This window comes from Callorhinchus milii, unplaced genomic scaffold, assembly GCF_018977255.1.
Source record: "Callorhinchus milii isolate IMCB2004 unplaced genomic scaffold, IMCB_Cmil_1.0 Scaffold2, whole genome shotgun sequence".
Lineage (NCBI taxonomy): Eukaryota > Metazoa > Chordata > Chondrichthyes > Chimaeriformes > Callorhinchidae > Callorhinchus > Callorhinchus milii.
The window spans coordinates 34457625-34529713 of record NW_024704743.1 but is presented as its reverse complement, the minus strand read 5'-3'; the positions used below and the strand labels follow the sequence as shown (position 1 = coordinate 34529713).

The following is a 72089-nucleotide window of genomic DNA, read 5'->3' as shown; positions in this document are numbered from 1 at the left end:
CTTCCTTGTAGGACTGGAGATATACTGCTCAAGAAAGTTTTCCTGTACACAGTCTATGAATCTTTCTCCTGCCTTGTCCTTAGTGCTGCTATTTTGCCAGAATATATTGGGATAATTGAAATCCCCCATTATCACAACTCTGTTTGTCTTACATCAATCTGCAATCTGGTTGCAGATCTGCTCCTCTATCTCCTTCCTGCTGTCTGGTGGTCTATAGTAAACCCCAATCAGTGTAACCAGTCTCTAATCAGATGGATTCTATTGTCGGGCTCTCCAGAGCCACGTTCCTTCAAGATCGACTTCAAGATCCTCACCCTTGTCTTCAAATCCCTCCACTCCTCTCACCCCGTACCTCTCTGACCGGGACTGGCCTCCTCCTCGTCCTCCGCTCCACCCTCGGCGGCCATGCCTTCAGCCACTATGCCCCGAGGCTCTGGAACTTCCTTCCTCACTCCCTTCACCTCATCTCACCTAGATCATTGATGTAGATGGTAAATAGCTGAGGCCCAAGGACTGGTCCTTGTGGCACTCCATTAGTTGCATCCCGCCAATCTGAAAAGGACCCGTTTATCCCTACTCTTTGTTTCCTACCCATTAACCATTCTCCAATCCACTTTAATATGCACCTCCCAATTCCATGGGCCCTTATCTTTTTTACTGACCTTTTATGCGGCACCTTACCGAATGCCTTCTGGAAGTCCAATAGACCACATCTACTGATTCACCCTTATCTAGTTCACTCGAAATATCCTCAAAAAACTCTATGAGATTTGTCAAACATGACTTCCCTTTTGTAAAGCCATGTTGACTTGGCCTAATTATATTGTGCTTCCCTAAATACCGCACTACCACATCCTTAATCAATGATTCTGAAATTTTTCCTATCACTGATGTGAGACTTACTGGCCTATAGTTTCCCATCTTTTCCTTTCCACCTTTTTTAAATAGTGGTGTGACATTTGCAATCTTCCAATCCATGGGGACTCTTCCAAAATCCAAGGAATTTTGGAAGATCAGACATAAGGCCTCCACTATCTCATAAACTACCTCTTTTAAAACCCTGGATGCAAGCCATCCGGACCAGGGAATTTGTTACTTTTTTGTGCTAACAATTTCTCTAGCACCAATTCTCTACTAATGAAAATTTCACCCCAGTTGCTCCCTGTCCTTATCCCGTTGGTGCATCTCTATTCTTGGCAGCCCTGTTGTGTCTTCTAGGGTGAAGACAGATGCAAAGTACCCATTCAGGGACTCTGCCATGTCCTTGTCTGTCCCCCATTACAACTTCTCCCGTCTCTGACTGAAGTGGACCTACATTTACCCTCACTAGCCTATTCCTCTTAATATATTTGTACAGTCAGTCTTAATGTTCCTAGCTAGCTTACCCTCATCCTCCTTTTTCTCGCTCTTAATGAGATTTTTGGTTTTATTTTGCTGTAGTTAGCCATGGATGAATTGCTTTCCCTGTGGTACTCTTATTCCGCAAGGGAATATGCGACCGCTGAGAATTTTGCACTACATCCTTAAATATTTGCCACTGTTGGTCAACATTTTTACCTCTTAATCTTATTCTCCAGTCTATTTTACCTAAATCTTTCCTCATACCTACAAAATTAGCCCTATTTATATTCAGAATACTTGGCTCGGATTTATTCTGGTTGATTTATATTACAAGGTGAAGACACTAGTAAACCACTTTTAATTTCCATTAATCATCTGAAGTAGAAATTTATGCGCTCTTGAAAACCACTGTCTACACCTTATCATCTGAGTTAGTCTCATTAATAACATCAAAGAGCCCACTGTACTGTTTTCACTTTAATGCATTCATACTGTCACTTGGCTTAAGATAAAGCTTATTTTCTCTTTAAACAAAACTTCTTATATAAAAGTGTGTTTCTCTTCACTGCATCAGAAAGTTCTGTTGACCTATAAAAGGTCATTTTCAGCAATTCTATATAAAGTGCTTATTTTAACTGCTATAAAACAGCTTTTGGCACTATTTTGTAAACATGTGTTTAGGGCTCTCTCTACTGGACATATAACAGTAGTGCCTTACCTGAGTTATTACTTGATCTGACTAAACAATAAGCAAAGGAAGATTCAAGCCCTCGTTCCTCTATTTGAGTAAAGAAAAACTGTCTTTTGAACATTTGGCAGATCTTGCATTAATGATCTTTTCACACTTCATTTCAAGCCATTCAAACTCTATCAATATTGAACATGATGATAGCTGAACAAGAGTTTTGCAAAGCAAGATTCAGGGAGGAGGCTCTCTGCAAGTTATGTGGGAAGAAATTGCACCCAAGTCTATTTACTCTATTTCCCTAACATTTCATAATTTGGCAGGTTGTTTAATTCAGTTTTAAATTTGAAACGGATTTTCTATAGTTCTTAAGAGAAGATTGTGAGTTCAAGCTCCATGTCAGGACAACAATTGCATATATATGGACCGTGGTACAGATATGACTCGTATACAGCATTTGTGCAGCACCATATGGAAAAAGAAATAAGAATGATTTGAGTGGCCATACTTCATTGATTGTTTTCTTTATCTCTTAATGTAACTGGGGACCAGTCTTGGGACCAGTCTTGGGACCGGTCTTGGGACCGGTCTTGGGACCGGTCTTGGGACCGGTCTTGGGACCGGTCTTGGGACCGTCTTGGGACCGGTCTTGGGACCGGTCTTGGGACCGTCTTGGGACCAGTCTTGGGACCAGTCTTGGGACCAGTCTTGGGACCAGTCTTGGGACCAGTCTTGGGACCAGTCTTGGGACCAGTCTTGGGACCGGTCTTGGGACCGGTCTTGGGACCGGTCTTGGGACCGGTCTTGGGACCGGTCTTGGGACCGGTCTTGGGACCGGTCTTGGGACCGGTCTTGGGACCGGTCTTGGGACCGGTCTTGGGACCGGTCTTGGGACCGGTCTTGGGACCGGTCTTGGGACCGGTCTTGGGACCGGTCTTGGGACCGGTCTTGGGACTGGATGGCGTGCTCCAGACGGTCATCACCTCGGAGCTATCGCTAATTTTTCCACTTCCTGACCAATGGGAACAGCAATGGGAGGGAGGAATCCCCGGCGCCATTCCTCGTTCTGGGCAGGAAGAGAACTTTGGTTAGCCTTGGACGCCGCTTAAGGCGGACAAATGGCTGCCCAAATTAAGCCCCTTCCACTGCAATTATAAATGCTCTTAAGATCTTGCTATTATTCCGAATTGAACAGTACTCCCTGACATTGCTTATCTCTATTATGCAGATGTTCATTCAATCCTCTGCTAAGTTGTATGGAGCGAACCTCTTTTCATTTAATTTTCTAAGTGCTGCAGATAATAATAATAATCCTTGCATTTTGATATAACGCTTTTCACATCTTCTAGATGTCTCAAGAGCGCTTCACGGAATATACTGTGAAGTGAATTGACTGTATATTTATAAGGCAAAGGAGGAGATCAATAAATGAGTGGAGGACCAGAATGAAGGCAAGTTTCTATAAGTTTCAATTTTGAAGAAATGAAAGTACAAATATTTTGCCTTTTCGGAAAAAAACAATTGATGATCTATGCAGGTTCTGTTCCACGAAGGAGCACCATAGATCACCACAAAATAGCCATTCTGGAGTCCTAAGAAACCTTAGGAAAGTTTTCTTGCTCCCCATGTCTCTGTTTACCTAGCAGTACGTAGCAATCCAGTTGTTAGTCGGTTGGCAGATGGCTATTCTGGGGGTAAAAATCCCTTCCAAAAAAAATAATAATTTTGTTACTCAATTCATGACTGTTTGTGGGACACTGCTGTGAGCAATTGGCTGCAGCATTTTGCCCACAAACTATACAGTCAGTTGTCTTTACAGTATATGCGACCACATCACTTCCACCCTCGCTCGCCTCCACTGGCTCCCCATCCCCCAGAGGATTGAATTCAAGATCCTCATCCTTGCCTACAAGGCCATTCACGGCTTTGATCCCTCCTACCTCTCTGACCTACTATCCCCCTATCTACCTGCCCGTACCCTCCGTTCCTCTGGCTCCGGTCTGCTCCACATCCGCCGCCCCAACCGCCCTACCATCGGTGGCCAGGCCTTCAGCCTCTCAGCCCCTAGGTTCTGGAACTCTATCCCCCGGTGCCTTCGCTGCCTCCTCCCTTTCCTCCTTCAAGGCAGGTCTCAAGACCTTTCTCTTTGACCGTGCCTTCAGCTCCCCTCTAAACTCTCTACCCCCTCCTCGCCCCCTCCCTTACCTCCCCTCACCATGACCATTTTCCCCTCCTCGTTCCCTCCCCTCACCCTGACCATTTCCCCCCCTCCTGGCTCCCTCCCTTTCCTCCCCTCACCCTGACCATTTTCCCCCTCCTCGGTCCCTCCCTTTCCTCCCCTCACCCTGACCATTTCCCCCCTGCTCGGGTCCTGACCCAACTGCCAGCGCTTTGGGACGTCCTCCCGACGTGAAAGGCGCTCTATAAATGGAATCTTGTTGTTGTTGTTGTATATTCTGGGAAGCGCTTTGAGATGTCTCGAAGACCTGATAAGGCACTATATGCAAGGATTATTATTATCCCTTTGCATGGTCTAAGAGTTGCTACTACCCAGAATTGCTGCTGGTTGGCGCTGATGATGTAAATGGATAGAAGCTGCAGCTAACTGACTGAAAGGTCTAAATGTGGAAGTTAAATTGTCCCCCAACTTTCTCAAGGTTAGTGAGGAGGAAACCAGCCAAGTTCCTGCTCTTGGTGTTTGTATTGGTTGTGCACGTCTGTGGTAGCCAGGTGACTAGAGGTCATGCTTTTCTTTGACACCCTTTACAGTCAAGTGACTGCTGGCATTCACTGCCAAGGCTCACACATTAACAATGGCCTCTTGATCAGGGTCTGGTGGACAACCAGCACCTGTAGAACTACATCCCAATCTGAGGAGACGTGACCAGGAGAAGAGAGCAATTGGAAGAAAATTGTTGAACACACTAAATTTATAAGTAACAAGCAAGTTGAAATATCTAATGCCAACAGTGTGAGGCAACTGATGCTTTGCCATCCTGCTCCAACATCTCCATTATAACCTTCATCTCACTTCAAGGAAATTAAAGTTTTTTTCTCTATACAACCATTTGGTGGTTTTCAGCACTGACAGAGCACCAGCTTTGTTGATGTCAGATTGCCGTGTCGGGAATCCAGAGTGGAGATCAGCTACTTGGTCAAAGTGGAGGACCTGTTACCAGAACAATGAGAGACAAAATCAACAGTGAGTAATCAACAAACAACATGGTGATAAGCGTTAGCCCCCAAAAAATACAGTGACTGCACTCTATAGTGAAGCACTTTGAGACATCCTCATGACTTCAAACGTGCTATATATATATATATCAAATGTAAGGATTAATTATTGTTGTGTTATTAGTTTTATTGTTATTAAATAATAATTATTGTTATAATGTTATCACAGCAAAGTTACGCTTGTCATTCTCCATCCCAGTATAAAGAAGACACTCACTACAGTGTAACTTTCTTTAAAAAAAATCAAAAATATTCATCTTCCCTTTCTAACTATCTTGCAAGAACCTGAGGCCCCAAAACAACAACAACAAAATTACATTTGTGTAGTGTCTTTCAAGTCGGGAGGACGTACCAAGGTGCTGGACAATCAGTGTTTCGGACCCGAGCTGAGGGTCGGGGTTGGGGAGGGTGGAGAGCCGTGGGGAGAAGGAGGGTGACCGAAAGCACGTCGAAGAGGATGGTCTTGAGATGTGTCTTGAAGGAGGCAAGGGAGGGGGGCAAGGCGGAGGGACTGCGGGACGGAGTTCCAGAGGGTGGGGGCAGAGGAGGCCTGCCTGCCTATGGTGTGACGGTCAAGGCAGGGGACGTTCAGCAGGCCGGAGTCCGCTGAGCGGAAGGGTTTAGAAGGTCATGGAGGTAGGGGGAGCAAGGCCATGGAGGGCTTTGAAGGTGAGGACCAGCATCTTGAACTGTATCCTCTGTGTGATGGGAAGCCAATGGAGTCGGGCGAGGATGGTTGTGATAATTTTGCGGAACCTGGTGCAGGAGAGGATATGGACTGCCGAGTTCTGGATGATCTATAGCCTATGGAGAGAGGAGTTGGGGAGGCCGACAAGCAGGAAGTTTGTGTAGTCAAGCCTGGATGTTATGGATGCGTGTATCGGGGTGTTGGCGACCTGCGGTGTGAGCCAGTGGTGGAGCCTGGCGATGTTGAGGTGTTGGTATGGGGGGGGCGGGGGGGGGGGTCAGAGCGGGACATGACACGGATAGTTGAGGGTCAAAGAAAACAACGAGGTTCCAGATTGGCTTAGTAAGGTGAAGTGTACATCCTTGGATGGTGATGCTGTCAGTACTTGAGGTGTGGAGGCACTGACGGGAGCCAATCAGGAGGACCTTGTTCTTGTTGACATTCAACTGTAGAAAGTTAGCTCTCATCCAGGACTGATGTCAGGACAGTAGTGGATTTGGAGTTGAGGGTGGAGGCAGAGAGATAGAGTTGGGTGTCATCTGCATACATGTGGAAATTTGTATCTGCCGATGATGTCACCAAGAGGGAGAATATAGATATTGAAGAGGAGGAGACCAAGGACAGAGCTGAGGAATTCCGCACAGGACGATGCGGGGGCTAGAGGAGAAACCGTTTGTGGCGATGAAGTGGAGACAGTGTGACAGGTAGCATCTGAACTACTCATGGACAGAACTATGAAGGTTGAGGTGAAAGGAGAGGCAATGGAGGAAGATAGAGTGGTCAAACATCGATGTGGTCGCAGAGCTGTACTTAGGCCTCTGCTGAGAGAGTCCGAGTTTCCAATGGTGAAACGGAAACATTGACAATTCTGGTCTGTGCCACTAGGTGGAGCACTTTATGCAATTTAAAAACACAATTTTGAGAAGCAGGCAATAGAATTAGGAACCACAGTGGAAAACCCTAATCTTCCCACAGAGGACAAATACGAATTAAATAATAATCCTTGTATTTGATATAGCGCCTTATCACATCTTCGAGACATCTCAAAGCACTTCACAGAATATACTGTAAAGTGAATTGACTGTCTGTTTTGTGAGCAAAACGCAGCAGCCAACTGCACACAGCAGTGTCCCACAAACAGCTATGGATTGAAATGACCAAATTATTATTATTAATATTAATCAACTAACAACGGAGTTCCTGTTTACTGCTAGGTAAACAGAGGCTTGTGGAGTAAAGAAATTTGCCCAACATTTGGATTGCCTGAGAATTAAACCCAGGTCTCTTGTTTGCATTTTTAAATTGCATAAATTGGGAGCCATAGTTGAAAACCCTAATCTTCTCACAGAGGATGTCATAGAAATGAGAAGTTTAATCAAAAAGCTGAAATTAAAACATCTAATCTACCCAGCGAGAATGCCATGGAAATGAGAAGTTTAATCAGATAAAACTATACAGAAAATCCCCGTCATAATTTGCTGCTTTGGGTCCATCAGCCCAAACATAGCATTCTAATGGGGTGCAGTCAGAACTATACAACTATACAAATGTTCTTATTTGTAAGTGGGAGCTGTCACGGACACCTTGTTTTTATTAATGCTCTACCTCGTTCTAATAATATCTGTGGACGTCCTCCCGGCGTGAAAGGCGCTATACAAATGTAATCATGCTGTTGTTGTTGTAGACAATCTGTGTATAGAGTTTGTGTTAAAATAAGCTGCTTCGCTTTAAGTGTAATTATGGTCTAAGGACCGAAAATATAATTTAAAGCAGTACCTCCATAAAGACACAAAGTCTCTGACCTGGGTGAGTGTTGCAACAAAATTGGCAGAAAAAAGTAGCAAGAGATAAAATGAAAAGGGGGGGAGTTAAAATCGTATAAAAGAAGGGGGTTCATTAGACTCGGGCTCGCTCTTCACCTTCAGTGTGCCTGACCTGAGAGCCTTGTCGCCAGGATAAGATTGTTTTTTCTTTGTCCACTAACTTTAGATAAAGCTCCTAGTGTCATAGTTATGGTGTCAGGGTTTTTCTGTTTTTTAACTTTGTGACTATTTATTGTATTGTGTTTGTATTTTTTGTATTGTGAATTCTGAAGGTAGGCTGGGGGCAAAGCAGAGGGACTCCAGGATGGAGTTCCAGAGAGTGGGAGCAAAACATTCACAAGCTCACCTGCCAATCGGATGGGCCGAATCGGATCCAAAACGGTGTTTGCTGAGCAGAGGGAGTGGCTGGGGCACTAGTGATCGAGGAGGACACAGAGATAGAGGGGACAAAGCCCATGCAGAGATTTGAAAGCAAAGAAAAGGGTCTTCAACTGAAGCTGCTGGAAAGTGGGGAGACTGTGGAACCATATGAAGAGGGGGTGATAGGTTCACATAGCCATGACTTCATGGTTATGAGCTGCAGACTACTGGGTAGTTTCTGCTTGTGAAAGATGAACCCTCACTGTTAATATCAGACTATATAGAGGTGTCACTGTTAATATCAGACTATATAGAGGTGTCACTGTTAATATCAGACTATATAGAGGTGTCACTGTTAATATCGAACTATATAGAGGTGTCACTGTTGATATCAAATCATACAGAGGTGTCACTAATATCAGACTATATAAAGGTTTCACACTTAATATCAGACTATATACATTATTGCGATGAGTTTTTCTGGCATGAGCTATGCCTTTATTACTGGTCAGACTCAGTGACTGGAAGACATTTATCTCCTCTCAAAATGGAGAACTGCCTAAACTGCCATTGATTATCAGACACCTGGCTAAACAAAAAAAAATTAATTGAATGGAGATGTGGATTTTAATTTAATATTAGTTCCTGGTAAGAACAGAAATGTTTCAGGAGGAGGGGAATTGGTTACAGGAATGGGGCAAAGAAAGAAAATTTGGAATTATATCTAAACATTTGAGGATGGTGCTGTACATGTGGAGTCCTGTAGCTCAGTGGTTAGAGCACTCATCTCGCAAGCAAGAAACCTGGGTTTGATTCCCGGCAGGGCAAAATCTTGGGCAAATTTCCTTACTCCACACACCTGACAATAATCCATCAAGAAAAAAACCCAATAATAAATTGGACACTTCAATCCATGATTGTTTGTGGGACACTGCTGTGCGCAATTAACTGCTATGTTTCAGCCACAAACAGTTAACTTTACAGTATATTCTGGGGAAGCGGTTTGAGACATCTGGAAGACATGAAAAGCGCTATATCAAATGCAAGGATTATTATTATTTTATATTATGCCTGTGACCATTCCATTTATACTGTTGATCATGATTCATGACATGAAATGTCAAGACACAACTACATCTCAACATAGCCCTCATTACCATTGCATTCAGAAACTTTGCTTAATTTGGTTTTTTAATACATTTATTTTGTTTGCACTAAAAAGAATACCTGGAAATTCATATATATTCTTGTGATCATATATTCAGGGAAAACAATATCTTTGCTAAAAAGTGTCAAATAGTGTCTTTCAAATTCATAGGACCAGCTACTTGATCATGGCTTTGATAAGAATAGAAAGTTTACATTTGAAAATAATACTCTCATTGTTAAGCACAATGTCAGAAAAATATCCATTAATAGGGCTTAACATCCCAGTGACATTTTAGCATATTTGGCATGCTCATCAAAGGACAAAAACATTGGGACATGATAAATGAATATTTATATTGTTGTATAACGTCTATTCTGAGATCCTCAGCAGAGTTCAATTGGATCCATTCTATTTCTCATCTTCTCCAATGACCCGGAGGATGTCATTAAGGCTGTTTCTGAAACTGCACCTCAACATATTGTATGAATCCAAACATCAATATCACATTACCTTTTCTGTCAGTGCAATTCCCTCTGACAATAATACCATCAGGATCTCTGACCATCTCTTTCAAAATGCAGAGCTAGCCATCATTTGTTGAACCAAACTTATTCTAAACCATCCTTTAGGCTATGGGAAATCCCATATGTACCTCAAGTCAATTGTATCAGATACCCAGTCTCATTACAGTAGTCTCCAGATGTACCCTGTTGTTATGCTGTCATTATGAAAACACAAATATTGCTGTAATTATTGTTGATGCACTGTACTCCCTGCAGGGGATGATTGATCCTGCAATCTAATTGCCCCTACTTGTGAGGATAAGACTAAACTTCATGGGTGATTGATTGTTATCAGTTTACAGCAATAATTATTTACTTAGTGGTGGATTGAGAAGAGTGGATTGAGAATGAAGCAAAGAGCTGCTATTAGATTCAGAGCAGATCTGAAAATTAACAGTTTGAATAAATGTTTGTTTGGTCAGCCAGGAGTCTGATACATGTGCAATCCATTCATCATGCTTATCTTTGTTTATGCATGGCCATCGACACATGGAAATTTCCCTGTGTCTCAAATGGAATGAGGACTCTCTTTTGGAGGGCCAAAACTATTTTTCCTAATTCTGGATGTTGTTAAGCGCAGGTTATGTTTGGTATGTTCTCCCAATGTGAATGACACTTTATAAATATATATTTTTTTATTTTTAATGAGATTAGTATTGAGTTAATGTTCAACCAGCTAAAACGCATAGCATGTCATTGAATGTAGTTTCTGGCAAATTTCCACCTGCTTGTCCTGCTAGGACCACCCTACCCATTTGTGTTTTGATTTGTAGGGTTAACAGGTGCTGAGTGGAAAGCAGTACCCTGGAATACTGTAAATCCACTTAGCTCAGAAACCGGACTACTGAGACTGCCATAGAGGATTGACTCGATTACAATATTCTGTTGTAGCTCCAAGTCAGCTCCAAGTAGACCTGGCTTATCTTCCAAATTTATTGATACAGTTCTATTATGGTCATTGCTCATTTAAACTTTTCTGAATTGTTTCTCCCATGTGTATTTTTTGGGTGGTCGAGGCTGTTAATTTGCACACAGCAATATCCCTCAATCAGCCATGGAATGAGTGACTTATTTAATCTGGGGATTCTTGGCCAGGATAACAGAAGGAACTCCCTTCTCTTCTTGAATTGTGCTTTGAGATCTTTAACGACCACCTACACAGAAAAAGGGGACTTCGGTTTAGTGTCTCAACCGAAGGACGGTACCTCCAATAACCAGCACACCACTCCAGCACTGCAATGGAATGTCAACATAGACTACATGGGTTCCATGTTCCGATGTGGGGCTTGAACCCGCAACTTTTTGACTCACAACAACAACAACAACAAGATTGCATTTATAGAGCGCCTTTCACGTCGGGAGGATGTCCCAAGGCACTGGACAGTTGGGTCGGGACCCGAGCAGAGGGAAAATGGTCAGGGTGGGGGAAGGGAGGGAGCGAGGAGGGGGTAGAGAGTCGAGAGGGGAGCTGAAGGCACGGTCAAAGAGAAAGGTCTTGAGACCGGCCTTGAAGGAGGAAAGGGAGGAAGCAAGGCGAAGGTACTGGGGGATTGAGTTCCAGAGCCTAGGTGCTGAGAGGCTGAAGGCCCGGCCACCGATGGTAGGGGGGTTAGGGCGGGGGATATGGAGCAGACCGGAGCCAGAGGAATGGAAGGTACGGGCAGGTAAGTTGGAGGATAGTTGGTCGGAGAGGTAGGAGGGAGCAAGGCCGTGAATGGCCTTGTAGGTGAGGATGAGGATCTTGAATTCGATCCTCTGGGGGATGGGGAGCCAGTGGAGGCGAGCGAGGGTGGGAGTGATGTGGTCGCGAAGCCTGGTGCAGGCTGAACACATGCTGTAGAGTTTTGGATGACCTGCAGCTTGTGGAGGGAGGTGCCAGGAAGGCTGGAGAGGAGAGAGTTTCCCATAGTCCAGCCTTGAGGTGATAAAGGCGTGGACCAGTGTTTCAGCAGTGTGAGGGATGAGGTAGTGCCGTAGTCTGGCGATATTCCGGAGGTGGTGGAAGGCGGTACCAGTTGTGGCGCGGATATGAGGACTCAGATGAGAGTACTGCCAGTTGAGCTAGGCTGACACATCATAAGAGCAAAGTATAAAAATATAAGAAAGTACAGAACAACATAAAACCATCCAGCCCACTCCTTCCACAGACTGTATCGAACCAACCTTACTTTACTCGGAATAAACGCCCAAAGATCACCCAAAACCCCAAAATATTCATCAATCTCCACAACTCCAATTTTCGACCATGACCTGTCAAGATCCATCCCCTTCCCTAAACAACAGTGGGGGTCACCATTGTGAAGTAGTGGAAATTCCAAATGTGCACAATCTATCAAAACGACTTGCTTGTACTTATCCCACCAACAACAGCAACAATAAATTACATATAGCGCCTTTCACATCAGAAGGACGTCCCAAGGCACTAACTTGGGACATCCGATACCTCACTGCTGTAGCGGCCCTTCGGCTCCAGCCTCTTATTTCATATTTTCCTTTCCTCACAAGTGCACCACTTACGCCATTTACAGAGCAGCATGGATGCAGATCAGATTGCAAATAAATAAATAATCCTTACATTTGATATTGCATTTGAAGAGCCTTCAGCATCTCTGCCCCCACACTCTGGAACTCTATTCCGCAATCCCTCCAACTCACCCCTCTCTTGCCTCCTTCAAGTCCGATCTGAAGACCTTCCTCTTCGATCATGCCTTCAGCTACCCTCAACCTCAGCCCCTGCCCTCCTCCTCTTCTGACCCCAATTCCTGGCTCGGGTCCAAACCCCCTGATTGTCCAGGGCCCTGGGACATCTTTCCAACATGAAGGGTGCGATACAAGTGTAATTTGTTGTTATTGTTGTTAAGCTCTCTGAGATGCTACCCAGGTTGAAGGGCATTACATAAATAATAATAATCTTTGCATTTGATATAGTGCCTTATCACGTCTTCAAGAAGTCTCAAAGCGCTTCACAGAATATACTGTAAAGTGGATTGACTGTATATTTTGTGGGCAAAATGAGGCAGGCAATCGCACACAAACAGCTGTGGATTGAGTGACCAAATTATTATTGAATTTTTTTCTTAAGGCCTTATTACCCCCCGGCTAAGCTGTCCACCAATCAACTAAAAACGAGGTTCCTACTCACTGCTCGGTAAACAGAGGCGCGTGGAGCAAAGGAAACTTGCCCAACGTTTCGCCCTGCCCGGGAATCAAACAGGCAACGCAGAAAGGTCTCCAAAGCGTCCGACAGGTAAATCTACGTCAGGTACGGCGAGCGTGAGTTTGCGGGCAAACGCAGCAGAGCCTGTTGACGAGCTGCAAAGGCCCCGCAGACCAGTTCAGGTTTGGATGGCAAACCGTCACTCCATCTGGAGGGTTCTTGACTACCAACCACACCATCCAAAAGGGAGGTCCAAATAGCCATTGGATCACTCTGCACCACCGACCCCCCCCCCACCACCACCCCCCACCGCTGTGTGATATCATGAGCTCATGGAGTGGGGGGGGGTGGGGGGGGGGGGGAGGAGTGGCCCGGGCAGGTTACCATGGAGACCCTGCCAGCCTGTCACTCACTCTGAAGTGGCTGCCGGCGCAGGGGAGAGACGGTGCAGCGTTGCTGTAAGTTAGTGACTTGCGGGGAGGGAGGGAGGGAGGTAGGGAGGGAGGACCGGTCCAGGACTCCCAGCTACCGAGGACAGCGCACAGCACTCGGCCGCCAACATGATGCCCACCGTCGCGGTAAGCAACATCGCAGCTCTCGCGGAAAAGAGCTCGGAGCTCGGGCCGGTTGTATTGGCGGCGAAAACAGATAGATAGATGGGCGAATAGGTCGGTACATTGCTGCGCTGCTTAAACAGGAGGGGCAGCGTCGGTGTGCGGTGAGAGCAGTGCCGCTGTTGGTTTGCTCCTTGTCCCCCCGATGCTGCACCGCGTCCGCCGATGGATGACAGACGGCGGCGGCTCTCTTCCAGCATCGCTCTCTGCTGAGAGCCATGTTCACTGGGACTCACGGTTAACCGTCTAAGAAACAAAAGAAAAACGGTGATGCAAAAAAAAAAAAAAGCACTCCCTCCCCCCCATCTCCCCCCCCCCCCCCCCCCTCCAAAAAAAAACCCACAAAAAATATATTACAACTTCTAAAATGCTAATCATATCTGGGTATCTGTCCCTTCTGACTGCAAACAGCTGCCTCCCTGGATGCTGGTCGATGACACCTTCTTTCAACGGGAGACCTTTCCTTTTTTCTTAAGTTTTCGATTCGTGTTTTGGTGCGCAAGCCAATGCGTTGCATCTCGTGAGATACGTAAACGGAATTGCCTTCATCTGCGTGTCCGTTCGAGCGGTAATCAGAGAGGTAACCGGTCTTGCGTTCAAACGGTTGGTCAGACGAAATAATTATGACACAATCTACGCCCGCGAGCGCCCGGAGATGTCGAGAGTAATCATACAAATGACATTTACATCTATATAGAGATAAAGTAGGGTTTGGCTGCCCAAGCAGGCATTGCTGAAACCAGACTTGGTGAGTAGAAAGTGGTGCCATAGAGATATTTCAACATGTTAGAATTCACCAAGTAACCCACTTTCCTGAGAAAGAGCAATGGGAGCCTTTGAGTGCTCCGCTGGCAGTAAGCCAGGTCACTGCTGCTGCTGTCTTAAAGTTCTTCATCATGGGCTTAGCAACGAGACAAACTCTCCAACACGAATGATGGCGGACAGAATATCTTTACCTGGTGATGCCTTTCAGTATTAAAACATGGCAGAAAATGACAACGTGCATCAGAATAATATAATTGATTTGGGGTAAAAGAATTAAATTGATTGGAATCTGGAAAACCAAATAATCCCCCGGATCAAATTGGTCATTCACTTCATGGATGATTGCGGGATACTGCTGTTCTTAGTTTCTTTTACAAAATACACAGTCACTACACATTACAGTAAATCCTGTGAAGTGCCTTGAGCCATCTTCCTGATATGAAATGCAAGGATTACTATTGCTAAACATTGTATGACCACAGTGCAACTTGTAATCTTTCTAAGATCAGAGTTCTAAGATTTTGTTGCGCATAAGTACTGTTTGTTAAATATTACTTTTGTTTTGATGGGGAACATACGTTTAATTACATTAACTTACTGATAGACAACACAAATCTGAATGTAACTATCAGACCTATTAGTAAACAATTTTAACATCTCATCCTTTACTGGATGATTCCAAACCTTAGAAGTACATGATGGGTTAAATATTTGCAAGTCTTCAATTACCTTTTCCATTTTGGTAACTGAAACAGATCCGCAGTGTTTGAAAACATACTAAATAGTGAGTAGGCAGCTTGAAGATGATCTTTCTGAATTTGAAATTAAAAAATTATACAGTATGTAGTTATAATACCTGGTCTGTCTGCAAAATAATTACTGGTTTCACTGATACTTATTTTTTGTCTGATGTCAAAGAGTTTGCTTTTGGTTCTTGATTCAAACCTAGTTTTTAACATTTCAATTTTTTTTCGTAAATAACCTTTTAATTACTTGTCATTTGTGTAATCTAAAAAGTAGCTTTGTAATTTTCTCTCCTCTTGTTCACTTCTGTAACCTCTAGATAAAAACATAAATTAGAACTCTGTTGAGGTGTTGAGAGTATTTTAAAAGGCTTCAGACTTAATAGGTTTTCTGATATAAATGGCATTTGCTACTTCAATAGTTCTGTTCTTGCCAGCTTGCTGGATTCACTTTCCAGCCAGATATATAGATTGATCAACTGCTTTACACCAAAGTACGACCTTTTAGCTCATATTAACTATTCTCTCCTTCAATAGCTGTCAATGTTTCCCAGACTGGCGACTGATGCTCTCCTGTGTAACATTCTGATAATTAAGGGCGGTTCAGTAAAGGGATAACAATAATAATAATACTTGCATTTGATATACTGCCTTATCACATCGTGGAGATGTCTCAAAGCGCTTCACAGAATATATTGTGAAGGGAATTGACTGTATTTTGTGGGTAAAGCATTAGGCACAGGAGGTGATTTTGCCGTGGTCCAGCCCTGCCTAAAATATCACACATTTATATTGCCTTATTCCCAGGACGTCTTGAAGGGTAACTTGGTTGATACTTAAATTAGATACCTGGGGATGTTAGCCGAGAATATTAATACTAAAGAAGAGAAGCCTAAGGGAAGATTTTATTGAAATAATCAAGATCCTAAAACACAGTGATAACATAAACTCTAATAATATATTTAACAAAAAATAGGGTACAAAATTTTAGAACCAAAGGCCTACAGATTTTACTATTTTTGAGAAAGTGTACAGAGGGTTCAGGTTTAATCACTTTAACTAAGAAAGTAGTAACTAAGTGAAATGGTCAGTTTCAGCTATCCCTTTTGCTCGTAGGTCCAAAATTTATTCACAATCCCAATGTCTTTGGAAGATACAGGAATTTGTACACACGCCAATTGGTACAGGGACAAAGAAATTAAAGAGTTAAACGCGTGGCTGAAAGAGTAGTGCAGAGGCAGGGGTTTCGTTTTATGGGCCACTGTCACCAGTAATGTGGGGAAAAGGGAGCTGTTCCATCGAGATGGGCTCCACCTTAACCGGGATGGAACCAATGTCCTGGCAAAACGATTAAATAGGGAGATAGGCAGAGCTTTAAACTATTAAGGGGGAGGGAAGGTTACAGTTACAGTTAAACGTAAACCAACAATGCAAGGAACAGTCAAGGCTGTAAAGCAGAGTAGTGACTTGGGAGATAAAAAACAGAGTGTCAAGTAGGGACAAAAACTCAACAAAGGAAATAGGGCATTAACGAGTAGGGGAAATAGTAAGAAGTCAAAATTAAAGGCGCTATATCTGAATGCACGAAGCATTCGTAACAAAATGGATGAATTAAGTGCACAAATAGAGATAAATGGGTATGATCTCGTCTAGTGGTTATTACTGAGATGTGGTTACAGGGAGACCAAGGGTGGGAGCTATATTCTGGGGTTTTCGGTGTACAGGCAAGATAGGCAATGTGGAAAATGAGGTTGGGGTCGGTGGGGGGGAGGTTAGCCCTGCTAATAAAGGATGAGATAAAAACAATAGAGAGGAAGGATTTTAAAACAGAAAATCAGGATGTAGATTCGGTAATAATAATAATAATAATCCTTGCCTTTGATATAGGGCTTTTCATGTCTTCTAGATGTCTCAAAGTGCTTCACAGAATATGCTGTAAAGAGAATTGACCGTATATTTGTGGGCGAAACGCGGCAGCGAATTGTGCACAGTAGTGTCCCACAAACAGTTGTGGATTGAAAATGACCAATTTATTATTGTTTTTTTATTTTGGAGGGATTATTATTAGGCATGTGGAGTAAGGAAACTTGCCCAAGGTTTCGCCCTGCCTGGAATTGAACTCAGGTGTCTCACTTGCAAGGCGAGTGCTCTAACCACTGAGCTACGTATGGGTGGAGATAAGAAACAAGGGGCAGAAAACACTAGGGGAGTAGTTTATAGACCCCCAAACAGCAGTTACAGTATTGGGCAGGGTATTAAACAGGAAATTAGAGAAGCATGTAGCAAGGGTAATACACTAACAGTAGGTGAGTTCAATCTTCATAGAGCCTGGGAAAACCAAATTGGCAAAAGTAAATTAGCGGATGAGTTTATAGAATGCATTAGAGATAGTTTTCTAGAACAATATGCTAAGGAACCAACCAGGGAACAGGTTAGATTTTGGTTTGTGTAATGAAATAAGGCTAATCAGCAATCTGGAAGTTAAGGCTCCTCTCGGGCAGAGTGACCATAACGTGATGGAATTTAACATTAAGTTAGAGAGTGATATAGTTGAATCCGAAGCAAGGGTCTTAAATTTTAATAAAGCCAACTTTGCAGGTATGAGAGAAGATTTGGCTAAAATAGATTGGGAAATTAGATTAAAAATATAGCAAGGGCAAACGTTCAAAGATATAATACATAATTCCCAGCGATCACATATTGCCTTGAAAAATAAAAATGCCATGGGAAAAGTGGTTCAACCTTGGCTAACTGGTGAAGTTAGGGAAAGTATAAAATTAAAAGAAGAGGCCTATAATGCTGCCAAAAAGAGCAGTAAACCTGAGGATTGGGAGGGTTTTTGAGATCAGAAAAGGAAAACCAAGAAATTGATTAAGAGGGAAAAAATGGTATATGAGGGTAAACTAGCTCGGAACACAAAGACAGATTCTAAGAGTTTTTACAAGTACATAAAGAGGAAGAGACTATCAAAAGTGAATGTGGGTCCATTGCAGGCAGAGAAAGTAGAAATTATATCGGGGAATAAAGAAATGGCAGCTTAATTAAACAAATATTTTGCTTCTGTTCTTCAAGTTAGAGGACTGAAAATAGAGGGGAACCTGGAGGCTAATGTTAGTGAGAAACTTAAAAAATGAACATCAGTAAAGCAGTAGTACTAGAGAAATTGATAGGATTAAAAAACGATAAATCCCCTGGACCTGATGGCCTGCATCCTAGGGTTCTAAAGGGGACGTCGTCGTGGGGTACTTAGAAAATGATAACATGATTAGCAGAGTCAACATACAAAAGGGAAATCAGGTTTAACAAGTCTGAGTTTATTGAGGATGTAACTAGCAGGTTAGATAGGGGGAACCAGTAGATGTGATATATTTGGATTTCCAGAAAGCATTCGACAAGGCGCCACATAAAAGGCCATTGCATAAGATTAGAGCCCATGGAATTAAACATAATATATTAGCATGGATTGGAGAGTGGCTAACAGGAAGAAAACAGAGAATAGGGATAAACTGCTCCTTCTCAGATTGGCAGGATGTGACTAGCGAGTGCCACAGGGATCAGTGCTTGGGCCTCAATTGTTTATAGTCTTTATCAATGATTTAGATGAGGAAATAGAACTTAACATATCTAAATTCGCGGACGATACAAAGATAGGTGGAAGAGTAAGCTGTGAGGATGACACACGAAGAATGCAAAGGGAAATACAGGCTAGGTAAATGGGCAAGAAGGTGGCAGATGGAGTATAACGTGGGGAAGTGTCAAGTTATTCACCGAGGTAGTGAAAATAGAAAAGCAGATTATTTTCTAGAGGGCGAGAGACTGGGTAGTGTTCGTGTTCAGAGGGATTTGGATGTCCTTGTACACCAGTCACAAAAAGTTAGTATGCAGATACAGCAGGCAACTAGGAAGGCTAATGCCATGTTGGTGTTCGTTGCAAAAGGGTTAGAGTACAAGAGTAGGGAAGTCTTGCTGCAGTTGAATAAGGCCTTGGTGAGACCGCGCCTAGAATATTGTGTGTAGTTTTAGTCTTCTGATTTAAAAAAGGACATACTCGCCTTAGAGGGGGTACAGCGTAGATTCACCAGATTGGTTTCTGGGATGAGGGGGTTGACCTATGAAGATAGGTTGAGTAAACTAGGCCTATATTCTCTAGAATATAGAAGAATTAGAGGTGATCTTATAGAAACCTATAAGATTCTTAAGGGTCTTGACAGGGTAAATGCCATGAAACTGTTTCCCCTGGTTGGAGAATCTAAAACTCGGGGTAATATAAATGTAATTTTGTATTTTGTTGTTTTTGTTGTGGTTGTTGATAGTCTCAAGATTAAGGGTCAGCCTTTTCGAACTGAGTTGAGGAAACATTTCTTCACTTAGAAGGTAGTTAATTTGTGGAATTCTCTACCCCAGAAGACTGTGGATGCTCAGTCATTGAACATATTGAAGACTGAGGTAGATAGATAGATAGAGAGATAGAGAGATAGAGAGATAAAGTGATTAAGGGATAATCACCCTGAAATCCAGGACCATCTCCAAACCCACCTGATCCCCCTGGTACAACAACCATCTCCGCTGCCTAAAAACCCAAACCTAGCTGCTCAAGCGCAGATGGCAGAAAACTGCCCAGACAGTCCACCGCCAACTGTGGCTCGAGTATCTCCACAGCTACCGCCGTTCTTTGACACGCGCAAAAACGGCCTTCTCGTCAACGTCTAAAATCTCACCTCCTCCACCTACCCGACCTTCCCCTAAAATCCGAACCCGTACGCAACCTAGGTGTCAGGTTCGACCCCCAATTATCCTTCCTCCCCCACATCCTGTCCCTCACCGGCACCGCCTTCTTCCACCTCTGACGCATCGCCCGTCTCCACCAATACCTCTCTCCGAAAGTCGCTGAAACCCTGGTCCATACCTTTTTCACCTCTCGACGGTCTCCACTCCATTACCATCCATAAAATCCAGATCATTCAAAACTCTGCCGCCTGCATTCTCACCCGCACCAAATTCCGCTCCCTGATCACCCCAATCCTTGCCAGACTGCACTGGCTGCTTATCCCAAAGAGGATCGATTTCAAGATCCTCACCCTTGTATTCAAATCGCTCCACTCCTCTGCACCCCCTACCTCTCTGACCTCCTCTCTCCTCAAAACAGTACCCGTTGCCTTTGTTCCTCGTCCGGCTTCCTTCTCCGCTCCACCCTTGGTGGCCGTGCCTTCAGCCACTATGTCCCGAGGCTCTGGAATTCACTTCCTCACTCCCTTCGCCTCGCCCCCTCTCTTCCTATTTTCAGGTCCCTGCTGAAGACCTTTGTTTTCGACCGCGCCTTTGGTCACCTTCGTTCCCCTCCCCCTGGCTCAGCCCCAGGATCCATTACTGTGAAGCTCTCTGAGACGCCGTCCGGCGTGAAGGGCGCTATATAAATCCAAGTTGTTGTTGTTATTATATGGGGATAGGGCAGGTGAATGGAATTCGGTTAGAAGATCAGCCATGATCTTATTAAATGGCGGGGCAGGCTCGACGGGCCAAACGGCCTACTCCTGCTCCTACGTCTTATGGTCTTACGGAATAGCCTCAGCCCCTTCTTCTGCTGGTCATCACACATCCGAACTGATGTGTATTTCACCACATTTTGCGTAATGCCTTCAATTTTTCTATATGTACAAGATTGCAGTAGATTTAGATATTGCAAGTAGAGGCCATCACTCCAGCAATTTAGGTGGACAAGTATATATTTTTTTGTTAAGAGAGAAAATGGGATGGTACTATTCATTTTACTAATTCATTGGACACAACCTTTGTGATATCCCTAATGATAGCTCATATACTTACCATATCAGTAATAATGCATCACCTGCTACTTTCTTTCTCCCTTGGGAAGCAGCCTAGATGCTGTAGCATTTTCATTTTAATATTCTGGAAAGAGACTAGACCAGCTGTTTTGTTCAGATTTCAATTCTGTTTAAAGTGCAGACTGCAAATGCTGCAAATTCACATGGTGCAGACCAGGCACATACAAACAACCTTTTTATGTTTGTTTATTACCACTAATGGGAGAATGAGTTCTCACCAATATATCTTAAGTACCAGTAAATTAACCACAGCCTATCTGACTGGGAGTTTGCTAACTCTGCATAGAATTGCATCATATTTCTCAGTACAGTAGGAACAACATCTTGAACCATTGTGTTCTGTGGAATATTTGAACTTCTCAGTTTGCACTTATTCCTGTAATCAGCTATGCTTTTCCCATATTTTTTGTACAGTTTATACACATTCGCAGCATTTTTAAGACCAGTATCCTGCTCAAGCTTCATTTTACCGATGAAAATTAGTCAGCTCGTTCTCATTGTGGAGTCCTGTAGCTCAGTGGTTAGAGCACTCGCCGCGCAAACGAGAGACCTTGGTTTGATTCCCATCAGGGCGAAATGTTGGGCAAATTTCCTTACTCCACACGCCTCTGTTTACCTCGCAGTAAGTAGGAACCCAGTTGTTAGTCGATTGGCAGATTACTTTTCCGGGGATAATAATTCCTTCAAAAAAAATAATTATAATGAATTGGTCACTTCAATCCACAGCTGTTTGTGGAACACTGCTGTGCGCAATTGGCTGCAGAGTTTCACCCACAAAATAAACAGTCAATTCACTTTACAGTATATTCTGTGAAGTGATTTGAGATGCCTCGAAAATGTGATAAGTCGCTATATCAAATATATATATCAAATATATATCAAATGCAAGAATTATTATTATAATTTCATTTCTTGCCATTCTTCTCCGCAGCCTCCCCAGTGTACCAGTAGCCTTTAGAGGTAGGATCTATCTTTACATACAGTATTCTAAACGTGCTCTCATCACTAAATTATACAAAGTTGGAATTTTTTTTTGTAATATTTTTGTAATATTATTTTTAAAAAATTTCTCCTGGCCTATCCTCCTCTTCCAGGGGTGTGTTTCCATGAGCACTGATTACTATCCAGTACTCTATCCAAGTGGCTATTGCTCATGTGTGAACCTTGGCATAGGCAGATTACTGAACCAAAGAGAGCCTGACCTCTTCCTACCCGGTTGCCACATGTGCACACAACCTCACAGAGCTGGAGGGACCGGAGCAGGAACCATACCCACTCCTAACCCTGGGAGGGCCAAGGCCAGTTGAGCCTTTTAATGCAGCTCAGTTGAATAGAATAAATGACTTACGTTTCGATGTTTGTTGATGGCAGCTTTATGTTTGATGTGTAAAACAATTTGATTTCAAATGGGTTTTCATAATAAGGGCTCAAAACCAGGGCCTCCAAATAACTAGTACACGACAATGACCAATGGGAACTTAATTCTGACGCAGTCTGTTTCCAGAGCAGGAGTTCCCGTGGGATGTAATTCTGCTTACTAGAAGGAGTCACCATTTTGTTCCATTTGTTAAGAAATTATGCTTGAAATCATTCATTTTAGACCCAATTGACTAGAAAGATTCATTTAGTGATCAGTAATCGTATCCAAATCCTTTTCATTTATCACAACTTCAAATGGGATACCCCTTTATAGAATATACATGTTTCGTCTTTTTTGTTCCAATTTCTAGTTCCGCACATCTGTCGGTCATTCCTTAATTGACCCATATTTTCTTTGAACGCTATTTATCCTCCTTATATGGGTCACCTCTACACACAGTTTGATGTCAAAACTGGTTGATTATGAGTAATATAAATGACAGATGATGGAGAACAAGCTCCAAGGAACTCCTAGATGCTCTTCAAATCAGATACATTGTTTATATTTCAGCACCACTGGAAAGTATGCCTTTTCCCCAAATCAGTATTGCAATAATATAGTAGTGTTGTTGCCCCCAGAGACAGATATGAGAACCTACACCATGGGACTTTATACTATTTTCACAGACAACAGCATATGGGACAGCAAATGAGTTCCTACTTACTTCTGGATAAAGAGAGGGGTATGGAGTAAGGAAAGCAGCTTAAGGCTTTGCTCTGTCCGGGAATCTTGTGAGGCAAGTGCTGTAACCACTATGCTACAGGACTCTTATTGTCATTCCCAACATGTTGGCATCAAAATTTTAGAACTTGCTGACTCTCTGATACTTGCCACAGATGGCATCTGCATAAAATATTGATTTGAAGAGTTGACTCGCGTCAAAATATTAAGGCCAGAGCAAGGTTGCATTTCATAGGCAGCAAACAGCTTGAATTACCATTGCCTGAACTGATTATTTTAATATTTCTGGTGAAATTTGATGATGATCTAAAGTTTCCATGCCCTTCAGAGATACCTCATATCCTTCTCGTGCTCCGCAAAGTAAAATAAAGTAAACTGTCTGTGTGTAGAACTGAATGGACTTAAAGTTCTTGAAGGATGGTTTATTACTAACATAAATCTGAGGTATCAGTCAACAGCTTTCATGTAAAAGAACCTCTCAACATGCTTGATAATGCAGTGATGCATATTGAACATGTAAACGAGAGAATTAAGGATGTTGACCAAAGTTAATATTTAGGAGAGATTTTCAGATAGTGATCTTTAGCTAGTGTGATAAATTGATTTAAGTTTTGGAGCATGAAATTCCCATCTGCTTGCAAAAGTACAAATTTAAAATATACTTTTATTTGTTTATTATATTATCATATAATGATCAAGTAAAGTATACTTAAATTTGCAATCACATATTGTCATCTGTATTGTGCCGAATGAGACTTTTAATATACCTTTGAAATAGAAGCTACTGTACAACACCGACAACATCAACATGAGGCGAATTAGTACCATTCAAGTAAAAGAACCATGGAATTCTAAGTTTGGTTTGGATACTCCTAAGCATGGTGATGGGTTTCCGCACATGTCAGCTGACCAAAATATAAAGGAGACACAGCTTGTACTCCAATTCTCCCCCTGCCCCGCCGCCATTCCTGGAGGATAGAAGGGGTGGCAGGGACAGGTGGGTCTAAGCAGGTAACATTCAGGAGGTGGAAGAAGACAATTTTGGCAATGGATCAGATGTATATTTTGAAACTCAGGACAGGGTTGAATACCGAGATTGTGTAATACAGGATTCAGCCTGAGCCAGCAGCTAGCTAATGGTGCTGACCAAGAGCTAAACAGGTCACCCATAAAAATGAAAAAAATTACTAGACAGTGTGATTTGAGTTTTGTTAGTGATTTGCATTTAGGCCCTTGTTCTGAGTAAAAGATTGCTTCATTTTAATGAGTAAAGGGGCTGAAACCCCAGTGGACAGAGGAATGAAGAATGATGCCACGGAGATTTGGAAAGTAAAGATGAATTTGATTTACTGGAGGATAGGGAGCCAGTGGAGCTGAAGTTTGGGGTGCTGGGCTCACAGAGCCTATGCGGGCGAAGGCATGGACAGCAACTCAGTCTTTATCAGTGGGAGATTGACATGAAGCAAAAAAGGAACTTGAATTTTTATAGCAGGTTAAAATATCTCCAAGCATTTCACAGTAATCACTGTCCATTGAAGCCTCTTATAATGATCTAGTTTCCATTATGCTACTGATGGAAACTAGACAACAGATTTTCTAGTCACTTTCTTACTCGTGGAAAGAGTACTGTGTGGAGGAGAAACATTATAATCTATATCACAAGAGAATAAATAAATGCTTAAAAGAGCTTCAAAGGATACAATCTTACTTTTACTTGTACTGCATGAATGAATGAAGTCAGCAAAAGTAACTGTCCTTCACAAATAGATGATATTTCAGTAGAGCACCAAATTGGTAATTGATGCATTATTAATTTGATTCTCTTGGTATCAGTTAGCAAAGATCCTAAAACTGATATAGTACAATGTCATGATGGGCCCCATTGTCAATGACACTTTGAAATTTTGACTTGGGAAGGATAATTAATAGCATAACATTGGAGAATATGATTCTGAAGTCTCTTCAGATTTTACGTGCACTTGCCGCAATCACCTGAAGTGCACCTCCGCTTTCAATCGCATTTCATCTGTAGTCTTAGGGTCATTTATATAACGTCAACAACAACTTGCATTTATATAGCACCCTTCATTCGGGGTAGCGTCCCGGAACATTTGATATAACTTGATATCAGAGCAGCTCAGGTGACTCTATGCCATATGAGAAATTAATTCTACCAATGCCAATTATCCTTAATCTTATCTGTTTTAAACAACCCTTCACTAAGTGACTGTGACATTAGTTTCCTTTAGCTGCCCTAGAAGTCAGCGATCTGACCTGATTAGACATGGCAGCTAGTGACCTTGCTTGCCATACATGAATCCAATATCTGCTCTGTAACCCAACATGCTCCTCTGACAAATAATAGATTCCCCTCCCTGACCCACTGCAAATTATGGGATATCTCACCTACATAATCCTCAGGCAGGCAATGAATTTACATGTCCCTAGGAGTTGCTGAGGGTCAATGTCAGAAAGCAGCCCTTACTTCAGAATCTTCCAAATACTTTCGAAATTGGATGAGCGCACAGAATACAGAATTGACAAATTATTCAATACAATATAATGTTTCAGTCAACACCGAGTATTTTTATAAATGTTGATGTAAAAATGTGATGTTTCATGCGATCAGCTGGATGTGGTAAATCATGTGCCCTGAGACGCTACTCTGCGTGGAGGGCGCTATATAAGTGCAAGTCGTTGTAGATAATCTAACACTGAAATGTCAATTGATAATTATTCGGTTTAAAGTTTGGGGCTCGGGTGACTTAACCCCAAAACATAATGATAATTATTAACTGAAATTCCGAAGTTCCTTAAAAGGGAAACACCATTTTAATGCAATGATGTGCTCCCTGGTTTATTGTGTTGGTGTTCTGTGGACCCATGCTAACTAAAAGCCAGTACACCTGGCTGACTTCTGCGTTGTCAAGTCAAGTCAGACATTTTTTAGTGCGGGGAGGCAGCTATTCACTTCCTTCAGGTTGTGTACACATGCTTTGTACTCAGAAGCATCACTGCTGTAACTTTCTGCACACGTGGAGAAAACATTGCAAATGTCACTTCCTGTTCACAAAGGAATTCATATCAACGCTACTTCCTTTGCATAATAATAATGATCCTTGCGTTTGATATAGCCTTAGTTTCAAAATGTCTCAAAGCCCTTTACAGAATACACTGTCAAGTGAATTGACTTTATATTTTGTGGGCAAAATGCCCTTTGCATAGCACATATGTGTGAAATGGGCTGGAAACAAAGTCAATGGTGACTTGCCCACCTGGAAGTCTTTTTGCTTTTCTTATAATATGGCCTTTGAGCTGTTGGACCCAGAGAAGCACAACATAAATATTTCCCTGTAATTAACACATCCGAGGCTTGAAATTCCACCTAGTCTTAGGCTGTAAGACCATTTCGTGTTAAAATTTAAGATTGCACAGAGTTTAGGAAAATCTGCAAATATGACTGAATTTAAGAATTTGCCACAATTCTGTGTGATCTTAAATTTTAGGACAAGTTAGTCAAATTGGCTAAGACGAGATAGGATTTCAGGGCCTAAATTTATTATAAAACATCATATTTTTCACTCTTGTTCTCCAGTAGACAGAAAAAGCATACTTATAAAAAATGCTTTAGGAATGCCAAGCATTTGATATGGCAGCTTACAGCACAGAGCAATATTTAAATTGGATTTATTCAAAGGTGCATTTTAAACATTCACGTGGTAGTGCTTTTCAGTCCTTTACCAAGGTCATGCTGCATTGTGCAGTGCAGAGCAGCAGTGCAGAAGCACGTGGTGGGAAATCCTTTTTGATCCACTTGGTCTGTAAGAGGCAGGGCTGTCTCTTTTGTAGTAATCCTAGATTTGGGCATGGGTGTCGAATTACTAACAGCTGGGGGCAGTGGACAATAGCAGCTTGTATCCAACACAACGCCTCGTTTGTCTTCTGGTAGTGTTGAGAAATGGTGGGAAGCATGAATATCATTTGCTTTATTTATTTTGCAGTACACGCAGAGGCTGATGTAAATGCAACCTTACATCCTCTCAGCCTTGATGCTCTTACAGAAAGGGCAGACCTGGCCATTCGGATTATGTACTGTACGGGTGTTTTGCTGATTAAGATGAATTTACTTATACAGTGAAGTACAATTAAGACAGACTTACTACTGATTGGTGTAATTCTATCTGCTTAGCAATGGTTATTTTTAAAGTGAGTGAACTTCCCAATTATCTGTCTTATTGCAGCAAATCGGGGTAAAGAGGTTACAAAAATGAGATTCAGCGACAATGGGCAGCCAACTAAAAGGCCTGAATTGTGTGCCCTTTAGGATTAGTTAGAGGACGTGACTTCAATCACTAAACAAGTAAAATCATTAGATGATTTTCAAACTGGTGGTTTGCAACCTCGATGCTGTGTTTGAATCTGAACGGAGTTTTAAAATCCAATCCATTCCAGGATTAATTCTGCCATCTTCAGAAACTGCCTGCTTATCCCAGCATCACTGCTGAAACTCTTATTCATGCCTATATCACTTCTGGGATAGATTTCTTCAATGCTAACCTCCCTAGATCCACTTTTCACAAACCAGCTGATCTGCCTTCCTATCATCCGTGCACTTGGCAAGCTGGTCTGGTCCCCTGTCCTGAAGAGGACCTATTTCAGGATCCTTATCATTTATTCCAAATCTCTCCAAAGCCTCACTCCTCCCATCTGAGTAATTCTTTAGCAGCCAAAGTCCCAACTCATATCTTTTACTTTAGCCACTCGAGTTTACTGCTTATGCACCACAACCTCTACTCCACAATCGGAGCCCAAGCCTTCAGGCAGAACACATTGACCTCCACAATTACACTTTGAAACATTTTGCTTTTGTACTTATCTCCCTTGTTTCAGATACCCCCTAAAGACCGTGTCTATTAGCATAATTCCATGTTTAATTACCATAGCTCCCATTACTAATCACAGTATAATCCGTTTAATAGCACTATATAAATGCAGCCTTTTTTTTAAAAAATGCAATTAAATGGCAGCAGTGATGGATCAGAACGGGTTATACACAAGTATTCAATTGACATTGTTGATAATACATGAAAATGAATCCGATTTCCAAATTATTTAAATAATTTTATTTAAATTGTGAAACGAGAATTGATTCTCTGATAAATTAATCTTGTTTTTACAAAACCAGATACAGCTTCTTCAAACTGCCTTAACAAATTACAGATACCACCTGATGAAACGTGAAATCCAGGTGACAAATAATAAAATAATAATAATTGCATTTGCTATAACACCCTATTGCTTTGTCAAAATGTCTCAAGCGATTCATAGGATCTTTCCTGTAAGATGTGTATGTGAACGCAGGAGCCAATTTTGCACACAAATAGCCATGAAGTGACTATCCAATTTTATTAGGGGATTGTTGGTAAGGAAACCAGGAGAAACTCTCTTCCCTTTTTGAAAAGTATCATGGAATCTTTAATATCCCCCTGAAGAGGCAGACAAGACCTCATTTTAACATCTGATCTGAAGAACGGCACCTCTGACAACTCCCCAGCAGTGTTTTTGGAGTGTCAGCCCAGACTATGAACTCAAAGACCCGAAGTGGCACTCAAACCCACAACCTTCTGTCTCAGAGATGGGAGAGCTGTCAACTGGGCCAGGCTGACACATGAAATGAAGAACAAAGAACAGGGTTCAGGAAAAAAAACAGTTCCCTGTTCTTTATTTTTTAGCCACAACTCTTTGATCCCAGGGTCATGCGGCTCTGGATGGCCCCCCCTTTGGTCTGAGATGTTGGTCACTTTCAATTTCCTGCTTTCTCCCTGCACCATTTTATATTGTTCTGCTTCAAACATTCCCTCTAAATGTTATTAGTTAGAAAAATCTATAATCACTGACCAATATTGCTTTGTTTTCAGCAGCTCAGCTCATGGCCTTGTTTTTTGCAAACCTCTACTGTATGGCACATTCGGGATAAATTAATCCTTTTAAAAGCAATTTTTATTCTGCTTCATGTGTAGGGATTCCTGATGTTGTTTCTACCAAGGTTTGGTTTTACAGTAAACCAGTCCTCTATGGAGTACAAGCAACTAAAACATCTCTATTCCACACTCCACAACCCTTTAGGTTAAGAAATGTTCACTCATTTCAGTTCCAATCAATTTAGTACTAATGTTAAGACTATTTTCCCTTTTGCTCCCTCTACCATGGGGAAGAATCGTCCCCTCATTATTTAAAAACCTCAATCGGATTGTCTTGGTTGTGTTGCTGTAACTCCACACAATGTGCCTGCAGGAATACCAAACAAACATCTGCAAGAATACTAAATATTTTGGCAGAGCACCATATTCAGCACTTTGCTGTTACATGTAAGATGTTTATTGGCTGGATCCCTGCCTACAGTTCAAGTTACTATCAGTAACATAGTCAGTGATATGAAGCTGAGCTCAGAATCATAAGTAGATAAAGTTCCACTTTAAAGTGAAACCTTAGAGTAGCATTGCATTCTTGCAGCTTAAATGTATTCTAGACCAATGTGCTGGTTACAGTTACTTGCATGAAATATTTTTCTGCAGTACAGAAACCAAGTAACATCTCCACAAATATTTGTTTAAATTCACAGCAACAACATCAACAAAATTACATTTATAGAGTGACTTTCATGTCGCGAGGACGTCCCAAGGTGCTGGAGAGTCAGGGGTCAGGACCCGAGCATGGGGGAGGGGTGGGGTAGGGGTAAAGGAAGGCAGAGAGGTGGGAGGGCAACTGAAGGTACAATCGAAGAGGAGGATCTTGAGACTGATCTTAAAGGAGGCAAGGGAGGAAGTGAGGCGAAGGGACCATGGGATGGAGTTCCAGAGAGTGGGGGCAGAGAGGCTAAAAGCCCGGCCAGCGGTGGTAGGGCGGGTCGGGTGGGAGACATGGAGCAGGCTGGAGCCTGCTGAACGGAGGGAGTGGGCAGATTGGTAGGGAGTCAGCAGGTCAGAGAGGTAGGAGGGGGCAAGGCCATGAATGGCCTTGAAAGTGAGGACAAGGATCTTGAATTCGATCCTCAGAGGAATGGGGAGCCAGTAGAGTCGGGCGAGGGTGGGAGTGATGTGGTCACGGAGCCTGGTGTGCGAGAGTATAAGAGCTACAGAGTTTTGGATGATCTGCAGCTTGGGAAGGGAAGAGTTGGGAGGGCTGATGAGGAGGGAGTAATCGAGCCTTGAGGTGACGAATGTGTGGGTGAGGGTTTTGGCAGCCTGAGGGGTGAGGCAGTGGTGGAGTCTGGCAAGGTTGCAGAGGTGGTGGTAGGCAGTGCCGGTCATGGTGCGGATGTGGAGGAGAAAGGACAGTTCAGGGTCAAACAAGACACCCAGGTTCCTGACTGGCTTAGTGAGGTATTGGCTGATGCTGCTAGCGCCCAAGGTGTGGAGGCGCTGGCGCGCGCCAAGCAGGAGAGCTTAGGTCTTGCTGACGTTGAGTTGGAGAAAGTTGTCCCTCGTCCAGGTCTTGATGTCGGACAGGCAATCGGTCAGGACGCCAGTAGTCCTGGAGTTGAGGGTGGAGGCAGAGAGATAGAGTTGGGTGTCGTCCACATACATGTGGAAATTTACCCCATATCTGCGAATGATGTCACTAAGGGGGAGCATGTAGAAAGTGAAAAGGAGGGGACCGAGGACACAGCCCTGAGGAACGCCTCACGAGACGGTGCAGGGGCTGGAGGAGAAACCGTTAACAGAAACTAAGTGGAGGTGGTGTGAAAGGTAGGACCTGAACCAGTCAAGGACAGAACCTTGAAGGTTGAGGTGGAAGGAGAGGCGGTGGAGGAGGATTGAGTGGTCCGCACTACCTCCTCATCTGCATGTTCCTCACACAGCAAATGTTTGAACTTTTATAATACATAAACATTTTAATAAAATTAATATTTTGTATACAAACTTGCCTCTTAGGGTTAGTTCAGATCTTACATATAGTCTTGGGCCTCCAACCTCTGGGATGTGGGTTGGAATCCGATGTGTAGATGTGATGCATGGAATTCTCAATTTGGTTTGGATACTCTTGATCGTGGTGATGGTTTTCTGTGTATGTCAGACACCCAGTTGACCAAAAACAATCAGTCCAAGGTCATGGCGAGGATGTATTTGCTGGCTCTCTGGTGCAGATCCCTGACTGTCTAGCGCCTTGGGACGTCCTCCTGACATGAAAGGCACTACAAATGTAATTTGTTGTTGTTCTAAGGGTCAAAAGTGAGTTAATTTCCACCCAGGCCTCTGTGGATCTTCCACAGTGCTAAGCTGCTCAGAATTTAGCACACATTGACAATGTCACTCAGAGAGAACATAAAGATTTAGTTGGGAAATGGAAACTGTTACACAAGGTGCAGTTGCAGTTGCCCTTCTGAGGCTATGGCTGAAGCATACTGTTCGGGTAAAGCAAATGGACCTTAAATTTGAATCCAGCTGCAGTTACATGTGACTTAGAAATACTGTACTTAATGCTGACATGGTACAGAAAAATTCTCAGAAACAGCAGCCTAGCAACATCAGCACAAAAGAAAACTAGATTTTGCAAAAACATCTCTATACTTTATTGTTTATTGTAGAAAAAATGTTTGTGGCTCATTGCACTCTTTCATTGGCATTTTCTGCAATAGTCAACTATTTGTGTTGGTGAATACTGTTCAATTGTATTTAGATAATTTCTAATGTATGTGATCAGAATCCAGTCTTGATTGACTATTGAAGCTCTACTTTCTCTGCCAATAGTAAGGGTCATACATGTAAAGGGTCATAGAGTTTTGCCAGTCTCAAGCCATGTTAAAATGAGCAAGGTCCTATGACAAAATCTATCCATAATTCAGCTCCAAGGATAAAAGTTCAACTCAGATAAGATTAATACAAGGACAGATGTAATATCCATTAATAAGTAATAGAAAGTTGAAATTCCAGTATACCAATATTGAAATAGTTGGTGCTAGTTTAGAGGAATTTTGTAGTAGTTTAGCTGTATTCAGACATTCTGGAGGAAACACACATCTTATCTTTCACATCTCTACCAAATAGGTAGTGGCACAGCTAATCATAGCCTGGAACACGAGACGCTCTCTACACAGAAAGCATTGTACTCAGTCGTATCCACCTATCCACCATACATGGGGAAGAGTCTCCCAATTATTCTCCCAGCCCGGAAACCGGCACTTAATTATCTCTTGGGTGTGCTCTGATCCGTTCTGAATCCGCCGTCTCAGACAGTGCCACCTGACAACAATATATAATAATCCTTGTTTGTTATAGAGCCTTATCACGTTGTAAAGACATCTCAAAGCACTTCACAAGATATATTGTAAAGTGCTGGGACTGTGTATATTGCAACCTGCATCAGCAAACACCTCCCATCCCCATCTGTGGAGTCCTGTGGCTCAGTGGTTAGAGCACTCGCTTTGCAAGCGAGAGACCTGAGTTCAATTCCAGGCAGGGCGAAACCTTGGGCAAGTTTCCTTACTCCACATGCCTAATAATAATCTCTCCAAAACAAAACAATAATAAATGGTCATTTTCAATCTACGACTGTTTGTGGGACATTGCTGTGCGCAATTGGCTGCCGCGTTCGCCCACAAATATACAGTCAATTCACTTTACAGTGTGTTCTGTGAAGCGCTTTGGGACGTCCTCCCGACGTGAAAAGCGCTATATCAAATGCAAGGATTATTATTATTATCAATATCCTGTACTGTAGTTTTGAAGAGCAGGAAAACTTCTAAAAACATTATGGACACTTTCTGCATGAATAAGTTTGATTACATATCAGGCCAGAGGAGATGACCTGCTGGCCATAAAACATAATGGTAATTTTCACAAAAATATTAACAGATTAATAAAATTTATATATTTATTATATTTATATAACCTAAAATGAGATCCAAACATCCTTTTTAAAGTATCTGATAGTAAGGCCTCCATGTCCTGAAATATGATATGTGAAGCTTGGGGATTTAGGCATTTCAAAAAGTTAGTTTGTCTTGAAGTATTTGTGCTGGTCTTGTCTGTACCCAGTCGAGCTGAGCTGGTCTTGTCTCAAGGAAGATTTTTTAAAATGGTTTCTTATGCAAGCAGTGAGCTTGAAGAAGGAGCAACATCCTTTTAGATTGTCAAGATCTAGTAACTGAACTATTCTCAGAGCAATAATATGTTTTCTCTAGTCCACAAATAATAGCAATAATAATAATAAATGTTCTTACTACTCCGAGAAGTACCTGTTTCCTAACCCTTGCTCATGTCTACTTCTTCATTGCACACCCTCTCGAGGGTACACCAGTGCAAACTGGGGATATGACTGAGTACAATGCTTTCTGTGCAGAGGAAGATCTGATAAGAAGTGAACATCTGCACAGAACTAACTTTTAACTAAGGCAAATACATCTATGGCTTAAAGCATAGATAACTGAAAAGAATGTTTAAATTAAAGGAACATATCCGATCTGCCATTTGGGCTTTACAAGTGCAAAAACAAACAAGGAGTACACAGGCCTTTTAACTCTCCACACTCAGATTTAGTTTCAGAAATGACTGCAAAGAACATTTAAGTACCATATATATTGGATTTGTTTATAATCTCCAGTGGTTACTAAATTAGTTTTAGTGTCCAATAAGCTGCTTTGAATATTTGGGCAGATTGACCTATCAATACTTGCTTTATTTGTAAAGCGCAGAATTTGAAAGTATTATTATTACTTGCGCACTAAATACTCATCTGCTCAGGACAATACAGTGATTATACCATGTGTTCCAATGCCACTTGCCCTGAATCTATTCTAAAAAAAACTTTAAGGCACTACTGGGTGAATAATCTTTCTATCCTGACTCTTTAACCTCTAAATGCTTCAATTTTGACGAATAGCTTGTTTTCTGTTTCGCAGAGTTCTGTCTCTTTAAGTTAAAATCAAATCAAATAATTTCTGCCTCAATGCATTTTAAACGTGCACCTATCTCTGTCAGTGGAAATTACAGCCTAAGATATGAAAATATATTAGAGGGTAAGTATGAGGGAAACCCATTTTAAACCATCCTATTTGCTCCACTGTTTAAATAGATGAGAACTATGTTTGTTGGATTTCCCAATTATAGTGACAAACAGAAGCTGAATTAAGCTACAGTCCAACTCCTTCCAGTAAGTGATTTTATGTCATAAGACCTTCCAGCAAGGTTGTCAAATGTAGGGCAGTGAATATAACTCTGTCTTCATTTTGATGCCAACATTAATTGTGGTGGCTGCAAAAGTGTACCCAGCAATAGTCCAGAACTAGGATAACTAAGTTTAATTAAAACAATACTGCCCCTTTAAAGAGCCTCTTATACTTTACTCAAATGTAATTTGTTGTTGTTATAAATGCAAATGGATATTGTTGATTTACCTATTAGCCTGTATTCCATTATGTGGTGTCTATTAGCAGAATATCCATGTTTTGTGGCCTTTCCCATGATAGGATGCCTGTGTTGCCAATATTCCCATTAAAGGAGTTTGTGCCTCCTTGTTTTCCAAATTATGCACCTTTAGTCTGTTAACCAGAGAGTGACAATTTGTTTTAATTAAACTTCGTTATCCTAGCTCTGGACTATTGCTGGGTACACTTTTTAATTGCAGCAAGTAAACTTTACTGTTAACATTAAAAACCTAGTGTAAGATGAGGGAAGCATTACAATGCTAATTTGTCTTGACTAAAATCACTTTGTGAAACTAAAATGGTGTTTTAAATATTATATTTTGCAGAACCAAATTGAGACCTTAGACAAACGTGTGAATTCCTTTGTGGACTACATGTTTGGTGATAGAGGTAAGTTTTTCTATAATTGTAACTAGGATTACTATCATTGTCAGAGGTGGATATTTATTTGCAATTGTTGGCATTCTTCTTGGATCCCAGTCACTGAATCTTATCAACTCTTCAAAGGATTTGTAATAGAAATGTGTTAAATCTTCTTTTCAATCGCTGCCAACTAATACCATTTAATAATGCTTCTACCGATTTTGTATTATGAGACCTCTGAAAGCAACCTGTAATGCAAAGCAACCAAATTTCCTGGCATTGAACTTAGCTGAACTCCTCTCAGACTCAGATCAGTCCCCAGCATAAACAACGCGAGAACATGAGGACATGTTTGCAAATACACGGAAGCGTACAATGTCGTCACCCAAGCATAATATATGTTTAAAGTTTATTTTAGGGATCATTGTCATCTGTCCCACAGAAGCTGTAATATTAAAGCAGTATAATATTCCTTCCCTTTGTCCTGGTTAAGAGATAGCAAACACATTTCTTGCTGATTAAATGTTGAAGCCAGATCAGTCAGTGAATGGTAGGCAATTGTCACCTTATCCACCCCAACATTTCTTCACACAGCTGTTGTGAGATATTGATACACTGGCCCCAGAAAGCCATGGAAGAGGAATTAATGAATCGATGACCCTCAGTCATTATCCTCTTGGTGTGGGAACTGGCCAGCGCGTAGGAAGCGAGTTGGATGCTGTGCATTTGTGCAGTAAAACAATACAATGTACATTTATATAGTGTCTTTCATGTCAGCTGGATATCCCAAGACACTTAACTGTCCTGGCTGGACACCAGAGCTGGGGATAGGAGCTGAGGGGGCAGGGAGGGGAAAGATGATCAGAAGCACAATCAAAGAGGTAGATATGAGACTGACCTTGAAAGAGGTGAGGCAAAAAGCGATTTGGAGTTCCAGAGATTGGGGGCATATAGTCTGAAAGTTGACCGCCAATGGTGGGGCAGGTAGGACAGGGGACGCGAAGCAGGCTGGTGCCTACTGAGCGAAGGGAGTGGCTGGGTTGGTTGAGTTGGAGGAGGTTGCAGAGGCAGGGTAGGGGAAGACCACCACCTGCAGCTTGCAATTGCAATTGTTGTAACAGTTGGGAAATTATACCGGGACTCTATTTGGGAAGCAAGTGTAAAGGGATATAGAGAAAATACTGCAAATGAGATTGAAAAATTGACAGTGATCTAAAACTGATGGAACAACCTCTACAGCTTTAGGTTTAATCCTAAATTCCAAAACCTCATTAACTCCTTAGCATGAACATAATTTACTGTAATCATAGCCTAGAGCTCAGTTCTCAATGGGTCAAACTGCCGACCATATGTGGAGTCACAGTTTAGGTTTTTTTTCTAATTAAAATGCATTATTTCACAATTGCTTTCCATCTGCCGCATGAGAGGCCACGGCAGGAACCTCCTTACGTCTGTTAAGAAAGTGGACATTGTTGCGTGTAGTGTCTAACTCACAAGGTGCTTGAAAATTAAACATTTTCCAAGCATATGAGAGAAGAATGTGTTATTTTGCTCCAATGGCACTGCTACTGAATTGTTAGCAGAACATTTAGGAGGAGAAGTTAGGAAGAATTTCTTCGCTCAAAGGGTTGTCAGGGTTTGCAATCCGAGCAAGAGGCGATTCAGGCTGGATCAATAGAATCATTCAGAAATTATTCACCTGGATAAGCACCCGAGCAGTAAAGACATCAGTAGATATGAAGAGCAAATTGGGAAATGGTATTAATTGACAAAAAACAGGTAGCAGATGCACAATAAGCTGAATGCCCCTCCCCCATTTCTTTACAGAAAATTCTATATTTCTATTTCAGTCAATGCATTACATCTAAATCATGGAAAATCACGCACAGCCTTTGTTTCTGCCCTAGGATAATTCCCCGTGTCAACACATATCTAACTGCAGGGAATATGAATGACAATGCATTGGTGAGACTCCTTCCTATCCCCAAATCTCATGACAGAAGCCAGCAACTTCTGCATTACTGACCAGCAGCTCAAAAGAATTGCGAAGAAAGCAGCAAATTGAACTTGAGCCCAGTAAAATGATCAATATGACACGACATTCGTACATTGGAAAGAGTGAATCTGAATTTGAAAATTAGCTTTAAATGTTATTTTGGAAACAATACATTTCACTTCATTGCAAAGTTGGTAATGGCCAAGTGAGCAAAAGAAAAGTCAATTAGTAAGCATGGCTGGCTCTGCTTCACTTTCCTACCCACTTTAAGACTTTTGTTTTGTTCCAGAAGGCAGCAACCTGATACTTGGCAAATTTAGGGAATTTATTTTTTAATTAACATACTGTGTGACACTTCCAGAGAAGGCAGGAAGGAAGCTTAGTTATAGGTCATTATTTAAATCACTTAAGTCACTCTTGAGACAACAGCCCCCCACATAATCATCACCGCCTCCCCTGAGAATAGCTTTGTTGGTTGCATGGTGTTTCTCCTGCATTGCACAGCTGAAATTAAAAACGTCACCATGCGAGCAACTGCAGGGCACAAACCAAATCTGTCTCCTCCATTGCACAGGACGTTTGTTCTGGAAGCGTTCCAAAGTGTTTGTCAGTCAACAAAGGACATTTGTGCAAAAAGAAGTTGGAACTTGTGAGTGGGAGAGATTTCTAGTCAGGTTTCATCTAAATGAAAGGGGTAGTGGTGGCCAACTTTCCTTATGTCAGCTTATGTGTGGTCAGTAAGGACTAACTACTCCAGAATCCATGTCCGTAATTTACAATGATAAATACATCAGACTTTGAGTAGAAAGAAATCATTATGCCCAACCCCTTACCTTCTCTTGAATACAGAAACTCATATTGACTTCTATCACAGTCCCTGCCAATGTGACTATTTTTCAGGTATGAGCTTGGGACAGTGAGTATCGACAGGCTCTTCAATCATGTAGAGACATCCTGTCCTCACCCATCGTCCACAAACTAACTTCCCAGCAAGTGTCACTGAATATCAATCAGGAGGGAGAATGTGCCCTATTACCTCATTCCAGAGAGCCTTAGGCTAGTTGCAATGGCCCTATTGTTGGCCTGACTTGGTCTGGCTAATGTAAAGCAAACCAACAACATCAAATTACATTTGTGTAGTTCCTTTCACATCTGGAGGATGTTCCAAAGCACTGGACAGTCCCAAGACCTTATTTTGGCTGTATTTCTCACTGGCTCACGACTCAATGCCATTAAATACAAATATGCATTTCTTCTAACAATCATTCAGTAAAAAAAATCTTTCTTTATATTACCATTCTCTTGCTACAGTAACATTGATTTTTTAAAAATATACATTGTTAGTTCCATGAAAATCCCCCAGTACTCGCAAAGTCCATTTTAATCATCAGAAATCCTTGCACACAGACAATTTTCATTTCTACCATACACTAATGGCTAAAATCCCACCATAAGAATTGAATGAAAATTAATTACTAAATCTAGAGATAGGGGTATGATGGATCCTAATGTTGTTCTTTCTGTTACCTGTTATTTTCAGTTATAATTGTTCCTTGTGCTTTTGGAAATAAAACAGCAAACAAGAAATCAGTCTCTGTGTAACCAAAAAGGCCATTATCAGTGGGTGTTGCCAGGGTTTGTGAAATATATGTGTCGTCTTTGACATCTGAGAAGCTCCTGCAATTTTTAAAGGCCCTGTAACAGTGATTCAACAGGCAATACAGACAACCATTCCACTTCTGAGGTTTGTAATGTGTAAATGGAAACCAATCATTGTTAACAAAGAGATGAATTGCTGGGTTATCACATTTATGGAAATGATCTACACTTAAGAATTAACGCACCCATTTGGGTTACATTTGATGCATCAATCTGTGTCAAGAGCAGTAGGTTGTTCTGCTCCTCCCTTCTTACAAGACTGACTCAATAAAAAGTGTAGTGGCATCCTGGGTGAAGTCCTGTAACTTAGTGGTTAGAACTCTCGCCTTGCAAACAAGAGGTCCTGGGTTCGATTCAGGGCGAAATATTGGGCAAGTTTCCTTACTCCACACACCTCTGTTTACCAAACAGTAAGTAGCCAGTTGTTAGTCAATTGGGTTAATAATCCCTTCAAAAAGATAATAATTTGATCATTCAGTCAACAAAGTTTGTGGGACATTGCTGTGCGCAATTGGCTGCCGGGTCTCGCTCACAAACTATATAGTCAATTCACTTTACAGTATTGAATAAACAGCATAAAATAAGATCTTTGAGATAACCAAAATTGCTTATAGACATTGATGAAAAGATTACAACAGAAACCTGTTAAATGCTAGAAATCTTTATTATGGCTTTTCTGGAGACTTGATGGCTCTTACAACATAGTGCTAAATTATATAATAAAATATAATAATAATCCTTGCATTTGATTAGCTCCTTATCACATCTTCGCGCGATCTCAAAACGCTTTGAAGTATGCTTTAAAGTGGATATGCTGTAAAGTGGATTTACTGTGTATTTTGTGTTGGCAAAATGTAGCAGCCAGTTTTGGTTGCAGCAGTGTATCACAAACAGTCAGAGTGAATGACCAATTTTATTTAGGCATTTGCAGGTGGGGACACTTGAACTCTTTTCTCTTTTTGAATAGTGCCACAGGATCTTTAACGTCCATCTGAACAAGCATTTAACATCCACCTGAACAGGTTTAGCATCTCATCCGAAGTACGGCACCCCCAACAATTGCTCTCCCCCACAACCCTCCCTGCATTAAATTGTCATCTTAGAGTATGTGATTCTAAGTCCCGACACGGGGTTGAACCCATAACTTTCTGACTCAGAGGCAAGAGTGCTACCACTGCGCCAGGCTGACACACTGCTGTCAAATTGATAGAAAGCTGTCCCTATCTGTGACTTTTTATCAATGTAACCATGATTTTCAGCACCTTTTTATTGTCCATGATATTTTCTACAATTTGCCATAACAACATTGCAGCCCCAGGTATCATGCTTCAGAACACAAATTTGGCTGATGGTGAACACAGTGCAAGTACACAGTCATAGAAAAGATGCTGCATATTTCTAGTCATTGTAAGTCAGTGACTTCAGAAGAGGACAAAATACAATCTAGCCCATTTGGTCACTCCCAAAGTTCAAAAACTACCACAATAATAATCCTTGCATTTGATAATGTCAATGATGTCAAATCATTTCACAGGTAATTGTGTGGTGACTGTATTTGTAGGCAGACAGTGCAGCCAATTTGTATACAGTAATTTTCCACAAAAAACAAGAAGTTAAGCACCAATTAATCTGGAGGATTGTTAGCCAAGACATTTGGAGATCCTCCCTTCACTTTTCGAAAAGTGTTGTGGGATCTTACTGTCCATTGAACAGGCAGACAGGACCTCAGTTTAATGACTCATCTAATTTATCACTATATTTGATACTTCTTGAAGTCACCAATATTCTGGAGAGTAATTCCTGATAACAATGCCTCTTTCATTTCTATTTGCAGTGAAAATATACTCATCGGATTCTGATAGAATTGCTATGAAATTCTTGATTATCTTCAGGTTATTCCTAAAAATACTAAGTTTAGTGCAAACAGCTGTAAAGAGATTCAGTGGAAAGCCAGGCTAACAGAGCTATTCAGCTCTTAGATAAGATTCCATTGCCATCTGCAGTAGTATCTGATGTGGGTCTGCATTGTGCCGTATATTTCTTGCCCAAGCCAAGCAAAACTGTTGAACCAAAGAACCGGATCTGAAATGACGCGTGCATTTTTTCACTTTTAGATCCCAGGGTTAGAGGATGGCTTATGTTGGATTCCTATTTACCCACATTCTTCCTTACGCTATTGTACCTACTGGCTATATGGCTGGGAACAAAGTTTATGAAGGACAGACCTGCATTCTTCCTCAGGACTCATTTAATCATATATAACCTTGGAGTAATGCTTCTCTCACTCTACATGTTTATTGAGGTAAGAATGTCCTCATTTCTGTTGCATTTTTCTGATTTATTTCAGCAAATAATTTTTAATTCCATTATTTACTCATTTAATCCTCCGATGTTCAGCATAGGGCATTGGGCTCATGCAGAAAGCAGGAACCGTGGGAGGTTAAAAGGTGGGAAATGGATTTGTTTGTGATGGACCTTTTTGGTCTATATGTGCTTGGTTAGGAAATCAAAAGCACAGCAAAATAGTAATGTATTACAACTATTTAAGATAAGATCAAGTACTCTTTATTGATTTTGAATTGTTTGATGACAATCCTCCTGTTTATATGTTGGAAGGGTTCATGAGGACAAATGATCAGGAGAGGAAGCGTTTTTTCCAAACTGAAGTCCAGATGCACTGAGGCTATTTGTAACAGTAAAGTTACCACCCAGTTGAGATGAGTTAACTCTGCACAGACCTTCTCAGACTTTTGGCTAAGATCAAGTATTTCAGTGTCTTTGATCTGATGAGTTAATCCAATGGATTGATCAATAACAACAAACAAAAATCACATTTGTATAGCGCCTTTCAAGTCAGGAGGACATCCCAAGAAATCATGAAGCCATAAGGGAAACATTGCCTTTTGGCAGCTTGAGGCCTAGATTCAGAAATGTGGTTGTGTGAGGGGGTCTTACACTGGGTGGCAGTCAAGGCATTCACACTTTTTGAATCAGAAATTCAGCTAATTTGGAATATGGGGTGAGAGGGGGCAACCTCGCTCACCGTTAAAAATAACTCTGCAGAGATCATATCTGTTATCTTGCAGATCCTCTAGGCAATGTCTTTACTGACTGAAACATCCAAAAGGATGAGCTGGTGACACCTTTGAGCAAACTACAAATAGTTATGTTTCCTATTTGAATTTGGTGGGGCTTAAAATCTAGGCAAGCAAATGTAAATATGTTAAAATTACTCCAAAGTGATGCTGATATTTAACAATCAACACAAAAGAAGTTGATATGTGAAATGAATAAGAGAGTACAAGTGCATAACCACAGTAAAGGATACAGCCACAGTGCCCTGTGTTCCTGCATTTTCGAATTAAATTAAATTAAACTAAATACGTTACAGCAATTTACAGATTGTCCCTGCTTTTTATGCTGTGATTGCAGTTCCTACTGAAAGTATCCCATCTACACTTGCATTCTCCTTTAGCTGCATGTCCAGTACTTGCATATGATTATGCCTTTAAACTTCATAAGTATTCCTCCTTCTTTAATCAATGCATTTTTATCAATAAGCATTGTGGCTTTCAGACACTGGCATTCAATGGATGTTTGCACTATACAAAATAAGAATACTAATCCAGATCCAAGAGCTTTTACAGTCAATTCTGCAATGTTTACACCTGGATGTACAAATTCTTTATATTCCAAGATTTCAAACTCAGCTCCCTTTCTCAAATGCCAGGTCTGTATTGTGATATGGAGTCTGCTGCCAAAAACAACATGGAAACTTGTTCTGAAAACAAAAACAGAAGTCACTGTTTTCCCAGGGACTTCTGTTTTTGTTTTCAGATCTCCAGCATCTGCAGTATTTTGTGTTTTTTTTGTGTTTTGGAAACTTGTTCTGTTTAAAACAATTGAACTTTTTGTGCAGTGTGTGACTTATAACTGGGACAAAATAACATGAATAATAGTTTTGTGTTTCATTTTGATGTTAGCAAAGCAATCGAGAGACAATCAAATTAGGAAATGTTTAAGGGGAACTTCCAGGCAGAAAACAATATTTATAGCAAGAAGTTATCACTGATCAGACTGACCGGAGACCCAGTTTGGATTTATTTCCTGTTCAACATGCTCTGTCCCTGCTTGTTGATCGTCTATGTCTACCTATTGTAACATAGTTTTAAATCATTGAGACACATAAGAATTTTTTGATTTGGGCCTTAATTTTTACTTAAGGTATTTTGCTCCATTATTTCAAACATCCATTAAATTTAACGGTAGTGAAACCGATTCATTTCACAAACTGGTTCTCTGTCTGAAAAATTAATTGATTGTATTTGTGGGTAAAATTCCTTAGGTATTAAGTACAGGTGGTTAATTTCACACCCAACTTGAGCAGATGTTAAAAGCAGAATGAGGAGCCAGAAGCACGAAGATCAATGTTCTGTTCCTAGAGGAACACTAATGGTATGTTTCAGGATTTTTGTTGCCGTACGGATGCCTTGCACATCAATTTTAAGACTAATGTTCTATGGTTTCTCTTTGCTACGATTTAGCTTGTTCCTCCAATATCTCTGTGTGAGGTGGACAGTAAGAAATGTACATGGGTGCTGCAGCTATAGTGCGTGACTTGGTGTTGGAGGAGAACTCATAACCAGAATTCTAGGTAGACAGGGAGGTACCTGCAAGGAAGGAGAACTGAAGGAGAACTGAAGGAGATGGGAGTTACCGGAAGAGGTCAAGTTATTTAGAAAACGCACAATCAATGTTGAAGACATTTGAGGCTAAGAATGGAAGCCATTATAGAACATTATAATAATAATAATCCTTGCATTTGATATAGCATCTTATCACATCATTGAGATGTCTCAAAGCACTGTTCATTGAATTCACTGTATATTTTTGTGCAAAATGTCATGAACATGAAATATATATATATATATATATTGTAAGTACAGCTTTGCTTGTTGAGGTGAGGTTCAATGTGGTGTGTAGGTGTAGTTGGACAGACAAGTCTTTCACTCTAGGAATTTCCAAATTATATGTGGTGGAGATTGCACTATTTTACACTTCAATTATCGCTGTCCTGGTTCCATGCATGATGGTTCCTTTTGCCAGATTAATGTGTTGCAGATGTTTTGTGTAGTTTAAGGATGACTTCAACGGTGGATCAGTAGTCACATGGGGTGTGCTTTAATGCCATGGTTAACAATGCCATTGTGTATTTCCCAGATTGTCACACATTAGATTACGTATGCACAACAGAGATATCATCGAGGACATCCTTGGAGTAGTGAGACAAAAATTCCTTTGCTAGGATCCTTGGGGGACTGTTTTATGTGGGGAATATGAATCCATTAAAGACAGTAAATTAGCCATTATACAAGAATAATCCTTATATTTGATATAGCAGCTTTCAAGTTGGGAGGACGCCTCAAAGTGCTTCAAAGGATATACTGTAAAGCGGTGTAACTGTATTTTGTGGGTGAATGCTGCAGCCAATTTGTGTATAGCAATGTCCCACAAACAACCACAGAGTGAGTGACCAATTTTATTTGGAGGACTGTTGGCCACAACACTGGGAGAAACTCTCGTCTCTTTTCAAATAGTGCCAATGGATCTTGAATATCCACTTAAACTGGGACCTTGGTTTAATGTCTCATTCGAAGGATGGCACCTCCAAAATGCAATAAACTCCTAGCACCTCATTTGAGTGTCAGTTTAGACTATATGAGTTAAACAACATTACCTAAAATAGAGATAATATAGATCTATTGATGAGTAGCAACAGTAGCTATAGTTAAAGAGAATGAAGTGGGCAACCATCACCAGATGAACAGCAGCAAACTGCAAGGCAAATATGATTGGATCTCATTCACCAATCTCTTCCAGATTAGTCTTGAACCCTCTCTCTATGATTGTTCGATGATGTCCCCAACCTGAAATCTTATTTAGCAAGGTATTTATTATTTTGTTGGTAAAGCAGAAATGAAAACATTATTTGATTCCATGTCAAACAAGTCAATTGGGCAACAATATTCATTGTGCAATAAAATGGACTTTATTATCTACAATATACTATTTATTTCCTTATCCCAACTGTGTGCTACACTGTTGTCCAATGTCAGTGTTCCAATTTGTGCTTCCTTAGCAGGAGGAAACACACTTGAAATATTTTTAGTTGTCCTCTATTCCCTCTCCCATTTCTTCAGCTGCCACCTGGCTCAGGTGCCCAACCAGCTGTGTAAAGCATTTTGAGATGTCCTCTTGAGGTGAAAAGCAATAGTTAAATGTAAACTATACTGCATATTTGCATTTTGCTCTGGTGCATTGGCCCAGCATTAATAGAATACCCTTGGAACAACTTCATCTGACTAATGAAGTTCAGCGTCAGAAGACTAAGGGCAAAAGTTGAAAGGTATTCAATGTCCAGTGTCAAGCTCTAATTGGGTTTCCCCCATTGTAACATGGTTACCATTTCTTGTTTCTGTTGCACTATATTTACCTATTTTGAAATCTATCTGACATAAATTAGCCTATTTGCCTTATTAATCCAAAACCTTTTGAATACTGTTGACCTTTCTACTCCTCATTTGACCATGTAGCTTTGCGTAATAGGTAAGTTTTATGATAAAACTATAATTAGCCTGCTCCATATTAACAAATAGTGAAACCAGCAGGGGGCATGGAACACATCTCTGTTTGGGATCCCACATCCCAAACAGAGCACTTTCCATTGATAACCTGTGCCTATCTTTGTGTAGCCCATTTTTAATCATCTATTAACCTTTTCAAGTCCACACACAAGGAACTTTTCCAAACTTCAAGTAAACTAGCCACAACTGGGAAGCCCTTATCCACAAGGTTGGTTACTTCTTCTTAAAATTCTAATATGTCTGTAAATTAAGATTTGGCTTGCACGATTGGCACAGCTGTGTCCCACAAACAGTCATGGAGTGAGTGACCAATTTTTTATATGGGTGATTGTTGTCCAGGAGACCGGGAGAAACTCCTATTCTCTTTTGAATAGTGCCATGGGATCTTTTAACGTCCATCTGAACAGGCAGATGGGACCTCAGTTTAACGTCTCATCTGAAGGACGGCACCTCAACAATGCAACACACCTAGTATTGCATTGGAGTATCAACTTAGACCAGGGGTCTCCAATCAGTCAATCGTCGCTAGGTGGTGTCTCGCACATGCTGAATAACAACAACAAGCAGTGATATTTACCGCAGTTTGAACAAAAAAGTTTATAATTGTATTAACAGATACATCAAATACTTTGTACATCTGGCTTCATTTTCAATTGGACTAAATATTTAAGCAGTTCTATCGCTCCTTCCTCTTGCCTATTTGATCATGCTCGACAGTGCCACCTAGAGGTGATCGACCGGTTAGAGCCCACGCCCCCCGGCTTAGATCATGGGAGTTCAAGTCCCGATGTGGGATTTGAACCCACAACCTCTGATTTAGGGGCGAGAGTGCCACCACTCATCCAAACTGACACTCCAAGATGGAGGCAAGATTTTATTTAATTATTTAAGATGCTAAAGATGCTGGCGAGAGGATCTCTGATGGTCTTTCCAGTCCTATAGAAATTATGTTGCAATATGAAAATTGATAGTTGGTACATGAATTCTCTGCCTATTGCCACTGAAGTCCACAATTGCAATATTACCTCCCATAGGGAGGCAATTAAACATCAATGGTTTCTCTCCGGTTGGTGGAGTTTGTCAAAAAAGCACCTAGAGTGAGAGTCTTGCAGTTGCCTGAGCAACTTGTTAGTGATACCCTAGTGAGAGATGCTCCACTACAAGGTTAATTAATCCTGTGCCATTTCATCAGCACCAGAGGAATTTGCTCAATTATTTCCCAGCAAAACATGCCCCAGTCAAAGAATTCCCCAATTCTTTCAGAAACAAAAGTGAAAGGAAAATCACATTTTATCCCTAAGAAGATAAAAAGTTCAATTTCCTGTTTCGTACAACTGTCCAACTTCTGTATACGGGCTGAGCCCTCTTTGAGTCTCTGGGATGCTACCCTGTGTGAGGGACGCTAAATAAATGCAAGTTGTTGTTGAGTCTGACAAATATTTTGAAAGCTGCAAAGAGTAGTCACCATGAAAAATACAACCATCTTCTGGTTACGATTGTTAAAGGAGAATACAAACTGTTGTTTGCTCATTTTAGTATGTTTTTCCCTTTTCCTATATTTTGAATGGCAGACAATTACCAATAAGAAATATTCTGCTTTTAGCTGACAAAGCAAATGAGCAGGTTGAATACTGGGGTGAGAGACAGATGGGCAGTGACAACCTTAGATAAACTGCAAGCATCATCTCCCATGTGGAGATACGGGAGCAGTCAGGCAATCAGACATGGATCCTCTGTGTAGAATGCAGTTCCTATTGCCTTGGGAGTGCTGGCATATAAGCAGCACGCAGATGCTTTGGATGCCATCACCACAACACTCTCTGCAATTACACAGGAGAACAAACATTCAGGTTAGTCCTATTTCTTAGTGTTCCCTTTATAAACAAATTCCATTATCTGTCCACTTAGACAATATCTTTCCACTTTTAGTCCACAGAGGTTGAAGTGTCACCTTTTGGCATCCAGTAGTTGTCCTCAATGTGGAAAACCAGGGGAACCTTTATCAATAATGTCTCATCTGCCGAATTACACTGAATAATCCAATTATTACTGTGATTTCTGTGCTGGTGGGGAGCGGAATCCAGACCCACTGCCATTTTTCAGCCATCTACCTCTCTAAGCTAATAAGTCTTCCAACTAGTCTGTGTGCTTTCCATCACACTTATCCCAGAGGTGAATTAAGTACCACAAAGAATGCCAAATACATAATCACTTCCTCTGAGCCACCAAGCTTTTTCTCCCAAGAGCAGTGCACAATCGCATTCGCGAAACTTTCATTGGAAAATGACTCATAAGGTCCCCCTAGTGTACAAGCAGCCTACTGCAGTATAGTTAGTACCATGTGGAGCTCCTAATGTGAGCATTATTGTGGCACATTCCAATAACTACCACACATCTGGGTGTAAATATTCAAATGATGTTTCAAAGTTTTATATTGTTGCTTCTGACTTTGTGTTAGAATCTGTAAAATATAATTTTAAATGCATTAACAGATCCCTAATATCCCCGTGGGCAATATCAATATCTGGCTGTTATGGCGGACACCATATTTTGCTTGGACCCAATCCTTCGGGACTGATAAGAGGGCAAGGGTACTTTGGTCATTCTCATCTCTTTTCAGTGACAGTCCCAAATGTCAAGGTTAAGTTTGTGGTGTAAAAGAGGTTGGGACGTGTACAAAGAGTTCTCCTTCATGGTTCTGAGCTCCTCAGAATGCAGCAGAAAGGTTTCATTAAGCCCATTTGTGAAGTTCCGGACCAAGCACTGAGGTGATTTGTGGTAAATAGGGGAAGTGGCTGCGCAAAGAGGGGGTTCTGACAGAAAATGAAGGAATAAACACTTGACCCAATCCAGTAAACATGTAGTCAGATTCTTGGGGTTATACTTCTATTACAGCCACATGCACGTTTAGAGGAAAAATCCCCAGCTCTTCCATTGGGTCATTGAAAATTAGGCAAATGTTTTGATTTTACAAAAGCGACTTAAAAAATCTTAAGTAAAAATTGATACTACTAGAAATGGAGAGCAGATCAATCAGCATCTGAAAAGGAAAAATATGTCATTATGTTTTGGGCATGATCCTTTGCAGTTTTGATTAGACATATTACATAATAATCATGTTTGCTTTTGCTTCTCAACGGATTACTACTAGTTTTAAGTAAAAGCTTTACCATGTATCATGAAACTGAATGCATCAAAAATATGGGATGGAAAGGATTGCTCTTAAAGGAGCTGGCACACGTACAAGGGCTGAATCGCCTTCCTCCATGTGGTGAATTTCTATGGTTCTTAAAGACTGACCAGCCACACTTTTGTATTTTTTCAGCTGATTCTGTCATCTTGGGAAGGGGCCTACTACCTGCAGTGTCAAAACCTCCACAGTGCAGGTGAAGTCGACATCAGGGTGAGACGATAAAGTAATACAATTCACAAGTGGTAATAATGCATGCTTTTATGAACCTTTTGGTTTTCCGTTTGTTATTTGCATAGGTATTACTCTGAGGCCAAGACTTCCAAAAGTTCCAATGGCATAATAATGCAATGTTACTGTGATATTTACCTAATGGAAGCAAGGCATTTGTATATGTAAGAAATGTCATTGACTCAGGCGATATCGCAGCTTGAGTTTCATGTTGGCTTTCACAACTCCAAACATATAGGGTCAGACCGTATATATTAATGCTTGTACGTTCTTCAGGTGATTTGCATTGTTGAGCTAAGGCAACCCTTGCAACCAGGTGCCTTAACACAATACTCACTGTTAAAAGAATTAGAATTTTCGAAGAAAAATCATGGATAGAAGTAGATAGTTAATCTGGATTGGTAATAAATGACTGATCTTCGTGGGAGTAAGTTAAACGTCTATCGCGGTATCGGCAGCTCTTGCCAGCAAAGACTTTCACGGGTTTGGATTGCACAAAGACCACAAAGAGTGAAATATACTCTTGGGATTTATGGGTGCAATTGAAGCGAGCAATCCATCAATTCAACTGTGACTACATTGAGGGTTCATTTGGCTGGTTAGTGGCTATTGTTACAGTTAAACCAGCAAGACCATTGGAGTAATTCTAGCATTCGCAAACCTCAATCAAATTTAACTTTTTACTACAGTACTATTTATTGCTCTGTATATTTTGGTTTTCCTAAGTACATTCATTTTTTATCTTGCAGGTGGCTAAGGTGCTGTGGTGGTACTACTTTTCTAAAGCTGTTGAATTTATGGACACCATATTTTTTGTCTTACGAAAAAAGAACAGTCAAATTACATTCCTTCATGTATATCACCATGCAACAATGTTCAACATCTGGTGGTGTGTTCTTAACTGGATACCCTGTGGTCAAAGTAAGTCAATTTCAGTAGTTCTTAGGATGCATGGATTTAGCTGGGTTATGTCAGAACCCTTATCCCTTCCGTTGACAGCTGAGAAAATATGACATTTCTAAGTGAAAAAGTATGCTTTTTTTCTCTAACATTTCTGAATGCTTTTCCAAATCTATTTCTTGTGCATTGGTTATTTATCAATAGACTTAATTCCCAGAGGATAGTAGAAGAAGGTCTGAAAATTCACTGGTCAGTCGAAGGACAAGCAGTGTTCTCCCCCAGTCCTAGGTACTGACTGAGTGACAGTGTAGATGGGTGCCTAAAGGGATGTCAAGATCATTTATGGTCTGCACTGTTTTTATAACTGACAAAGCAAGTTCCATTGCTGTATTGTACACCATTGTATAAAGGTATTAGACTTGCCGGTTTGAGGAGATGGATTTATTTTTGATAGAGAAGGGGATTAGGGGAAATGGGTTTTTTGAAAACAGGCCTGGCCAGATGGATTGTAATGATCTTCTCTGGCCCTGGACATTATAATACAAATTTACATTTGTATAGCACATTGTGAATTAAGTCTAGTGATTAATAACGAATGCACAAGGAATATGTTTGGAAAAGCATTTAGAAATTATCCAAGAGCTCTGGTGTTTCCAAAGCATTACAGCCAAACCTCAGAATTGCCATCTGTTATCCTGGACTAATTATTACACATGTTAAACACCCCCAATTTGCACAGCGATTATTTATATGAGCTACAATAAAAGAATTATGTACATGCTCCATAGGCTCTCATGTCTACGGTTTACACTCACAGTACGACTGTGAATCAGCAACATTACGCAAGTTTGTTTATTAAACAAGCTTTTTTTGCAAATACAGTGCACAGCTTGCAATAGGAAGTGAGGAAAGAGAGATAGCAAATGAGAAGTCAGAAAATCAGGGAGAGAAAGAAAGCCAGAGAATCAGCAAGAAATAGAATCAGAGAGATAGAAAGGGAAAGTCAGAGAGCAGTGAGAGAGAGAAATTAGGAAGAACTGGCAGTATAATCACACTATAATTCCTAAAAAAGTATTTTTTGGTTAGTAGTGGTCAATTTTATTTTGCATAATAATACTCACATTTGATAATAGCACTTTTTTTACATGTCTATGTCCCAAAGCGCTTCATGAGACTACACGACGATATGTATAGTGTCTATGTATTTGAAGGTGAATGATCCATTATCTGCACTAGTTCTACATTCCCATTGGGTCCAGTCTTAATACAGGCAAGGGCTCTCATTATTATTCATATAGTGACTTTTATATCAGACGGATATCTCAAAGCTCTCCACACTGCTGGATGAGCTGGGGGTGGGGGAGACTGGAGGAAAGAAAGAAAAGTTTGAAATCATGACTCATTACTGTGGACCTCTGATCATATTGAATAAAGTATTGTACTCTCATTTAACAAAATTGATCCCAATGCTGTTTTGCAAAATGTGTATTGGGAAACATCGTTCCATTTGAATTTGTTTTCTTCTAGGCTTTTTTGGTCCTACTTTGAACAGTTTTATTCATGTATTGATGTACTCGTACTATGGTCTGTCAACTATTCCCTCCATGCAACCTTACCTCTGGTGGAAAAAATACCTTACTCAGGCACAGCTGGTAATTCATTCCTTTTGTGGTATATTCTGTTTGCACCGATGTTTTTAAAAATTGTCACTTGTGTTTTGTCTGCAGATTTTCATTTGCAAACCAGACTGTGAAAATTTTCATTTGCAAATCAGACTAAGACTTTGAAAAAAGTTTAAATTGGCAAACAGTTATAAACTATTAAATTTAATTTGTGTGCATTTTTATGTTCACCTTCTTTGTTTGAATGATATCTCATTTGTTCTTTTAGGTACAATTTGTACTCACAATTACTCACACTGTCAGTGCAGTAGTAAAACCATGTGGATTTCCAATTGGTTGCTTGATGTTCCAGTCATCCTACATGGCTACATTGGTCATCTTGTTTGTAAACTTTTATGTGAAGGTAAGAGAAAAATGTGGCTTTTTTTTTTAAGCAACCATTTACTAGTGATGTGTTCAAGGGCAATAAAAAAAGAAACTGGTTTGCATGAATAAATACATTTTATTTTAGGTGAAAATATTTTTTTGGCAAATAACAGTTCTTGTGCTTATTGTGGCAAATTTGCTTGATCAAGGTCTTAGGTGGATGATTTGCACTTTCTGAGAGCTGTTATAAATCATTCACATACCCGTCGAAACACTCACATGATGATTTATACTAGAAACAAATTTCCTGAATCTATTTTTAATTTTCTTTTACTGTGTCCTCAGACATACAGAAAAACAGTGGTGCAGGATAACAAGACCAATGCTGATGTGAAGGAAATAAAGAATGGTTATTACAATGGCTACATAACAGCCAGTAATGGCAATACATCCAAGAAGAAAGATTAATAAGTTTGACAGGAACACAGAGTACAAGTGCTGGAAGCAATCTTAAAAGCATCTTAAATGCTGCTCTCTTAATGCACAGACTAAGATATTACTAGATTCCAGGGCTGTAGTTCAACATCAAAGACAATTACTAGTATGTTAGAATTTTTAAAGATAATTTGTACTTACAGTCAGTTCCAATCAATGTTTTAACTTCAGGGTTTAAATCAAAAATGGTTTTGTTAATCAGATATAGCTGATGAATTTAAATGACTGTTTAACATTACATTTCTAGAACTTGCTTCGAATTACAGACAGGTCAGAACCTTGGAACAATTTATCCTCATCTGGGAATAGGGTTTTAAACCAAACAACATGTCATTAATGCCTTATAGTTAAGGTTGTAAGAAAATCGTGATTTTTTTGTCCAAAAGTTACAGTCACAGTGTGTCTGCCTGTTCAAGTTTTGGTTTTGGTGCACAGTTCAAGTACCTACAGCGAGTGTAGCTTCCATTGGACCATCCAACTGTCCATCAGTGCATCTCATGCTCTTAGTGGACCATCCTACCTGGACATTCACATGGTCATCAGGACAGATCTGCTCCTCAAGTCTGCCCAGGTCCCATGCCAGTCCATGTATGATTGTCCAATGAGAGCGTGGGACGGGTTGATGGACAAGCAGATGGTCCAACACCAAACTAAATTTGTATAGCGTCTTACATTTCGAGAGGATGTCCCAAGGCGCTGGACAGTCAAGGATTTGTACCCGAGCTGCAGGTGGGGATGAGGCCAGGAGAGACTTGTAGGAGGGTGAAAGCGCAGTTGAAGAGGAAGGTCTTCAGACGGGCCTTGAAGAAGGTAATGGAGAAGGCAAGCGAAGGAGCTGTGGGATAGAGTTACAACGGGTGGGGCAGAGAGGCTAAATGCCCACCCGGATGGATAAAGTGGAGCTGTCCAAAATCTGCTGAGTGGAGGGAGTGGACAGGTCAGTATGGAGGTTGCAAGTCACAGAGGTAGGATGGAACAAAGCTTTAACGGTGAGGATGAGGATTTTGAACTCAATCCTCGGGGGGGGGGCACAGGGAGCCAGTGGAAGATGGGGTTGATGAGTTTGCAGAGCTTTGTGCTTTGACATCAGCTGCAGAGTTCTGAATATTTTACAGTTTGTGGAGGGAAGAGTTGGGAAAAACGAAAAGCAGGGAGTTAGCATAATCCAGCCTGCATGTGATGAATACTTGAATGAGGGTTCTTGGCATGAGGTGAGTGGCAGTGGTGGAGCCGGGTGATGCTGCAATGGGTGAAGGCAGAACAGGTCATGCTATAGATGTGAGGTTTAAAGGAGAGTTGAGGTTCCAATGGGAGTGTGTACTCATTGTAGACATTAAATGTTGAGACAACTATAAAAGGTTGCTGTCCGTGTTAAATTGCGGTTTCCGCAACAAAATCACAGCCTGTGATTTTCTTACAGCCTTTACTTATAGACTTATAGTTCACCCCTTAATATTAGTCAATGTGCTGGGTCATTCTTCTCAACATTTACGTTTTACAAAACTTGCCTTATATAGCTAAAGCATCGCATTAAAATAGAAACTTCAGATTGATAAACTTCTCACAAGTTTGAATTTACACTGTCCACATATCCCAATAGCCATCTTTCCATCTGCTTCTTAAAAAGAGAAGTTTGAATTTTTATTGGTATTTTTGTTGTAACAGGAGGTAAAAATGTAAACTTTGTACTCACTTGTTAATGAACTGTTTGTATAAACCTTTCAAAAAAGCCTAATAAAACTCCATGTCTACATCTCCCATTTAGTTCTCTATTCACACAAATGTTAGAAACTGCAGCTGTACTTCATAAAATGTAAGCAATTGTGTGCTCAATGTCAAGGGGAGCAAAATAACTTAAATGTGATCAATTTCCCCTTTGGAAAATTGTAACTATAAAGTTGGCTTTGTTGCAGGAGCAACAGAACGTTTTTAAAATTAACACTCACTTCTGTTACTTCATTATTTATGGAAAGCTTTTCTCTCACTACTGATCAATAGTTCTGAGAAGAGAGAGATATCAAAGAATTAGCATCCATTAAGCTGGGCACTGAAACATTTCTGTCAAAAAATGAAACCAATGAAGAAATACAATTCCCCCTTAAAGGGGAACAAAACTTAATTTGAACTTGTAGCAGTAAAGTTGAATGCACAAGGAATGATCTGAATGAATATTAATCTGTTTGGGAAAAAAAATAATAGATGTGTTCCAATTAAACTCAAATGTGGCAAAAGCTTATGCAGATTATGAAAAACTTGGTTTTAAAAATTCTCACTCAGTCCGGGGGTTAATTTGCAGGATAAACCTGCAAAGACTGTCAATAAGATATCCCACCTACAGGGAAAGATAAACCAGTGAAGCCTTCTGTGATGAGTCTGATCACCACTGAAGGCACCCCAGTTTCCTATCTACATACTTTAAAGCTTTCTGCGACTGTTAGCCTCCCCAGATCCAGAAATTGCTTAATTTATTAAGGTTTAAGGCTGGCCATCAAATTACTCAGTTTTGTGGTAAATTGTAATGATTACTTATGATAGACATACACCAGGTGACCCACAAATAGATGTATTTACCGAAACCAAATTAAGTAACTATGAAAAAACTAGGTGAGTTGTATAATAGTTTACAAATCTTCTCTTAGAAATATCTAGACATTCAGAATGTCCAACTTGAAAGGATTAGTAATACCTTCTATGCCAGAGGTGAAAATGCCATACACACACTAAAAGGTCTAAGACACCTGGCTGTAATGATCACACTATCCCAGGCCAACATGGAGACACCTTTATGAAGCCGTTCACCTTATACAACTCAAATACTAGGAACAAAACCCCAGTATAAAACACTGAAGGTAAAGAATATCAGATTTGTCTCAGACCAGTTTTCCTACAAATTATGAAGATACAGTTCCATCACAACACCTTCAATGTAAAACATTGAACTGAAAGTTCACTCAGACCCACTCTTACAAACAATATTATTACATAAAGGTGAAAATCAATCCCATGGGCCCTTCTTATTTAATCTTCTTAAAAGTGGCTTGGCTCAGTTGGCATTTTCACCTCTGAGATAGGAGGTATTGTGTTCAAGCCCCACATCGGGACTTATGAGTTCATATTCGCAGCAGACATTCTAGTGCAATTCTGGGGTGGTGCTGCATAGTTGAAGACGCCGTTCTTCAGATGTGGAGTTAATCCAACATCACATCTAGATCCTATAACACCAATGAAAAAGTGGCTATTGATTATTGAAGTTAAACTTCCTTCAGAAGCTCCTTTGCTCTCTCTACACTTTACCAAACTGTGGTTGTTTGCATTGGAAGCAATCAACTAATAATCAATCTCCTTCCTGTCACCATTCTCCATCCTGTAAACAAAAAAAATGCACAGCTGTGAAGAAATAGAAATGATACAATATACAAGCATTCTATTGTAGTAATAATAATCCTTGCAATGTTGCCCATCTGACAATGCAACCCACCTCCAGTACTGCATTGGAGTGTCAGCTTACACTATGCCATTACAAGTTCTGAACTCTCACATCATTGAGACGTCTCTCAATACGTGTTCACTCGGAGGATAGTAAATTTATGGAATTCTCTACCCCAGAAGGCGGTAGACTCTCAGTCCTTGAACATATTCAAGACTGAGATTGATAGGTTTCTAAAGGATAGAGGGATTAAGGGATATGGGGATAAGGCGGGCAGATGGAGTTAGGTTAGAAGATCAGCCATGATGTTAATGAATGGTGGGGCAGCCTCGAGGGGCCAAATGGCCTACTCCTCCTAATTCCGATGTTCCTATGTCTCCAAGTACGTCACAGAATATACTTGGTGAATGCAGAAAAGTTCCTCTAAATTGCAGCCAGAGTTCTATCTGTAAGATCACAACAGTGAAGAATGTGTTCAACTTTTCATCGAATCAGTCTTCGTGTATATAGACAGTGCCTTCGGCTACATAAAACAAATAGCATGAGCCCCTCAGTCATTTAGGTCGATCAGCTTAATGCACTAAACCCATTTAAGCATCAACGCAATGAATACACAAAGAAATCTTTTCAACTCAGGAATAAAAAGGAACAACAACCTCCTGACAAAGGTTGAAGTGAACAAATAACCTCAGGCAGAAATTTAGGATGGAGATGGAGCACAGTTCTCAGCAAGAAACCAAAGCAAATCAGGTGGATTTACAGACCTGAAGCTAGCAATATTGCCATCTTTCAGGTCAGAAAATCCTGTTCACAAAAAAGTCTTACTTTGTGAGTACATTAACTGTCTACAAAACCTAATTCAGATCCCATGGTAGAATTTTAGGACAATAGTTTAGATTCAACTCTCTAACCCTTCAGATAAAACAGGATATTAAATTAATGAGATCCTAAGAGTGAAGTAGATGATTGGTGAAATACTGTGAAAGTTACCATGTATATTTGAAGTTTCGGGTCGAGATTGTGTTGATATTCCAAGAACGATAGAAGGTAAGAATAGCAAAGTGATGCTTCTTGCAGCACACTTGTTAACTTAATCCTAGGAGCTTTATAAATGCAAGTTATTGTTGACTAACCCTTTGCGTCTTTCCCTTTAGCCACAATGAAGCCATGTCTAACCATCGATTCCCAGTGACATCAACATTTAAAACAGTCTCATATGGTACGTCTCAGGGACATTTTGGAAATCTAGGTAGACTACATCACATGGCTGCACACTCAGATGTCACATCCTCAAAAAAAATCTGTAAGTCGCATTGGTTGTCATTTTATTAGAGTATTAGAGTACTTAATAGTATTTTCATACAGGTAACTTCCCATTTTACAACTGGTTTCAGATTAACACATATTGAGGGCAGACTAACACATCTGTAGCTGTTGGGTATGACTCTGTCCTCTTTCTTTGAATATGTGAATTACATTCACTTGTTTTCAGTTGAGTGAAGAGAAAATATAGAAAAGAACTGAAGATATTCTTCTAATCTTGAAAGTCCGAGAGAAATCTGTCCTGTATTTGAGATTACAATATTGAGACCAGAGGCTTTGAAAATTATAACCAATAGTCAGGATCATATGGGTCTCAAAAAAAATCAAATTGAGTGTAGTTACGCTTCCTTAGATACCACTCGCTTATCTTTTCGGTGTGAGGATAGAGATTGTATTCTGAAAAAGAAAAAAACATTAAGGCTTTTGTTGAAATTAGTTTGGCACAGTTGTGTACAAATTACCAAAATTCATTGTCAGGGATAGAATAACAGAGAAAATGGAAAATAGAGCTAATCAGGGAGAACCAGCATCATGATGTGAAAGGTACATCATGTCTTACAAAGCTGATAAGAATTATTTTATAGCACTACAGATGTGATAACGGAGTTACCAATGGCTGACATTTATATCTGAATTTTAGAAGAAAATGAATAAGATAACTAGCTAAAATTAAAACCCATTGAATTGGAGGCAATCTCATGACTGATAGGAAATTGGATGGGAGGCAGTACATCAAAAATGGTCCTGCAATTGAACTTAAGGAAGTTTCTTTTGTATAAAATGCAAGTTTCCTTGGTACAAGAGGCCACAAGGCAATCGTAGATGGTCTCACAAGCCTCGCCAGATATTTTGCAGTTCAAAACCAAAGATCGAAATTTCCACTTTCTAAAGTTCTTATGATTCTTAATGATCAAAGAAGCTAGGAGTACAATATCACTAGTTGTGTGAAGTTTTACTTCACACAGAATGTCACTTTCCCTTTGCTCCAGCTTTCAAATTCTATACAGACAGTTGGGTTAAGCAAGATAACCCAAACTGGAACCAGCTGGCAGGAGTCTTGTCTTCATCTTATGATCTACCTCCCACGAGCTCTCTACTTTGCCATTAACGCCAGTGAAATCATGAAAGCCTACAAAACAACTTTATAAAATATACTTTACAGGATAAGCCGGCATGCCTCACCTTTGCTCCTGCGATTCATAAAATGATGAGACTTTAAGGGACTGTTGCTTCCAAAAGTTCTGTGGAGTTTTCAAGAAAAAAGTAATTTAATATGCTGCAAAAATAAAGAGGAGATATGGAGAATCATACATAACAAAGACGCACTATGGTATCTTTTTCCAGGTTTTTCAGAATTTGATCATCTTCCTCAAAGGTCCTCAGTTCCTGGATGACCGTCTTCTCAAAAGTTTCCAATTTCTGCAACCTGCTAGGATCAATCCAATGTTAAACGAAATAATTCAACCAAAGCTTTACTGCTTTATGCAAGGCAGGTCAACAGAATACACATCAGAGGAATTGATACAGAACTTGCACTGAGAAGGAATGGATTGGCCCCACCCGGAGTACCATGTACAATTCTGGCCATTATATTGCAGTAAAAACATAGAATCATACAGCATAGAAGGAGGCCATTCAGCTCATCTTGTCCGTTCGGGCGCTTTGAAAGAGCTGTCCAACTAATTCCCACTCACCCGTGCTCTCCCCACAGCCCTGCAAATTTGTCCTCCCCAAATACCTACTTACTATATCTAGACATTGGAGAGGATACACCAAAGGGCAACAAATTAACAGCTGGAATTAGACACCAGAGTTATGACAGAGATTATGGAAGCTGGAATGGTGTCATTAAAAACTCAAGGAAAGTTTCAACATTCTGAAGTATAACTGAATCTTAATAAGTAAAATAGTTTCCAACTATCAAATAAGGATTCACTGACTCAAGCTTGAATGAAGGAAAGTGTAAAAGCACCTCACATTTAATCATTTCACATGAGGCGGTGAATATGAGAAGTATACTTTTCAGGGACACAGATTGTATCAATAAATTTAAGAGGGCATTAAAGCTATTTCGTAAAGAAACTGATCGAGAAATAGTGTAGGTTTCTGTTATTTTACTTAAAAAAGGCTTTGAAGCAATTATCTTTTCCAATCCAGTACAACCTTACTGAATGTGTTTCATATGTTTTATATTGCACTAGGGCATTACTACGAATGAGATTTGCATCAAACAAATTGATGGAGTGGAATAAAGATAGCAACTGCATTGATGGAGTGGAATAAAGATAGCCTTGCTCTGCATCTTTCACTGTATTTGTCTGCTACACTGAACTTGGTAGTGATTGAAGCAGACACTGGGTAGTCAAAATGGGAATGTAGCCCGTTTGGCTTCATCATAGAATATTTCGTTCCAGTTGTTGCTGTACCACTCCATGTTTAAGAAAGAAGTGATGGATTCAGACCTGTAATTGTGAATCTGATTTAGCAGCCCTGATACTTTCTGTTCAGTGGTTTGCTGGATATGTTGAGTGTGCTGTTCCATTTCCCTGTAATGAAACTAGAACAAACATATTTGAATAATGCACTCCCTGATCAGAACATTCATACTAAAATAAGGACAAAAAGCAATGTTCAAAGATGCACCTTAAACTCTTTGCTGAATGATCAATGGAATAAGTTTACCTTCAATTTGTTTCTCATTTCTTCAGTGAAATTCTGAAATGCAGCACGGATGCCATCATCTTCATCCATGTCAGATTGTGTACTTTCATTTAACAGCATACTTTCGTCTGCTTCTGGTTCATAAAAGAAAATGTTTCACTTTTCTCACTCAAAATAGTACACAACCTCAGCAAATCAAACATGTTACAGCTACAATGGGAAGAAAGAGATCATCACAACAAAATCACAAGAAGTTCGATGAAGAAAGCCCTTTTGGCTCATTTCATCTCATCCTTCCAAATACCAACCTATCCATAACAACATCAAGCTTATTTTTAAAATGATTCAAGTCCAGTATTCTGGTCTCCACCACCTTTCTTAGTAACCTGTTCCCACTTGTGGTACAACGATCAGAATCATATGCTATTCGAGATCTTGGTTTAAAGAAATAAAGCTTCGGTGAAGATGTAGTAGATAGAGTGCTTTATGTACCCAAAAATCAGAAACTTGGGGGCTACAGCATTATCCTGGACTATTCCTTTAAATGTACCTTTCAAAGGAGAAGTTTCACCTTCCGGTGTTTGCAAGTTCTCAGCTAAGCTAAACAACCTTTTTGGTTTCAAGTGTAAAAATGGGGACTCGATATCTTCACCCATATCCGTGTAACTGCTGTTCATGTTGCTATATCGCCTTTTTGAGGGTTTGTTTGTAGAGACTTGTGCAGTGAAATCCTTATCTGTAAATACAAAAACAATTGATAAGTATATTTGATTTACTTTTTTAAAAAATAAAATAAATATTGATCCTCAAGTATATGAAAGTTTAAAATTCACTCAAACTGCAGTATTTCCCTACCCAGTTTTCTTATAATTAGGCAACCTCTTCCATTTCATCCTCATACATGCTCCTTATGTAGAAAAGTTACTTATTGCACTGAGTATGATCAATTAAATGGCAATTAGGCAGGATATTAAGTCCCACTGGTGAGTTGATGAGGTTTTTTAATGTAGCTAATGTAATTTACAACAAAAAATTTGTGTTCTTACTTGGGACAACCGATTTTGAAGGGTTACTGAACATGTGTAATCGTGTTATGAACAATTCCAAGCCTGGTTCTCAATTTTGTACTTGCTGGATTATGAATTTGTTGCAGGTATTACACAAAAAGAACTCACTGACTGGGCAATGCTTGGAAGCCTGATAGATCTGGAATTTCTGAGTTTCCTGTTGTGAAATCAGGTCTCTGCAACATGGCCCATGTTGTACTTCGGATGAGAAGTTAAACCAAGGCCCAGTCTGCCTTGTAAGGATTCCATGATAGAGCTCAAAAAGAACAGGAAAAGAACTCCTGTGTCCAGGCCAAGACTCCCTCAAATAAAAAGTAATCTTTCACTTTATGGGTGTTTGTGGGAGTTTGTTCTGTGCAAATTGTCCACAGTGTTTATTTACAAGTACAGAGTCATTACATTTGATAGTAAATCCTTTGAGCACTTTGACTTTTTAATAAGGTGCTATATCAAATGCATGGAATATTATTTCTTCAAGCAGGAAAATGAGGAGGAAGGCTGTATACAGGATAAGATGAAGGGAGGGAAAGGTTTGGCGAGATTCCTAGATTCTAACTTGAGGCAAACTGGAGCATGCTCCATTGGTAGACTCTGTGTTATTGGCAGAAAAGGGGGAAATAAACATCCTGGAGATCAGCCATGCTTAGTTATATGGGCACAATTTCCAAATCAATTGTGGAGCATCATTGAAGTGAACTTCAGGAGGATATTATTTAACTGCAGTAGGTCCAGGTTCATTTTATGGATCAAAAACAGAAGACGCTGAGAACACTCAGTAGGTCAGGCAGCATCTATGGAGAAAGGAAAGTGAGTCCACGATCCTTTGTCAGAACTGGGGCATGTTGGGAGGGAGAGGCTTTTAAGGGCTGATAGAGAGGGGGGAGGCAGGGCAAGGAAGACAAAGGAAAAAATGGGTTAGAGGATGGGGATGATGGGTTGAAGAGGTGTGAATGATGCAAAACAAAGGTGGCGATTTCAATGAAACAGGGAACAGAGGTATTAATACTGCAGAACAATAATAATAATCCTTGCATTTCATATAGCACTTTTCACATCTTCTCAACGTCTTAAAGCGCTTCACAGAATAGACTGTAAGTGAATTAACCGTATATTTGTGAGTGAAACACGACAGCCAATGGTGCACAACATGTCCTACAAACAGTCGTGGATTGAAAATGACCAATTTATTATTGTTTTGTAGGGATTATTATTAGGCGTGTGGAGTAAGAAAACTTGTCCAAGGTTTCGCCCTCTGCCTGGAATTGAACCCAGGTATCTTGCTTGCAAGGCGACTGCTCTAACCACTGAGCTACAAGACTCCACAAAGGGGGGCGTGGGGGAGGATTGCCACAAAATAGACAAACCAGAAAGAGAAAATGTATGTCTGGGACCAAGATGAATAATAATGTGGTAATGGTCACAGAAGAGGGAAGGTGGTCTGAAATTGTTGAAATCAATATTGAGGCCAGAGGGTTGTAAGGTCCCCAGCAGATAAATTAGGTGTTGTTCTTCAAGCTTGTGCTGTGGCTCATTGGAACATGGTAGGAAATTGTGGATGGAGCGGTCAGCATGCAAGTGCGAGGGAGAGTTGAAGTACCTTTCGCCTCCTCCATCTGCAGTATCTTGCATTTTGTTCACTTTATGGATGTCTTGAAAAATTCCTCAGGGAATTACATAAGAGCATTGTATAAGTGGGGAAATGTCATTACAATTAAAGTTCATAGTGGGGGGAGATAATTGGTGATATCCTTGGCAAAGGAATATCAAAAGTGAGCCAAACCTCTGTGGCAGTTTCAGTAGTCATGCCAGATGGGTCTGCAGTACTCCATGGCACTGCTGATGGAAGACCAGCCAGCCTGGCTCATCAGCAGAACATGGAAGCAGGGATTCTTCCCATTCATCTCCTGTTAACATTTCTTTTCAACTCCAAACTTTATAGCTGTTCTCACACACATACTTTTCTTCACATACCTGGTATGTACTCATTTGTTAGATACTGTTCATTTTCAGCTATGTGCTTGGTAGATTTAGCTGAGGAAGAATTTCCCTAGAAAGAAGCACTCCTGTTAGACAGATGGCACGCTGAATGTACTAAGCACAAGTTGTAATGATATTATTAAATTTTTAATTAAACACGCTTCAAAATTATTGTTCAAAATACCTTTTTTTAAGCTAGTACCCTGAAAACATTGGACCTTTCCAAAGAATACATTGGAATTTTGATTTCACAGACATCTGATAAGTTACCTTTGTAGATGTAGCTGGAAATAACCTTATGTAACAAGGAACAGCAAAAGACCATCAAAGTCTGTCCATGCACTCAATCTCTCCCCTGATTCTATCCCTGATTCTGAAAGGCAATTAAGCACAAGACTTCCACCATACCCACTATTCAAACCATCTTACTTCCATTCAACAACAACAAAATCACAATTGTATAGCGCCTTTCACGTCGGGAAGACATCCCAAGGCATTGGACAGTGTACAGCATTTCAGACCCAAGCGGGGGTCAGTGGGGGGAGAAGGGAGGGGAGGGGAAGTGGGGTGGCTGATGGCATGGTCAAAGAGGAGGGTCTTGAGGCGGGACTTGAAGGAGGCTAAGGAGTGGGCGAGGCAGAGTGACTGGGGGATGGAATTCCAGAGGTTGGGACCAGAGTGGCTGAAGGCTCTCCCGCCAATGGTGGGGTGAGTGGGTCGGGGGACGTGGAGCAGGCCAGAGCCAGCTGAACGGAGGGAACGGGCAGGTTGGTAGGGGATTAGGAGGTCGCAGAGGTAGGGTGGGGCAAGGCCATGGAGGGCTTTGTAGGTGAGGACCAGAATCTTGAACTGGATCCTCTGAAGGTTAGGGAGCCAATGGAGTTGGGCGAGAATGGGGGAGATGGGGTTACGGAGTTTGGTGCGGGAGAGGACACGGGCTGCAGAGTTCTGGATTATCTGCAGCCTGTGGAGGGAGGATTTGGGAAGGCCGACAAGCAGGGCATTTGCATAGTCGAACCTGGAGGTGATGAAGGCATGAACAAGAGTTTCAGTGGCGTGAGGGGTGAGGTAGTGGCGGAGTCGGGCGATGTTACAGAGGTGAGGGAAGGCAGAGTGGCTCATGGCTTGAATGCGGGGAAGAAGACAGTTGAGGGTCGAACAAAACACCTAGGTTCCTGATGGCTTGGTGAGTTGAAGTGCGCAACCATGGAGGTTGATGCTGCCAGAGTCTGAGGTGCTGACGCGAGCCAATCAGGAGGGCCTCAGTCTTGTTCACATTCAACTGTAGGAAATTTCCTCTCATCCAGGACTTGATGTCCGACAGGCAGTCTGTTGGGACAGCAGTGGTCCTGGAGTTGAGGGTGGAGGCAGAGAGATGGCTGTCATCTGCATACATATGGAAGTTGACCCCATGTCTGTGGATGATGTCACCAAGGGAGAGCATGTAGATATTAAAGGGGAGAGGGCCAAGGACAGAGCCCTGAGGGACGCCAGACGTGACAGTGCGGGGGCTGGAGGAGAAACCGTTAAGAGACAACATAGTGGAGATGGTGAGAGAGATAGGATTCGATCCAGGCAAGGGCAGGTCCGCGAAGATTGAGTAAAGCGGAAAGGCAGTGTATGAGGATGGAGTGGTCGACAGTTCGAAGGCGGCAGAGAGGTCGAAGAGGACAAGGAGGCAGAGGGAGCCCTGATCACAGATGTTCAGAATGTCATTAGTGACTTTGACCAGGGCTGTTTCTGTGCTGTGGGCAGTGCAGAAGCTGGAGTGGAGGGGTTCAAAGAGGGAATGGAGGGAAAGAGCGGAGCTGGGATGCGATGACTCATTCCAGGACCTTGGAGAGGAATGGGAGGTTAGAGATGGGGCGGTAGTTGGAGAGGAGGGATGGGTCCAGGAACGTTTTTTCAAGATGGGGGTGATGATATTGGACAGGAAAGGGGCTAGAAGGTGGAGCTGGGAGACGAGGAGAGAGATGGGATCGAGGGAGCAGGTGGTGGGTTTGAGTTTGCGGACAGTCGTGGTGAGGGAGGAGAGAGAGATAGGGTCGAAGGAGTATGGGGGGATGGGTGGGGGGTTGGGTCAGGAGGGAGAGGTGACGTGGGAGTGGCTGTGGACAGGGCTGAGGTGGCTGAATGTATCCCCTCGATTTTAGATTCGAGGAAGTCCAGCATCTCCTCACAGTTGGAGTTTGAGGAGAGGATGGGCGAGGTATGGGAAGGTGGACGGAGGAGACGGTTGTGGTGGAAAAGAGAAGCCTGGGGTTGTCTTTTGCCTCCAAGATAACTTTGGAATAGAATGATGATTTGACAGAGGCAAGTGCGCAGCGGTAGATCTTGGTGAGGTGAAGCTAAATCTACCGATGGACCGTTAGTTTGGATTTGGTCTAGGCGTATTCAGCAGCTCGCACTTGTGCCTTGAGGGAACGGAGATGGCTGGTGTACCAGGGGGATTTACGGGAGTATGAGGCAGTTCAGGAGGTGAGGGAGGCAAGGGAGTCCAGAATTGAGGAGAGGGAGTTGTGGAGAAAGGAAAGTGAGGAGGGGAGACTAGTCAATGAGGGCCAGAGGTGTAGGAGTTCAGATGACTCCAGGGCAGTGTAGAGGGATGGGAGGAAATTTCTTTCCATGGATGGTATTCACTTCCCTAACTGCAATGAAACCATCACATCCCATTGATTTATTCACTTCCATCTGCATTTCCCAAGAAGACAACTTTTCCAGTTCCTGTGTCTGCGGGATTAAGTTGGAGTGGTTAATGATGCTGCACAAGCCACAATGGTTTTAAATGTACAAGCCCACAATGGCAGTTCTGAAATATTATCCTACAGTTTCAAGTTACTGCATCATTACGTAGCAAATAATGAAAATGAATTCCTAAAATTGGCTACCTTTTGAGTAGATGGCGGAGTAGGAATGGATGCCAATGCTGCTTCCATCTTTATAGCTGAAAATATAGTAGACAAATTAGAATTTGCAGCAAAAAGAAATGATAATTCAAACACTGTTCTCGATTCACTATTGAAAATTTTCTTATGGGAAACTGTACAGAGATTGTACAGTGCAGAAATAGGCCATTCAACCCAACTAATCCGTGTTGCACCAGTGAACACTAGCAATTGTTTTTGGTGTGTGCTTATATAATTGCATACATTTTACAATATGAAGGTGTACAACAGAACCCACTAAATGAAAACAAATGTTGGAAAACAGTCTGAATTAGAGGCAAGATTACGGTGGGCCAAGCGTTGAGGCTTTAGAACAAACAAAAAATGGTAAAATAACATGAAGTCATCAATCAAGTTTAAAATATGATGAATTGCCATTTTGTTAGTGGAGTCCTGTAACTCAGGGGTTAGAGCACTCGCCTCACACGCGAGAGACATGGGTTTGATTCCTGGCAGGGCGAAACCCTGGGCAAGTTTCCTTACTCCACGTACCTGATAATAATCCCTCAAGAAAAAAAAAATAATAATTTGGTCACTTCAATCCATGACTGTTTGTGGGACACTGCTGTGCGCAATTGGCTGCCATGTTTCACCCACAAATATACAGTCAATTCACTTTACAGTATATTCTGTGAAGCGCTTTGAGACGTCTAGAAGACATGAAAAGCACTATATCAAATTCAAGGATTATTATTATTATGAAACATTTCAAAGTTACATTTGGTATTCCTGGGTTTCACCGCAGAAACTGACGATTGTAAATCTGACTGGTCCCAAAGCTTTGGTCCAGGCCAAGTCATCCGCTGCTTTTCTATAGTAATTTTTCGTCGCCTTCTTCCAGTTACCTTGAAACAAAGTTATCATGACCAATTTAATACTAAATGAGGTTGCGAAATCCCACTGGTAAATTAAAACATTAAAAATACATGGCAGGTATTCAGTGCTTTTATGACATTTCCTCATTACCTTTCCTCCACCTCAATGCTCACCTCCAAGCAAACCTCATACCCAACACAGCTGAAATCCTTATCCAAGCTTTCATCACTTCCCATCTTAAATGTTTCCAATGCTCTCCTTGTAGGTCTTCCTAGCACCATCATTCATAAATCTAATCAATTCAAAACTCCACTCACCAGTACCAAACTCTGCATCCCCAATATCCTTGCCCGTCTCTCTTGTAGAACAAATCGATTTCAAGTTCCTCAATCTCAAGTAAAATCACTTCATAGCATCTCTCTACCTCTCCAGCCTTCTTACACCCCACTCCTCTACCATCCCCTTCACTCAGCTAGCTTTGGCCTTCTACACACTCTTTGCCTCCTCAGTTACATGCTGCTTTCACATTTAAACATGCTTTGGGGGGGCGGGTGGGAGATACTTTGTTGACCAGGACAGGAGAAACTCCCTTTTCTTTTTGGGCGTGATCACAGAATCTTTAACATCAACCTAAACAGGCAGAGGGGAGCTCGGATTAACATCTCATTCAAAGGACTGAACCTCCAACAACGAAGATCACCCCCAGCACTGCATTTGAATGTCAGACTACAACAAATGAGTTCTAAGTCCCAATCTGGGCTTCAACCCACAACCTTCTTGACTTGGAGGTGAGAATGTAATAACTGAGCCAAGCTGACACACAATGATCAATGATAAGATTTGTTGAAGGTGATTAAACCCTTTGGTTCGTGCCTCAAAGAACTTTCACATGGAGAATGGAGAAACCTATTCTTATAAATTTATTTCTGTAGCTCAGTGGTTAGAGCACTCGCCTTGCAAGCGAGAGACCTGGGTTTGATTCCTGGCAGGGTGAAACCTTAGGCAAGTTTCCTTACTCCACGTACCTGATAATAATCCCTCAAGAAAAAAATAATAAATTGGTCACTTCAATCCACAACTGTTTGTGGGACACTGCTGTGCACCATTGGCTGTCGCGTTTCGCCCACAAATATACAGTCAATTCATTTTACAGTATATTCTGTGAAGAGCTTTGAGAGGTCTAGAAGACATGTAAAAAGCGCTATATATCAAATACAAAGATTATTATTATTATTAAAAAAAAATTATTCTTACCGCTTTTGTTTCCTCCTCATTTTCACTGGACTCAAATAAGAATGGTAAAACTTATGGAGAAAGAAACAGAAAAAGGTGTGTTATTAGCAAACAAATGTGGTGAAGACCAATATGAATAGATACATTGAAGAACCAGGCAAACCTCTCAAGGGTGTGTTTTTCTCTTTTTTAATTCTAGCGTAGTTCCTAATTTTCTGAGTACTTTTCATTTGGGAATTTGGAACCCAGCTTTGGTCACTTCCTTCATTGCTCAAATCTTCACTGGTGCCAGAAAATAGATATTTCTTAGGACCACTTCTTTGATGCTGAAATTACAAGGTGGTTTTAAAATAAAAAGCATAATATTTATTTAAAAATCTGCAATTTATTTGTGCTACATTTAGTGCAGAGGTAGATTTGAGATTGAACACAAGTTAACGGTGAAACAAATTCGCGGAAATTTAACAAAAACACGCTTGGTTAATTCCTTGAAATCCCCCAACCGTTTTTTGGCAAAATAAAGATATGTTAACCCATCAGACGTCCATCTCCGGGACTGAGTTTAGAGGGAAGCCAAGATTAATGCTGAAACGTATGCCTTTTATCTACCTAAAACAGCCCAAAGTGAAATGAGTTTTGGGATCTTAATGAGCACTGACCCAACATAAATTGCCTAACTCAATACTGAAAATTCTACAACAAATTTACAGAGGGTCTTTCACATTGGGAGAATACTGAGACAAACTGCTTTTTAATCCCAAACAATAATATGCATGTTCATGGCTTAAATAATTCACAAAATCAACACATCTAATGCTTGGCATTTCTTGTGTATGTTTAAATATCAACCCAGAACTGAATAATAGTTAATCTAAAATATGCAAAAGATTTGAGGTGCATAATTTGCCAATTTTAATAAGAAACACGATTTTCTAGGATTATTTCAACAAGTTTAACTTTTGTAAATCATTCATCCGTTCATTTTACCCTTTGTTTCCTGTCCCTTTGTTTATTTGTAGTTGCAGTCCTTCTGAAAACAAGATCATGAAAACGTTACAGCAATGTAGCAAGTCAACATAAAGATTATATACAAAACAAGACTGTCAAAAGGTAAATAGCGACCTCACACATTGATAAATACAAATAGTGTACAATTTTCTTTATTTTTTTGAGAGATGTTTAGCTTCCCTGTATAATTGGACCAAAGACCATTCATCTGATATTGTTTTGTCAGATTTTTGTGGTCATTTTCATTAGATCTTGCCCTACTCGGTTATATACAATTGTTTACTGAAATCTACCCCAAGTTTTTTTGATCAATAGAACTAACTTTGGAACCATGGAAGCTATGGAAAAACATGCCCAACTAATATCAGCCCAGAAAGAAGGAGGACTGGCCAGGGGGTGATGGGGGTGGTCTGGTAGGGAGGAAGAGAGAGAGCTTAGGAAGTTGCGATTCCCTTGGCAATGTAACAGGTCTTACAATGGTTTCATAACAAACATTCCCTGTGCAAGGACTTATTTACCTCATAAAGCTTTTTTTGAGCAGAACCAGACCTTGAGCTGATTTACCTCATCAGATATTGTCCTTTCCAATAGCATCTGAAAATCATTGTGAATCAAGCAAGGTGGGCAAGTGCGTTCTCCATTCTAGTTTTGCTGAGGTATCATTGCTGCCTCTTCTCTACTTCCCCACACCTCTCACACTTGTAGGTTTGCTCCATCGGGGCCACTAATGGGGTTGCTAAAATGAGTTCCACCTCACACTGTCCCTTAATATAACAAAAAGCTTTATAATCTGCTTATACTGGAATATTTTGCTTTCCTTAGCTGCACAAAGAATGTTACAATTAAATCCTTTCAGTAAAGAACTGAATAAAGAATTACATACTCATTTCTGACAGTGCTAACTGCAGAATTTTTCTTTCCAAACAGTTTTCTTTTCGCTTGTGGATCTACAATTATACAGTTTAAAACAAGATTGACATCTGGCAAGAAAATGACTCCTTTCATAACACAAAATGAATTTGAGAAACTTTTAGTCCAGACGCAAAGGTAACAGGAAGATAGATTGTCAATAAGGGATAAGCAACATTCAATTTCTAGGACTGGCGCTACACTTAAACAGATGAAATGGAAATAAAGATTTGTCTAATAATTGATCTTTCTCTCATTTCCACCCTCACTGTTGCAACAACAACAAATTACATTTGTATAGTGCCATTCACATCAGGAGGACCTTCATATTCTCTATCCTTGCTCCTCTCAATTTTCCTCCCAAGCTGTGTACACCACCCGCCAGGTTATTCTTGTATCTTATATCAAAGTGAAAACACCACACAATCTCATTCTGCATTGCATTCCTTTCCAAAACCTAAAAACTGCAGAATTCATTACCTCTTGGTCCTCCCTTCCTTCTACAACCTGGAAATTTAAAATCTAAGCTTGGCATCCCTTAGCCATTATTTGATTTCTTTAGTCTTCTTCTCAACTCCTTCACAAGATTACAAGTGCTGGAAGAAAGCAGCCTTTGGCTCATCTAATCTTATCCCTCTAGAACACCTACTCTACCATCCTCTCATCCCAACCATGATGTCCACCTGTACTAAACTATTCAGCCATTTCTAAATGTAAAAGAACATAGTCGACCTAGGTAACCACACAACATTAGAAAATGTCTTCACTTAAATCCACTTAACCTGCTTACATTGAGTCCGGTGAGCTTTCAAGAACAAAACTATCCAGTTTCTTTCTGGAAAAAAACACAAATGCACCAAACTTGGATTTATATAATGGCTTTCAAGTAGGGTAATGTCTAAAGGGCTTTACAAAGATGGGTAGACAATGAGCATGGAGGTTGGAGGAGGGAGGTAATCATACACAGAAGAAAACAGGTAGGTTTCTGGTGACTTTCAAAGAAACAGAAGAGGTGGATTTAAGAAGGGAGCTGCAGAGATTAGAGGTATAATGGCTGAAGGCTCAGCAGTCATTTTTGGGGTAGAGGGAATGAGCATGCACCACATAGAACATGATATCTTATGAAGTAATCCGATGACCCAAAAGTCAGCCATTTTATAATGCAGGAAGCCAAGTGACTTTCTGCATACAGAGTGCTCACTGTCCATCAGCCCTGATATGAAATGGGCTGTGATTTATGAACCAAACAACCACCTTATAATGGAGTTCTATTGTGGTAATTTTCAGAAAGATTTGGTGGCACTTGGAGTACATGCATGTCCAGCGTTTGTTCAGGTTATGATAACTAGTCTATTAAGTCAGAATACAAATGCACAACAGCCATCTGCATACCAGTTTACAAAAGAGATTGCTAGAAGATCAGCTCAGGAGAAATAGTGGGGTAAATCTGAAGTGCGTAAGCATTAAGAAACATTCAATAACTGCCAGTAGCTTGAGGACCCATCTGCAAGGTAGGTGGAAATTTCTTCTTCTCTACTTTCTGTATGTGTGTGCACACCCGTGGGGTTACTCTACCACAGCAATAAAGAATGTCAGGTACATACGGCGATTTGTTTGTACTTCTTTCAGGTTCAGGAATCATCTTGGACTGTCTCTCTGAAGACTTCACCTCTGTTACAAGTTACAAAAACATATTTGCAATAAGTAATTTATTTAGTTTTTTCATAAGTTAGAGAACAACAGATATTTAATGCAGTAAGTCCAAGATTCCTAACCTGAATCGTCAAATTTTAAGCTTTGTATCTGATTCTGTGTTGTCCTAGGAGAATCAACCTTTTGATAAAATATGAAATAATTACTACACCAATTCAAAATATTCCATATACCAAATGAAGTGGTCCAACGTTTTAAACAAGTCCTTGTATGATTTGATTTCTTCACACCTTATGCAACACACAGAAGGTGGAAATTGGGTACTATTAAGTTATTGTTAGAACGGAGAAATTTACTTTAAAAAATACATGCAAAATCCTTGCTCAAGGAGGAAAAAAAACATTGTCAAGCTTCACTTGTTCATTAAGTTGAAATATCGTGGCAGCAGACTACATTGTCAACCAGAAAAATGACACCACTATAGTATTTCCATATTTATCCGAAAGGAGTTTTCCCAATTACCAGAATGTGTTATTATTTGTGGCCAAGTTACTTCAAACTGGCACTCTTACATTTCACAATTATTGAATGAGAATGGAAAAAATGAGAATGTAGGATCACTTAAAACATGTGTATGCACTCGGGTATGAAGCGCTGTGTGTAAATACAAGCATACAAAGGAAATTTAAGTGAATTTCTTTAAATATTTAACAATTTGTTAAATACATAATAAAGAACATTTGACATCCCTCTGTATATTTCCATTTACAAAAGATTCACATAGAACGCACAATACACTTGCATTTACACAAGTACAATACACCTCATAGAAACTATAGGCAAAGGGTTCAACTGAAATCCTGAGCCCCTAAATTATGCATGCAATCATTAGCATATGAAGCATTCCCCCCCCCACCCAACCTTCAGAAACACATTGTGTTAAATATACATGGAGCATGGGGCAGAACATGCATGGGGAGAACTGAATGCACTCTTGTTACCGCTTAGGTTTTGACTTGGACAGTAATGAGCACCTGTACATAACTTCAGAAAATAGTGATAACCACCTCTCCTGCCTCAGAAAAAACTGACACCACCAGACTCTTTTAAAG

The 72089-nt window shown here is 40.8% G+C and overlaps 1 protein-coding gene across 1 annotated transcript; it reads left to right on the top strand.

Annotated features, from left to right (window-relative positions):
* Positions 1-13421: 13421 nt before the first annotated feature.
* elovl2 (ELOVL fatty acid elongase 2) lies at positions 13422-52923 on the top strand. The gene is made up of 8 exons (XM_007902629.2): positions 13422-13579; positions 34819-34882; positions 40625-40812; positions 48480-48557; positions 49325-49496; positions 51003-51127; positions 51366-51500; positions 51809-52923. The coding sequence occupies exons 1-8, from the start codon at positions 13562-13564 to the stop codon at positions 51929-51931; spliced, it is 903 nt and encodes a 300-aa protein (XP_007900820.1). The 5' UTR covers positions 13422-13561; the 3' UTR covers positions 51932-52923.
* Positions 52924-72089: the final 19166 nt, after the last annotated feature.

What these genes read in the sequence shown, in the direction of transcription:
- elovl2 (XM_007902629.2), top strand. An exon ending in CACTCTACATGTTTATTGAG is followed by an intron (nt 40,813 to 48,479) that starts GTAAGAATGTCC and finishes GTATTTTTTCAG; the next exon opens with CTGATTCTGTCATCTTGGGA. An exon ending in ACCTTACTCAGGCACAGCTG is followed by an intron (nt 51,128 to 51,365) that starts GTAATTCATTCC and finishes TTGTTCTTTTAG; the next exon opens with GTACAATTTGTACTCACAAT.